This window comes from Bicyclus anynana, chromosome 1 (genome assembly GCF_947172395.1).
Source record: "Bicyclus anynana chromosome 1, ilBicAnyn1.1, whole genome shotgun sequence".
Lineage (NCBI taxonomy): Eukaryota > Metazoa > Arthropoda > Insecta > Lepidoptera > Nymphalidae > Bicyclus > Bicyclus anynana.
The window spans coordinates 854,625-909,129 of NC_069083.1; the positions used below are offsets into that span (position 1 = coordinate 854,625).

At 38.0% G+C, this 54,505-nt stretch overlaps 4 protein-coding genes across 5 annotated transcripts; 3 read left to right on the plus strand and 1 right to left on the minus strand.

Moving 5' to 3' along the window:
- The first annotated feature begins 1,387 nt into the window (after positions 1 to 1,387).
- On the plus strand, positions 1,388 to 7,620 carry LOC112055570 (caveolin-3-like). The gene is made up of 3 exons (XM_024095752.2): positions 1,388 to 2,461; positions 5,355 to 5,534; positions 6,667 to 7,620. The coding sequence occupies exons 1-3, from the start codon at positions 2,387 to 2,389 to the stop codon at positions 6,853 to 6,855; spliced, it is 444 nt and encodes a 147-aa protein (XP_023951520.2). The 5' UTR covers positions 1,388 to 2,386; the 3' UTR covers positions 6,856 to 7,620.
- An 81-nt stretch (positions 7,621 to 7,701) lies between these two features.
- Positions 7,702 to 19,274, plus strand: LOC112055565 (mutS protein homolog 5-like). Its single transcript, XM_024095743.2, has 18 exons — positions 7,702 to 7,796; positions 8,550 to 8,616; positions 10,971 to 11,039; positions 11,451 to 11,655; positions 12,006 to 12,234; positions 12,502 to 12,672; positions 12,932 to 13,070; positions 13,518 to 13,580; positions 13,696 to 13,800; positions 14,161 to 14,257; positions 14,784 to 14,974; positions 15,217 to 15,262; positions 15,356 to 15,494; positions 15,880 to 16,100; positions 16,533 to 16,678; positions 17,057 to 17,269; positions 17,969 to 18,124; positions 18,893 to 19,274. Exons 1-18 carry the CDS (start codon positions 7,702 to 7,704, stop codon positions 18,986 to 18,988), a joined length of 2,448 nt encoding a protein of 815 aa, XP_023951511.2. The 3' UTR covers positions 18,989 to 19,274.
- Positions 19,275 to 19,396: 122 nt separating this feature from the next.
- Positions 19,397 to 26,951, minus strand: LOC112055568 (ubiquitin-like modifier-activating enzyme 5). The gene is made up of 9 exons (XM_024095748.2): positions 26,734 to 26,951; positions 25,844 to 25,979; positions 25,079 to 25,275; positions 24,459 to 24,645; positions 23,924 to 24,035; positions 23,746 to 23,843; positions 22,937 to 23,063; positions 22,232 to 22,302; positions 19,397 to 21,676 (listed from the first exon to the last, which is right to left on the minus strand). Exons 1-9 carry the CDS (start codon positions 26,868 to 26,870, stop codon positions 21,563 to 21,565), a joined length of 1,179 nt encoding a protein of 392 aa, XP_023951516.2. The 5' UTR covers positions 26,871 to 26,951; the 3' UTR covers positions 19,397 to 21,562.
- Positions 26,952 to 32,823: 5,872 nt separating this feature from the next.
- LOC112055569 (peroxidase) lies at positions 32,824 to 50,905 on the plus strand. Of its 2 annotated transcripts, none has more exons than XM_052881559.1 (13): positions 32,824 to 32,929; positions 36,244 to 36,401; positions 38,029 to 38,266; positions 41,873 to 42,087; positions 42,817 to 42,987; positions 43,286 to 43,441; positions 44,068 to 44,286; positions 44,579 to 44,776; positions 45,166 to 45,302; positions 45,716 to 45,883; positions 46,397 to 46,635; positions 47,641 to 47,807; positions 48,807 to 50,905. In XM_052881559.1, the coding sequence occupies exons 1-13, from the start codon at positions 32,853 to 32,855 to the stop codon at positions 49,055 to 49,057; spliced, it is 2,394 nt and encodes a 797-aa protein (XP_052737519.1). In that variant the 5' UTR covers positions 32,824 to 32,852; the 3' UTR covers positions 49,058 to 50,905. The 2 variants fall into 2 exon arrangements, with proteins under 2 accessions (XP_052737519.1, XP_052737516.1); XM_052881556.1 differs by having other exon boundaries at positions 32,838 to 32,929; positions 36,241 to 36,401.
- Positions 50,906 to 54,505: the final 3,600 nt, after the last annotated feature.

Consider the following 54,505-nt stretch of genomic DNA (forward strand, 5'->3'; position numbering starts at 1 on the left):
AAACCTTGTAAAAGTAATCGAACTCACGACCGTTAGTAACGCTTTAGTCTTATCTCATGTTTGACTATGATCACTGGGGGGCTTAAGAAAGCTCAGAGTGACTACTGGCATTTAAGAGAATTACGAGTACGTTCCCACTACGAGTTTGGACCTAACACATGTTTTTATTTGTTAAAGTTATATGGCTAATCATCATCTAAAATTTGACCCACTCCAGGACCTGACCTCACTGTAGATGAGGAAATTTGTCGCTTCGGTATTCTACTACTTTGACACGTTGGCGATGTTAGCTAATGGTTGACATATTTGTTTTAAAATATACAAATATTTTTATTCTTTTCCTTCGATTCATCGAAAGTCTACCTACCTACAGCACTACGTAATCGCTACAATATGTCAACGTCCATAAACCTAAAGTTAAACTAGTTGTTAACGGCAGGAAACCAATATTTTTTTAATGCTAATGACAAATAAATAGTTCACGTGTACTGTGGGGTAGAGAAAGCAGGAGCAACGCTCTGAAATTACTAGTGTCAGGAAATTAGAAAAATAACGATATCACTCTACCAGAAACGCAGCAAAATTTTTGATGAAAAGATTTAATGGTGTACATTGCTGGTCAAGTTAAAACTATTAAGTAAGTTAGTAAACGTACTGGACGTAAAGAAAGACCACAGTAACCTAATTACGAGTGTGCAATATGTAATTTGGTGGTTACAAATGGTTCTGGATCTCAGATTCAGGAAAAGTTAGGAGCCTGATATTTGGGAAAATGATATTTCAAAGTGTTAGCTTCGTTATGACTATACAAAATACACAATTTGTAAAAATTTTCTCGATAGTTTATTTTTTTGAAAAAAACATGTTTTGCTCACATTTTGCTTTCAAACTCAGGAAAAGCAAACTTATTTTCTTAAATTTTTGTTTTGTATAGAAAATTAGGTATATATCTTGAACATGGCCATTTTGTGGCTGTGGCTGTGGTAAAAATGGTTTTGGCGCTCACTTCATAAAATTTGCGTCGCGCGTCAATCGCTCCGTGCTTTTCACTCACGTGAAAGTCATAATTCGGCGTCTCGCTCGCGCTTCGAATTTTATCCATATCGTACCGACGCGCTGCGCGCTCTTAAGTGTTCCTGTAAACAACCGTCAACATGATGTTCATTTACACGAGCAACAACAGCTACCGACGACGGCAGTCGTCGGCGACAGTAGACGGCAGTCGCCGACGTCTCGGCGGCATTCGACGGCAGTCAACATCAGTCGCTGACGTCTCGCGGCAGTCGAGTGTGGTAGCCGACTGCAGTCGTCGGTAGCAGTTGCATTGGCAATGTGCTGCTCGTGTAAATGAACCCATAACGAACGTAACCCTTTAAAAGTGCAAACTAAACTACTAGAAATATAAACATAGAATGTTGAAAGCAGCAATGTATGGGGAACATCGCGAAGGTTACCGACGAGCCGAGCATGCGCATTGACTAAGGTTGAAAAGATTGCTGAAAGCTGAAAGGGTTTTCAGTAAGTAACGGAGCGTGTTGAGTAGTGTTGTGACCTACCGGGTGGATACTTCCGATTCTGAAGACGTGATTCGATCACGTTACGATTTTTTCGGAATAGATTCATTATTATTTAGTGTTGGGTTGTAGTATCTTGCGAGTAAATTGGTTTATTTCAATAGATTAATTAAATACCAAAACAACAATATTTTTCTATTTTCCGTGAAAATTTGATAAGAGGCAGTTAAATGTCAATCGTTCGTTGTTGAGTCCACAACTTCTGAAGTTGCTTTGATGTCTAAGTGAGAGTACATTGAGGGTATTTCGATTAATTCCAAAATATACCTAGATAGCTAGTAGGAATACATATGTATTATGTGGTAGGGAGAATTATAAGGCGCACGTATTTTTAGGAAATTCGTCAAAAATTTGTTACTCTTTGTTATTTATTTTAATTATAGTCTTCTTGTTACTACTATCACAGAAAACATAATTATGTGCAAGTACTACTACATAAATAGATGGTAGTGTTTGCCCGATTATCGACAAAATTGATATTTATCGTAGGTTATAAAGTAATTTCTTTAGTGATTTTTATGTTTACTAGTAAGTAATTTCATCGTACTTTTTACTAGGAAGCGAAGTACATAATATAGAGTCGTGTATAAACTACAAACCGATGCTATAAAAATAAAATGGAAAGGGTTGTAAGCACCGACAGCTGAAAATTCATATATCTGCCGCTAAATAAGGCGGGAATCCCGCATCACGTGTCCGACTGAGTCAAGCTGTTACCCGAAATACCAGAACCCACCACACCGCCGGCTCTCGGCCCGGCGGGTGAGCGGGCTGAGAGCAAGCGGCGGCTGCAGTTCTTCCCCCGGGCGAGCATGGCTAAGCCTGACAACGGGGTGCACGAGACTCTAGAAGATCGGGATCCTAATGGGCTTAACCCACATATACAGGTAAATAAATAATAAAATATAAATACATATTATATATAATTGAATGAATACCCGAATTTCACGACGATTTAGATTTAGAATTAGACGAGCATTAGTTTTTTTTTCTGATTGTGTAAGTGCCGTAAGCTCCTTAATGGGACCTCATCGGTGTCACCAGGGTGCTTGGGCGAACGTAGAAGCATCGCCTGATGGGGCCCGAAGGCAAAAGCAGCGTAGATGGGCGGAACGACTCTCTAAGGGCGTCTCCTTTGAGTCTCGGACCTCGGTATAGAGGGTCGTTCGGGAAAGATGTTTTGGCCTGAGTGTATCAGTCCGGGCGTCCCCAAGATCGTAAGTCAAAAAGCACACGTCTGTGTGACCAGATATCGGGGACCTCGTGTTCGCCAGCGAAGACGCTGTGTAGCTTGTGTTTGTGTTGCCTGGGAAGCTTTGTCGTTCGTTGTCATCATCAGGATCGTAAAGGATGTTTTTTGGGCGTCTAGATCTACAATCAGCGTTGGAATCGGGGATGTAGCTGCAAGCCTCAACCACTGGTTGGAGTGGGTGGCGGCTCTCTCAAAATGAGTTTTCGAAAGCTGTTTCACATATTGGGATATTGTGGGGAAATCTAGATATTTTATGTAAGACGAACGTTAGATAGGTATTAGTTAATACACGGTAATACTTAGGACAATTTAATCTGGCGGCTAATTTTCAGTAGCAGGCTACTAGCAGCCCCGAAAATAGACCACATCCTTGTACCTCGGAGAGCACGTCAACCCTTGACTCACGGTCATTGTTACTGAGTTTTAATAGAGATTAACAGAATCAATTGTAACCCGCCAACCTGCATTGGTGCAAGGATGGCTCTACTGCGGCTTACAAATAGACTGATAATGAACGAATGAATAAAAGTCCATGACATACAAGTCCGGAACTTGAATTACCCTATCGGAATAAAGTTAGCATTGCGTCACGTGCCAACAGAAGGTCAAGCGTCTACGGCGACGTGTGAACCCGTAATTATTATAATAGCTACTGTATGTATATTGTATACTATCGTGCTGAATTGCTGAGTGCCACTTTGATAGGGTTGTCTATACAATTGTCTTTTTTAAAACCCCTTTTTTCACTAATGCGTATTTTGTATCCAACAACTTTGCTATTTTGGTTTGAAAAGTAGCGGATACAATTGCAGGCATTTGAGTCAATGGAATTGCAGAAATTGCAAGCAATGGAAACCATTCCATTTTCCCGTCTTCCAGTCCGTAGTCCATAGGGGGTCAAAAATGGTGTACTGAACTCTGAAGGGCCAGAGCTGCCAACTTATAGAAAAGGGTTGAGGGGATTCGATTGAACCTATCTAGTATACCTACAGCCGATTTCCCACTTCGGGCTGAGAATTTTTGTAGAAAAGTAAATCTAAATATTTCGTTAGTCGTTTTGCCTAATCCAGACTAACGAGAGAATTTCAGAGGCTAACCCAATCAGTTGAATAATGACGTTTTATTTAATAAACAAATTGTATTGTAGTAGGTGGTAACTGTGTAGTCAAACTGGACTTTAAGTCTATATTTACTTCGAGAAAATTAGTCGCAGCACCATTACAGCTATGTTTTATGAAAGGCAAAGAAAAACCCATTGTTTATAGCCCTACCCAGTTGCTTACAATGAAAAGAAAATTAAAATATAACTACGTAACACTAAATCGCGTGACCAAGGCTAGCATGTAATGTAGCAACTAGCAACTATACCTAGCTGGACTTCGTCCGCCCAAATTGTTTAAAGAAACCCTTATCTGATACACTCGCCTGTAAATCATAACGTGACTTGGTCATTTTACAATGACATGCCATTGCCTAACATTACGTATTTAAACAAACGATTAGGAAACTGTTTTATTTGTGTAATTGTTCAAAAAGTTTAGTAATTGTAGAGCTTTTATTCAGTTCTACTCACAGTACTTCAAAGTTTAGATCATCGTCGAAAGGTTGCCTGACTATCGGTATTCTACAAAATATATTCCGGGAAGTGTGCTCAGAAACTGTTTGATCATGTGCCACCTTCGCCTTTTTACCACAGTATCCCAGTAATCTGTATGTATTATGTGTTAGTCTAAATCAACGATTCCCAAAGTAGTCCAGGTGGACCCCCAGGGGTCTACGGAAGACTCGCCGGGGGTCTACGTTGACGTGACATAAAAATGGGGGTTCCCGATTCTTAAGCGGGGTTCCACGAAATCTTGTTTCATACCGAATGAAGTTTTCTAAATTTAAAATAATTTGTAAAGCTGTGAGTAGATATCAAAAATTAAAGTTGGCTGAAAAAACTTATTCCCTGGACAATTTTACTTTTTGTCACCCACTCCCAGCACAATCAATTAACTAAGTAATCACGATTTTTTTTTAACTTATTTCGTGATGACTGTTGTTGATTCAGCTGCATCGAAAATTGCCATGGTGAATCTAGTTTAGCGGGGGAATTCTGTCGGAATCAGTTAAATTAGAAAGTAGTCATTGAGAAAAAAAAGTTCGGGAACCTCTGGTCTAATTATGTCACAAAGAGTATTTTTTTTTTATTCTTTACAAGTTAGCCCTTGACTACAATCTCACCTGATGGTAAGTGATGATGCAGTCTAAGATGGAAGCGGGGTAACTTGTTAGGAGGAGGATGAAAATCCACACCCCTTTCGGTTTCTACACGGCATCGTACCGGAACGCTAAATCGCTTGGCGGTACGTCTTTTGCCGGTAGGGTGGTAACTAGCCACGGCCGAAGCCTCCCACCAGCCAGACCTGGACAAATTAAGAAAATCTCAATCTGCCCAGCCGGGGCTCGAACCCAGGACCTCCGTTTTGTAAATCCACCGCGCATACCACTGCGCCACGGAGGCCGTCAAAAGACATAATTTGCAGATCGTATGGGACGACATAGTGGGCGAGCCCGAGGGCGCGCGCAGCCCGGAGTGCGCGTGGCGCCTCAGCCACCTGTGCTTCAAGCACTCGCGCAACGCTTGCTACACGCTGCTGGCCGTGCTGGCCGCGCCGCCCTGCGCGCTGCTGCTGGGCTGCGGCTTCGCGTGCCTGGCGTTCGAGGTACTCAACTGAACCTTTAGAACAATCATCATCAACTTATCAGCCAATGGACTGCAGGAGATATTGCCTCTTAGACTTCCGGGTAAAATATACAAAACGGTTGTAAGACCTGTCGTGCTATAGGACTATATGTAGGCGCTATTAAAGGACGGATAGTGGAAGAATGCATGTAAACGAAATGTCTGAAAGTGGCGCCAGTGACAGAAAAATTGAGGAGTAAAAAGTTAGCTTGGTATGGACATGTAATGCGGTGGGATGAAAGTCATATTAGGTAGGTACTACAAAAATGTTGAATACGCAAGAGGAGAGGAAGACCAAAGAAGAGATGATTGGAGTGTGTGAGGACATGTGTGTAAAGGGAGTGGATGATGAGTTGACGAGTGATAGAGACGAATGGAGAAGATTGACATGTTTTGCCGACCCTATTTAAGTGGTATAAGGGAAAGGAAGTGATGACGATAGACTGCAAGGCATAGGCCTTTTGTAGAGACATCCAAACACCATGAGCCTGCATCCAGTGAATCCCTGCGACTCGCTTGATGACGTCAGTCCACCTGGTGGGGGGGTCGACCAACACTGCACAATTAAACGCAAGCTTATAGAAAAGTTGCAATAAAGTGTTAATGACTATTAAACGACAAAATATCTTAGAATTGAATTAATGTATTACATGACTGGTTACTTATGTACCATTGTATAAATGATGATAAATTAAAAAATAAGAAACCTGGCTGAGTTTGTTGTAGGCTCTTCTCGGACCAAGGCGCTTTAGAATCCTCGCAAATTTAGTTTTAAGTTTTCGACTAATTATTATCACCATTATCTTATAATATTAATACCTGACGTTTCGAAAGTGCTTGTAAACTAAGCCTAATTGAAATAAATGAATATTGACTATTTACTGCATGTTATAGTAACTAGAACTAGAAAGCACAGTGTTTAAAACAATAGAGAATGTTTATTTCAATCCTATCTTTTTTTTACAATTTTCGATTTAGATCACATTGGAGACCAATCAATAGACTTACCTAATCTAAGCCATACTATTAAAATCATGAAAAATGAATAATTTCAAAAGTATCAATAATTTAATATGAAGTATTTTTAAGTAATGTTTTGTTTTTTTTTTCAGCAAATATGGTGCACGACGCCCTGTCTGAGATGTTTGAAGATATACTGGGCATCACTGAGGACGTTCGTGCAGTCTTGTATGGCGGCGACAGTGGCGCCCACTATGGAAGCAGTCGGCCATGTTTGCCGCCACATACGCGTCAACTTGAGACGCGACGCTGCAGAGGACCGCGATTTATTGATAATATAGACTAGAAAAATTATACTATGACTATGTGTCTAAAAATTCTAGTAGATATTATAAGAGATACGATTATTTAACATTCAACGGTGTACCCACCTACCTACCAACAAACAAATTAGGGATTGCATGATTCTTAATTTGAATTGTGTGAAAACATAAACAAATTATATATTTTTTTTTTGTTTATCTGTTACCTAAGAAAATAATAATAGATTATTATGCAGTAGGTAAATATTAATAAGAAATTTTAGTGAAGAAGCAGACATCTGTTTATATTTTGAAAATAAAAGCAGTATTTTCGGTGTTTTCCATGTAAAATTAATATTATACTATAATTTATAAGGAATAATAGTTAATTATTTAAAAAAATATTTATAATACCATAACCTATATTTAATTAGATGCCGTAAGTGCCTTTTTTAATATCATGTAAAAATATGAGATAAATAAATTTGTGTCGTGTTGGAGACGAACATGTTACATACCTATATTTATATACCTATATATTTTTACTGGTCAAATCATTATATGGGTTCAAATGTTTTTACAATTTTGTTGAGAAGAACGTGTTCTGTATTTTTAAAGGTGCCTCCTGCTTGCCTACAAATCATTAATTTTATTACGCAATTTACAATAGCATCGAAATGTATTTTCACATAAATTTATAGTCTGTGGTATTAAAAAAAATGTGTGACAATTTGAAAAATGCACAAATCCACAACGTGAATAAATAAAAAAAAAAAAACAAAAACGCGCGAAAGTTTTTATTTTTTCCTGTTTTTTGCTGCTTGATTTCTGGTGGATACTAACTATAATATTAAAGTCAAATAAAATCGCTGATTGTTTGTGAAAATGGCCGACAATGTTGTATTTACGTCTGCAAAGACCCGCTCCACAAACGACGTGCAATCTAGCAATATCGTCATAGCTACGTGTACTCGGAATGAGTAAGTAGTTTAATTTATTAATATTAGGTATATGGATAGATCTCAGTCGTCGCACAGTGAAAAAAAACGAATGCCTTTGTTCAGAACATTTTCACTGAGACAGGATTTGTCACACTTATATTAAAAAGGCGAAAGTATGTAATTGTGTATGTTTGTTCCTCCTTTTTGCTGCGATTACTGAACTGATTTGGGTGATATTTAGAATGGAAATAGATTTTACTCTGGATTAACACAGGCTACTTTTCATCCCGGAAAAATCCATGGTTCCCGCGGGATTTGTGGAAAACTGAATTCCACGCAGACGAAGTCGCTGGCGCTCGCTAGTAGATAGTAAAGCCTGTTGTTCCTGATTTCGACTGTTAGTGCACTTCTAGCTAATATATAAAATATTAGCTAGAACTGCACTAATAGTCGAAATATTAGGTGTGTAGGTATTTTTACGCACCTAATAATAAAATATTATAATATATAACCTAGATACTTATCTATACTAATATTATACAGGTAAAGTTCGTGATATTATAGGTAATCTCTGGATCTAAAGAATCTATTTTAAATATGCTTTTACCACTAAAAAGTCACATTATTTGTGAGTGAATAAAAAATACATTTTTTCTTAAAATTCACACAACTGAAAAGTTGGAGGTGCATGCCCCGGATCGGATTCGAACCCACACCCTCCGGAATCGGAGGCAGCTAGACCCACCTCGCCGTTCCGTTGTGTTGTGTCTATTTAAAATGAACTTTTTATAGCAACACGAGAGTTGCTTCAGTGGAGCAAACGGAAAACGAATCTACTGAAGAATCTGACGCTGAAGAGGTAACGTGTTTATTCAAGTAGATATACTATCGGTAACTATAGACACTTACTTCATCATAAAGCAACGGCCTACGTGGTGCACTGGTATGCGCGATGGATTTACAAGACGGAGGACCTGCGTTCGATCCCCGGCTGGGCCGATTGGGATTTTCTTAATTGGTCTAGGTCTTTCTGGTCTTTTCAGCCGTGGCTAGTTACCATCCTACCGCTAAGCGATTTAACGTTCCGGTACTACGTCGCGTAGAAACCGAAATGGGTGTGGATTTTCATCCTACGCCCGTTACGTTAATCCGCTTCCATCTTAGATTGCATCATCACTTACCATCAGGTGAGATTGTAGTCAAGGGCTAACTTGTAAGGAAAAAATCATCATCAGGTGTTATCACCCTAATCGAATGGCCCACACCAGCGAGACCTCCCTTTTTACAGCAGAGCTTAAATATACAGAACGTCCCGTAAATAATACGACCACAGGGTGATAACTGATATTTAAATATCAAAATTTAGTATATATACTATTTAACCTAAATATATTATACTTGTATCGTAATTTTACGGTTTCTGAATTATGTTGCTTTTTCTACAAAATACAAATATCCTTTAGTCTAGTACAATTTAGTTTGCTAAAAACCGTAGAATTTCGCCTAACAGGACTCTATCCCAGGACCTCATGGTTCAAAAGTAAAGGTCAACAAAACGACGCCAGTATAGATTATCTGCTTACCTATTTATTTACTTAACAACGAAAAATATAATATAAATATATCTTTCTATTTGGCCGTAAAGATAACGAAAGAGAGTGCGATATGTAGACAAAATAACACACATCCCATCAGAAAGTAACTAGATTACCGGCTTTGTTTAAATATCGTAAGCTAACCATAGAAACTAATCCACGTAGGTAAATAAATTCAAACTAAAGCTGGTGATTAATGACCACAAAAGGGCATGGTGTGATTCTTAAACAGTGGTTCCCAACAAGTACTTCGCGGCCCACCAGTGTTCCAAACGTGTCCAAACTTGGCCCACTAAAGATATCTTTAAAGAATTCAATGATCTCACGGGTAACATAAGGGAGAGCGAGCAACTGCAACTGGGATAGTATAGTTAATAATTGATTTATTTTTCCATTCTCAACACGAAAAATGCCTTTGACGTTCTGCGTAAAGATTTTTTTGCCGAATCTGTTACGTTACGTTATCTTGCGTTATGTTATCGCTAGGCTTGGTAGATTTTGACGCGGAGAACAGTAAAATAAATCATTCTTCATGATGAACCTTATCCTTCATGATAATCAGCGCCTCATCTGAAAACCAGCGCCACAGCTCGCTGTGGCATCGTGTTTTGTACGTTTCTTTTATTACTTGTGCGTGGACAAATAAAAATATATTCTATTCTATTCTATTCTACAATGATGAACGCATAGGTAATAAGGCTTACTTGTTCAGCAGTGTTCTAATTTATTCTATTTATTGTGTTGTAGTTATAAAATTATTTTTCATATTTTCTGATAAAAATAAAGAAAACATTGTAGAAACAGGTCAAACTCAAAAAGGGTTGGGAACCACTGCAGAAAAGAATAATCAAGTCACGCAAAACAATCATAATTAATTCACGTACACAACCAAATTACTTAAGTAACTGTTACAATTTACGAGTAATATTAATTGCTTCTTTGTTGCAGTATGTAGGTAACTGCCTAGTTTTTCTTTTTCCATATTTTCTTTTCTTCGCGAAATATGTAATTACCTACGTAGTTAGCATGAAAATTAAATAAACACATGGTCAACAACACCAACCTATTTAAATGCTGCTCTACAGGGTATAATCACGAAGAGTCCCCTCTTCATGGTAACTTTAAAAACCCACCACGCTGCATCAATGCAGGTTGGCGGTATTAGAATGACAATATTGATTTCATAACTATCGTTACCGCTATGACTGAGCGATTACGTAGCGTGCTCTCACGAGCATGTTAGATCGACTGCTCTAACTGCGGGTTGTTATTTAGAAATTATTTTAGACGCAAGAAAACCTCCGGATGTCCCGATTCTGGTCTCGATTATAGGACCTCATAAATTCTATGTCAAAAATATTAAAAAGGAGGTATTTCATAGTGGCATGCATGGTGGCTCATCAACAACATATTTTGTATGACTGTAGAATCATCATTAGCAATATATTTTAACGTCCATTGAGATCAGATCTCCCTTGTTTAGGTGAGGAGATCCATCGCCCACCAATCCGCATTGGAAGAACTATAACGGTTTTAGCTTCCTTGCGCTGCTACAATGCGGGTTGGTTGGTTGGGGTTATGACTGATGACTATAAATTATTATCCCATGTTATTCCAGCGGCTTCTGACAGTATGCTGTCGATCTGGGAGACTGGGTGCCGCGTGTTACACTCTGCAGACTGGAGAGGTTCGCTTTTGTTATTGTTACGAGTTAATAACAGTCTACCCATGAATAGTAAGAATAATGAGCTTTTGTTTCGGTGATCAGGGCTCCCAGAGTGAGGAGTTTCCTCATAATACCCTTGATCTAACAGTCAAGCGAAAGCTTGTCTGGTGTTGGTTAAAGCTTCTATATATATTGTATACGTTATAAGCTATACGGCTTTAACCAACATTTTTTTAGACAGCCCATTGGTAAAAGTAGGCAGGTTGTTGAAGGTATATACGAGATCTTAAGACCCTTATCTTATTCTTAAACATAACAAATGTAAATAAGGGTTTAGTTTTTGTGATACGTACGTTCGGAACCCTAATAGGTATCTATCATAAGTCCAAACGAACGTGCAAGCGGTTTTTACAATTTTCTCAAAATTTTCAGATTCAAATCCTGGAAGAGATAGTGGACCGTCCACCAGAGCACCAAATATTTGTGTCTCTGTTCAACCAGGTGGACCCGGTCAGGGTGATCCTTGACGGGAAGTCGCAAGGCACTTTCGTGAAGGCAGTCAAGGGCGTTGTCTTGAACGATAACTCCAATGATAGTTTAAAGTGCAAGCTGATATTTATATCGTCTAAGGAATACAGTAAGTTGTTAAAGCTTTATGAAGCTTCTCCTTTTCTAAAGCGGGAGATTTGGAGACCCACCAGTTACATTGCGTGTTGGCTAGTTTGGCGGCTTCCGTGGCACAGTGGTATGCGCGGAAGTTCTGGGTTCGTTACCACCCTTCCGACAAAGACGTACCGCCATAACTTGTTAGGAGTAGAATGAAAATCCACACGCTTTTCAGTTACAGCACGACATTGTACCGGGACGCTAAGGCATGGCGGTACATCTTTATCGGTAGGGTGGCACCACGGCAGAAGCAGCCCACAAGTAAAAGTCCGTATTATGAATTAGCAAACTTTCTAACATATATTTTATGGAACTCCAAAGATTTCGAAGCATGCAAGCGACGCATTCACTCTCTCTCTCTACCCCACGAGCCGGCCAACTGCTCAGAGGAGGAACGCATACTGTTCCTCCGCACCGTCGTCGACTTCAATCAGACACAAACTGTACACGCCTTGGGAGCTATGCTGAGATACTTGGACCTCAACTGGTCCAATCTGGTCATGGATTTGCACGGAAAGCCCCAGTGTCTCAGTTTGACCAGAATATCACTGTACGTAAACACCGATTTCTTTATTATTCTCCAATCTACCTCACAGTCTCATGTTTAAAAAAAGTATTTAGTAGTTACGTTATCCCAGATTTCGAATTTTTTGAAGAAATTAAATTTTTAGGTACTGCATGTGCATACCTACCCTAGTTAAACCCCTTGTGCACTTCCCTGGCAGTAGTACTTCCCGGGAAAACCTGTGTCACAAAAAGCTCTATTACTGCTTATATCTCCGTTAATGCTGAATAAAATCGTATTCTCCTTCACCAGAGCTGACATAGTAGCGATGGATGAAGACACTTACCGAGGACTGCAAATATTCAGCTCTCTCTCGCACCCCAGTGGTTTCAAGAAGGGCGTACAGGGCAGCAACAAGGAGGGCTTGAGTCTCTATCAGCTCTTCGGTAAATGTTCGTCCAAAGTTGGACACAGAAGAATGAGGTAAGTGATCGTAAAGATACCCAAAGTATATTTTTAAAATATTAAATGATCATCGCTTTATTAGAGCCAGCAACCAGCGCTCGTCACCAGAGTAAAGTTAATTTATAGTGTGTTATCTAATGACGAATAAATACTTAGTCATTATCTCTAGGATTTAAATGATCTCCGAATGTTGACTTTTATCCTTTATGTAGGTCCCAAGCACGTCCCAGGTTAAATAAATATTTCATAAGTGTTCAATAATATAAGCTCTTGCTAGGATCCTTCTCCGTCACCCGACGAAAGACCTGGAGACGCTCCGTCGTCGGCAGGCCGTGGTGGCATACTTCATGAGGCCCTCCAGCGACTCCCTCGTGAGGAACATCTGCGCGTCTATGAGGTTCATCAGGAATGTTAACGTGAGACTACTCTAATCTATATTCATAGAACGAGGTAACTTGTAACTAGTTACAGTGAGAACTTAGAGAGAACATTAATGCCAAAAGCATAGATGAACCTAACCTAAATGAAGAAAAGCTGCTCAACTTACCTTTAAATATGTTCAGGATTTTGTATTTTCCAAGTCAGCTCTAGACATAAGAAGAGGCGATAAGGGGGCCTTATGGTGGGTTCTGTTATTAACTTAGATTAAATTAACTCTTTAAACCTTATTATTACCTGCTTATAAGATCGCGATTCTTTAACATCTCAAATAGGAGATTACTTGGGTTTTAGTGAGTATTCTGGCTGTATCTCAGCCAGCCAGCCAATTTAGGAAGTTCAGCCATCTATACTGATGAGTTAATTACTGAAAAAAATATGTCACTATTCTTAATTTTGTTATCCTCATCTTCTTTCTATTGCAGGGAATTCTAGCAAAAATAAAAGCATTGTCTGCTAAGTCTCATCAGTGGAAGTCACTTTACAATGTTAGTACCTACCATGCTAGCATAAGCGTTATATGTCAAATAAAATTATGTTGTTTTTTTTAATTTTCTCTATCCTATGATTATTTTTTGTTTTCTTGATTTGTTATTATCGCAGACTCTCTACAATGTGGTGTTGATATGCGAGATGTGTGAGCACGTAGGAGAGGGTGTCGAGTATTTGGAGCAACTGGCCAATTATGACACCAATAAGTTATACGAGGTCAGTATAGTATGATCTCGTATTTTTTTAATTTGTGTATTAGATAATCTTGGATTATTAAATTTTTTTTTAGCATTGACCATTAACAACTGACACAACTCTCAGCTCAATCACTTGACTCTGACTGAGCACGTTGTCGGTCTCGTCTCACGAACTGTACTGTTCCATTGACTTACCTACGAGTACTACTGTTCGAGCTCTGACTTTAATATTTAACATTCTTTTAATGCTTAGTAGGTTATATGTAGATGGTCAAGAATTTATCACTAAATCAAGAAAGTTATTGCTAACAAAAATTATTAAGGTACTGTATAATGTTTTTTAATTACTAAAGACTAGATTGTTTATTATCATCTATAGATGGCGCTGTATATGAACAGAATTATCGACTTCGATCTTACTAAAAGTGAAGGAAAATTCACAGTAAAGGCTGGTGTTGACCACGATCTTGACTTGAGTAAGTTAACTTAACCTTAAATCAATAATCAATAACCTTCCCAATATCCTACCGACTGCGCCATACAAGGTTTACTTTCCTAAAAACTATTACTTGTTTTTTTCTCCTTGAAATTTTTAACGTCTAATTTTTGTTTGTTTCTAATATATCTACCTACCCTGCGAATATGGAATGCCCTTCTAGCTTGTGTTCATGCATGATCGTCGAATGACTTCGAACGCTCCCTTCTGTAAATAATGCACTTAATATACTGTACTGAGTCTATGACATCATCATTAATCAATTTGCAAATCATATTCGGCTTCGTTTAGCATGAGTCTCCTCTCAGAATGAGAAGGGCTAGGCCAATTGTCCATCACGCGGGCACAACGCGGATTAGCAGACTTCACACACATAGATAAGTAATTAATATTCTTATGTATGCAGGTTTACTTAAGGTTTTGAGACCTCTGCCGTCGAGCTCACGGCTCTACTAGTCCATGTACTTACTGCCAAAGAGGCTATCAACAATGTCATGTCCATATAGAGAAACAAACCATGGCCAGTCTCCTCGGGCTGATGTCGGAGACGGCGGCGGTGGAGATGGACCGCCTGCCGCCCTTCGTGCAGGAGTGCAGCATGCTGTACATGCCGCACCTCGGCTACCTGCTGGTGCTGAAGGCCTGGGCCGACCACCTCACCATGGAGCAGAAGGAACTGCCCGATATGAAGTTTATGGTCATATTTTTTTCTTTTAATTAGCGGAACCTCGTGATTTCATCCGCGTAGTTACGAAGATGAATTTATAGTTTTTGTCACTCCTTGATAATGAGTTTTACGTTATCTACAAAAATACAAATCATTCATCTTTATAACATTAGTGTAGACGACACGTAGGTACGATAATGGTCCAACGTACGGAGACGGAAAACAATTCAGTTTCATATTATTTTTTAACACTTCAAAATCTTTGTTTACAGTTTCAGAATAACGACCAAATTCACTATAAAAGCCGAGGATGTGAAGGTATGTTATGTATTCACGATTGTATCTTTTGACTTTCGATGTAGAGATATAAGAAGATACAAGAAAAGTTAAACAGTGATCCCACGTCCACAGAACTGGACGTGATGATAGGCGACACGTACCCCGAGATAGTGGCGCACGAGACGCGCATCATGATGAAACTGACGGCCACCATACTGGAGAACCTGCACGCGCTGGCGGCCGCCGTCGACTTGTGCGCCGAGCTGGATTGGTAACTGTCGTGTGTCGTGTCGTGATATTCGTGATATTTAGCCTCAATAGCTCAACGGTAAGAGCGGTTGGACTCATCACCAAAGGGGTGGTGGTTCGATCCCCACCTCGCTGGTCTATTGTCGTACCCACTCCTAGCACAGTCTTTGTCGACTAGTTGGAGGGCAATGGGAATATTGGTCATATTACGAAAAATATGGCAATATTCTTTTTTATTAAAAAAAAAACTCTGTAGGGTATGTAGGTATACCGCGCGGACTCAATACAGCCGAAACAGCTATGCTTCTTGGTTTCTCCGTCATTTAATATCAGAGTCTTTGGGTAAAATAAATAAGAAATCACTACCTAATAAAGTAAATCGCTTAACTTTACAATACAATCCACAGCCTCATCACAATATCGAAAGTATGCAAAGAGTACAACTTCGTCAAACCAACGTTAACCACAGACAAAATAATAAACATAGAGCAAGGCAAGCACCCGCTCTACATCACTACTATCGATAACTTCGTGCCTAATGACACCAAGAGCACATTGGAGTCGGGTTTTGTGAAGATCTTGACCGGACCCAACTCAAGCGGGAAGTCTGTCTATATGAAACAGATCGGTGAGTTATAATTAGAATATACCTAGTTCATTTAAAACTGAAAATTTAAAAGTTTTATACATGCGACCTGAAAGTGACACATCAGGATTCAACTACAACAATCAAAATATAAATTGTTCATAATCCAATAATTTAAGAAAATACCTATAGAACCTATATGTCAACAGCCTAGGGCGCCTAGGCTGTCAATAGATTTGTCTATAAATACACGCCTCGGACGAGAGTAGTTGCAGTAAGTAGTACCTACCGAGTGATCAAATGATAACCAGAGTGTGAGCAAACATTACATTACCTAATTTATGTTTAGGTACGATTAATTTCATGCTTTCCACTTATATCCACTTTGAACTTCAATACTCACATTTGATAAAAGCCATGTCGATTTTAGAGTCGTAACACTGTCAGTTGTCCACAATACCAGTAACTTTTTAGGTCTGATAGTGTATCTGGCGCACATAGGCAGTTTCGTGCCCGCCGAGGCGGCGACTATCGGCGTGGTGGACCACATCTACTCGCGCATACAGTCCACCGAGTGCATCGCCGCTCATATGTCCGCCTTTCTTATTGACCTGAGACAGGTAAATAACTGACGGTTTAACTGATGTGCTTGTCTGGTAATCTAGAACAAAATCAATCGATAGATCACATTTTTATAAAAAAAAATATCAGTCACGTTTGGGAGTCAGCTATAGTGGTTTTAGAATGACTATGTATAAACTATTAAAAACTCACTACGCAATAAAAGGGGTGTTCTAAGTAGGTACGTATGACAAAAACAATTTGGGAAGTGAGAGTGGGGATCAATCAATATTACTGTGGGTAGTCATTTAAAAATTTTTTTGTATCTTTGTATTTATTTGTATTTATCTTTGTTTTTTTAAAACTTGGAAATAAAAACCTATGAAAGAATAAAAATATAGTCAATCATACCCACTTTGAATGGCCGTTTTTCCAAGATGGCGCTGGCTATACGCGAGTCGTCCAGCAACTCGCTGCTCATAGTGGACGAGTTCGGCAAGGGCACGGCGCAGACGGACGGGCTGGCGCTGCTCGCGGCGTGCGTCAGCTCGCTGCTGTGCCGCGAGCAGCGCTGCCCGCACCTGCTGCTGGCCACGCACTTCCTCAACATACAGAACTACATCGTGGACTCGCCCATCGTCAGCTTCTTGGTGAGCTTCCTGTGGTAACGTAACGCAACTCGCTGCTCATAGTGGACGAGTTCGGCACTGCCTCCATTTTGGTGTGTAGGTATCTTGTCCTGGATGATTAGTTGCAGGTAATATTTTGGCCCTCAAAGAATATATTCAGGTAATATTTTGGCCCTCGAAGAATATGTTGAGATAATATTGCACTCGAAGAATATGTTGAGATAATATTTTGGCCCTCGAAGAATATGTTGAAATAATATTTTGGCCCTCGAAGAATATGTTCAAGTAGTATTATGGGCCATGACGAATATGTTGAGGTAATATTTTGACCCTCGAAGAATATGTTGAGATAATATTTTGGCCATCAAAGAATATGTTGAAATAATATTTAGGCCCTCGAAGAATATGTTTAGGTAATATTTTGGCCCTCGAAGCATATGTTTAAATAATATTTTGGCTCTCGAAAAACATGTTCAGGTAATATTTTGGCCCTCGAAGAATATGTTGAGATAATATTTTGGCCCTCGAAGAATATGTTGAAATAATATTTTGGCCCTCGAAGAATATGTTGAGATAATATTGCACTCGAAGAATATGTAGAAATAATATTTTGGCCCTCAAGGATATGTTTAGGTAATATTTTGGCCTCGAAGAATTTGTTTCTTTGTCTTTTACTTTACAAGCAAAAAATATTGAATTGAAAAATATGTCAAATATCAGAAGTTCGAGCACATGGTGCAAGACGGCGAGCCGGTGTTCCTGTTCCGCGTGGTGGCGGGCAGCTCGGACTGCAGCTTCGCGCGCGCCGTGGCCGCCGCCAGCGCTGTCCCGGAGCACGTGCTGCAGCGCGCGGACACGGTGTTGGAAGCTATGACGGTTACTAACAATGTCACTTTTTAGGGTTCCGTAATCAAAAAGGAACTTTTATAGTTTTAGTTTTGCCATATCCGTTCATTCGGCATTGGAGTGTAGTAGTGTAGGGTACACTACTACGCTTAGCCCAGTATGTACTTGGTTAATTTTAACAATTCATATGACTTTAGACGACGTGTTAGGTACTGTACATTTGGGAAAGTCTTAATTTAAAACCGGAATTCCTGAGGTTAATTTTATAATTTTCTAAATTGACTCGTGTCTAAATTGACCTGTTTTAGTTATAGGTTAAGGCCTAAAGATTTATCTACAACTCCAGTATGATGCAGTACAAGCCAGTCACAACTGATGTTAACTGATATTACTCGTCATTTGTCAATATTAATTCAGGTAGGTAGTCCAGACATTGTAGAAATAGGCAAAGTAAACAAGCCTAACTGTTTCGACGTTAAGTCGTCAAATTTTTCTGACAGCGTAGGCAACCAAGTTTCTTTTACCTGCAAGTGGTTCTATATGAGCGCCCCACTGAAGTTTATGATCCACCCTCGGGAAAACTTAGGAAGTTTCCATTTTACTATTATATTATCTTGTCTAACGTGTTTTTATGTTTGGTAATACATTAATCTCAATTTTTTTTATATTTTAAGAAATTATAATATACTTAACCTCAACAGCTCCACGAAGATGAATCTGCCCCTAACAGTCCAATGTGGATTGAAGTGCAATGTTGGTTAGATACAAATTAGATAAGTAAATATTTGATTTTTCCAGAAAAACGAATTACCACCGCCCGACAAGGAAATAATGGCGAAACTCAAAAATGTCACCGAAGTAATTAAAAACACTCTTCTCACAGAAGATATTTAATTATATAAAATTCCTTTAATATTATAAAACACAATGATATTCAATTTGCTTAGCACTAGCAACAATATAATATAAAATTTAATTTCAAATTTGTAAAAAAAATTAACTACAAATAACTATTTTTTAATTTATATAATATAATGGCTTGTTATAAAAATTATATACCTAATTAATGAAAATGGAATGTATCATACATTTTGTCATTAAAGTACCATAACATTTATACCTAGTTCATGCATTTAATAAAATATATCCGCACCACTTCTGATATCATTTGTGACGTCATTATAAAAATATTTTTGTTTATAAATTCAACCAGTGTGTAAATTAAAGAAATTGCTTAAAAAATATTTATCTTTTCAGATTGACAGTTCTTAATCCTTTTTTACCTACCAGCTCATCACATTTACACATTTGACTTGTGTTCAATAAGTAGTTGACTCATGTCAAATTTAATATAAACAATATAAACGTCAAAAAAGCTGTCGTAAATTTTGTGACGTCACAATGTTACTAAACGTCAAACTAATATTTTACCAAACGCTTCGTTTCGTAAAGAAATAGTTAACGTGACGTCATAAAACTGTTGAAATATACACTATCATGGCTGACAGCGTTTTGGCTCGTATTGTCAAATAATATTGAAAAATTAAAATTTTCATATGCCAAAAAATATGATATTTTTTTCAATCTAGTAGAACTATAATGATCAATTATTTAAGGCCATTTTATAAAAGTGCCAACTTGCCTATCGTATTTTGTCTACCGAATTAATGCAATATCGCTTAATACATTCTCTAAGAAATGAGTAAATGTGTTAATTTGCCGGTAATAATAATTACAAGTTAAATACAGAGTTGCAGAAATGGTCTTTCAAATACGAGTATGTAAAATATATGTTTTTTTTTATTCGAAAAACTACAATTGATTAATTTGAACGCACAACATGCTCGCCTACTAGCAAATGCAAGCGATGAGTTGACTAAGTACATTTACACGAGCAGCAACTGCTACCGACGACGACGTCTCGGTGCCGTTGACTGCAGTCGGTGACTGCCGTTGACTGCAGACGACTACAGCTAGTTGCCAGCTGCCGTTGGCAACGTGCTGCTCGTGTAAATGAACCTAAGTGTTATAGCACTCCGTATCTAGCGAACAATATTTTAAATATAAGATTTACATTATTTCTTTATGTAGGTAATAAAACACCATCCCATTTGATTCAGTAAAAGTCCGTTTTAACAACTATCATGAACAAGTTTTACACCAAGCTACAAGCTCGACACCAATTTTAACGTCTGGACAATGTGGACGTGTCAACAAGTTTTTAGAAAAAAAAAGCATTGACACGTTTTTCTTTGGAAGTCGGTTAAAAGATGGCAAAACTAACTAACATATTATAATCAACTTTGTGAACAATGAACATCTTAAAGATAAGTTTATTATAAAATATCTACTGAATCAATGCAAACGGCGCTGATCAAGTATGATGGCCGATTCTGTAACACTGGGTCAGCGAAAACGAGCCATTACAACAAAAGGTATAATTTAATTTTGAGATTAAAAACCATATAACCACGATTTTATAAACACAATAATTATGATTATTTAAATGTTCAAAGCTCATAAGCTTCTCACGACACTAACACCGCTTTTGTATAATCATATTTCATATTTTGAAGCGCATTTCCCTAAAAAAACAATTACAATAGGTACTTGTACATTTATCATAACCTAATTTTTCGCTGCTGAAAATTATGCGTCTATATTGCATCACTTTGCGGAATAACATGATATGGAAATAACGATACTTTTTAATTAAAACAATTCACAAAAATAAATATACCTGCCTGAACGTATAGATCCTCCTCCTTTTTTGAAGACGGTTAATAAATGCTAATTAGGGTTACGAAATAATTAAACAGGTCAAGTTTAGAAATAGTTTATAACGTTGCTCTAGGGCATATTCTGAAATTGGTAGATATTCAATTTAAAATTTGAGATACGACAAGAGAGCTGTTTTAGTGCTCGTGACGCACAATAAGTTGTTTTTTGTTTATTTAAAAGTGCGTCTCAAAAATAATTAATTTGTTTTTGTGTGAGATTACGTTATTCTCGATTTTACTTCTATTACTTTTCAATTTCAAACTATGTGTTTGTTAATAAACTTAAAACCTACTGGACGGGTCGTTTTTACTGCAGTGGCAAATCCTAAACCTAAAGCATGGCGCTACAGCGACGCTTTGAATTTTGATTTTACGAATTCACGGTACCTAGTTATGAAGTGGTTAAAGCCTACCTGCAGCAAAATCTCACTCAAATTTTGGGTAATAATTAAAAAAATAATTCAAGTAAAAATCAAATGTTACCAACAAAATAAAATAACAACTTTGTATAAACAACGAATAGGACAAAGATACATATAGGTTCATGCGTATTGAACCGTTTATCTATTTCTTTTAATTTATGGAAAACGCTCGCGTTACGGTTGGCAACCCTAGCAGCAACAGTGCGTGTGTGACGCTGACGGTGACGCGTTTACACGCACAGCACGCACGTGGCGCTGGCGCGCGTTCACATGGACTTCATCTGCTGCATGAGCTCCTCCAGCGACAGCTCGGAGGCGGCCACGGCGCCGCCCGTGCTGGACTCCGGCGTGCTGCTGTCGGCCGGCACGCTGTATGCCACCTGCAGCACCGGATTAAGGTAACTTGATGTCTAAGCCAGGGTTTCTCAAAGTGGGGTACGCGAACCCATAGGGGTTCGCCATTTGACGGCAGGGGGTTTGCGACAAGATTTACGTAATGGTGGCTTGATAACTGATACGGAGTCAGAATTAAAATTGTCCAAAATTACTCCTACCATTGAATCCATTTGCGACAAAAAACAAGGACACCCATCACATTTATTATTACAAAGACAGATAAAAACTTTATTCATATCTCTGACCTGTAGCGTTAACAGATGATTGCAAAATCAAAAAATATTTTCAATCTAGTAGAACAATAATGAACAATTTAAACCCTTTTAAAAAAGTGTCAACTAGCGTATTGTCAAAGTCGCGGGCGTCTGCTAGTGTGTAATCTGTATAGTATAAGCTATACTCGTAATATGTAATTATAATTTTTGCATACTGTAATCAGTTGAATGTATAGATAACTCAATAATTTTAAGATCAAAACATGTACCACATTCTAGCAAATAAATTATTTGATTGATTGATTGATTGATATGGTCACATACCTGAACACCGTCCACAAGTTTCAGATTCGGAGTTTCTTCCTCGGGAGAGTTTTCGTCCAGTAAACTGATACCTGTTGGAACATACATTTTGATTCTGTACAAAGTTCAAAGCATTATTAAGCTTCTAATATTTAACCAAAACTTTCTGAATTTCCCTAATAACTATGGAAGCTATTTTAAACATTTTAAAAACAATATTTTTTAATATTACGTGAAATATAAGATTCTACACGTACAAAGTGACTTGTAAATCGTTGAAACACCGGCATACACGCACGTAAAAATGTCCCGTTCCACTATTTACTAATGTTAAGGACTCCCATTTAAACTTTTACTTTTGGGTTGGTTTCCTGTCTATATTATTAATAATAAATTGTATTTGTGTGGTAGAGGGATAATTGGGTATTCAGTACCATAACATCTCGCACGCTGGAATGACGACCCTGCAGCGTACTAAAAAGCGCAGTGCTGGTCGACCCTTACCAGGTGGACGACATCAAGCGAGTAGCAGAGATTCGCTGGATGCAGGTGGCTCAGTATCGTGATGTTTGGAAGTCCCTACAAAAGGCCTATGTCCTGCAGTGGACGTCCATCGGCTGATATGATGATGATGAAGATCTAGCGGAACTATCAGAGTTCAAGTGAAATGTCATGGATTATATGAACTACTGTCGTACCCACTACTTGTGCTACAACAATACTGACCCCACTCGTTGTCGGCGTGCACGGGGCCCGCGTCCTCCGTCACCTCGGTGGCGAGCTCCACGACGGGCCGAGCGCTGAACTCCGCCTGTCGCCGGCGGCAGTACGAGTCGTCGCACTGCGGGTTGGGCTGCAACACACGTTACATATAAATACACAAAGATAGACGTACTACAAGCAATCCATTTAATTGAATCTTCGCTCTGGTAATAAAAACGACTGAAGAATGCTTCTTTTCCGATTCCCTTTGTCGTGAAACGCCCGCATCTAAAAACCGCGTGGCGAGGACTCAGTGATATGGTTGGCCTGAGTAAGCATCCGTTATTACAATCAATAAGCGAATAATAAGCCGCTCATTGCTACGTATTGGCAAATGGAGTAAAAATTTGTTAGCTGCCTATTAATACCTATTAGTTCTGAGAGGTTTCTCTAAAGTGTAGAGTCTACACCATCGACCAACATGGAGGAATACAAACGCTCGTGTGGAAAACATAAGCGCCTTGATTTGTAACAATGAAGCGCTGTGTCAGGTTTATGGAGAAACATCAAAAGAAGTTCAGCAATGTTTAGGATAGATACTGTAAAATGTACGATTCTGTGGCCAACCACACTGGTCAGTATGCAAACTTTAACGTTACTTTTTAAATGTCAATTTTTAGGCGGCAGAGATCGAAGTGATTTTTTACGGACACGAACTTTGTTACACCAGAAAGAAACATAACACAGAGTAATAGGGAAAGAAAGCCCAATTATCCAAGAGAAATAGAGCAAAAAAGAAAGTTCAATTGGAGAATCAGATCATAATTTCTTACCTTCAATGTCATAGTGGGGAAGAAATCTGTTAAGGCACTGTATCCCAGGTAGTTGCTGACATTTCCGAAATTTAACAAATGCTTCAATGTGTTTTGAACTGAAACAAGTGTTACCATTATAATAACAATATAACCATTAAGCTAAACATTAAATAAAGGAATAATAGATCATGGATACCTAGAAACCCAGCCACAATTCCCATGGTAGTGGGCAAGCTGGCAGCACAAACTCCTTCCCTCTTCAGCGTTTTCTCGTCAATGTTAGACGCTACAACCAGTGGCGGCGCGCACTGCAACACAATTAGATTGCAAAACAACTTAATTAACTTCAAAAACAAACTACAAAGTAAATTAACACTAAAATGAATAAAGTAACATTATTAGATAGATAACTTTGCGTATAAAGTCGCGCGAAGCGTTTCTTGCGGGCACTCTAACAAAACCTCAACTACTTACAATATCTATCTCTCTAGAACTCTTTAGTACTACTAAAAGTGTCACATCACTGAAGTTTGTAGGACCATGACCAAGAATTTAGGATTACTTAATAACATAAAAATAAACTTTATTAATTATATTAATTATTATTAAAGGTTCTCTTTATTACTTATATATAATATTATATTCCAGGCTTCAAAAATCCCACTGATTTAATTTTAATGGTAGATCTTTTGGACTACTATTGCATCCACTCCTAGAATAATAAAACTTACTGCAAAACAAGCTGTCTCTCCAGGTATTATAAATTGTATGTGTCCAGACACAGCATTCTCGCTGACTCCAGACTCAAACCAGCGCTGGTTCAGCTCATTGCAAGCTGTGTTGATGGCCATCCGAGCTTCAAAGTTATCCACACAGCTTAGCACTAACTCTACCGGCCCACCAGTCAAGCTGCCTGTGCTGCAACAATATTTTAATACAATCATACTATCAAAGTAATTTATTTTCTATTTTCTTTTATATTGTTACTCGGCAATCTGTCATTCGACATTGGGCCATTTGTCTGTTGGTTAAAGATTATGTGTCATCAGAAAGAGTAAGAGTGAAGTCACACGGTGAGGTGTGCGGCCGTGGCAGAAAGTGTGCCTGCGTCGCGGCGCCCAAGTGTCTGGCAATATCTTGGATATTTTTAATCGGGACGCCACAGCGACACAGCTCTGGCGCCGCGCCGCGCGTGTTAGCTGAATGGTAATAATTAAAATGTTTGCTAGCTAGTTTATAGTTATCTTCTTCACAAATACTTAAAATCCAACTGAATGTCTCACGACAGATTGCAGGAATAATAAGAATATAGAATAATAATAATCATCTACAATACATTACATTAACTAACCTTATAGTATCACAAAATTTCTGAAAGTTATCCACAGTGGTGATGTTATAGTTGTAAGCATCTATAGCTACATCTGGGTTGATGGCCTGCAAGGTAGCGGCAGCTGCGTCCACCTTACTGAGCCCGGCCTGGTGCGGTTGAAAGAACAGTCTGTTCATGTTTGCTAGTTCCACCTTGTCGTAGTCAAATAAGATTAACTGAAACAAAACAGTATTTAAATTTATCATTATTGTGAAGTTTGACTAGTTTCTATAATATGTACAAGTTAATTAACTTAGATACACCATTTTAACTCCAGCAGATTAGAACTGATATGGATGACATTTCACTCAAGAGATAGATTAAGTAGCATACTGTTTTTTTAAATGTGTAAAACATTTTTTTTTAACATACTTCATAATTATAATGTAAATATCTAATAAAACAAATATTGGATTTACCATCTGTAATTTTTTTGTAAATGTCATTCCTAAATTAATTCAGATTTAGATTTATAATTCCTAATTTTGTTTTTATTTACTTTGGCCCTGGCATAATTCTACTATAAAGTTATCACTCTACCCAGAGGGAAGTCCCCAACATTGGGAATTTTGTAACTTTGAATTATTTTAACTGTGAAACTCAGTTGAGGTATGTTGGTGTCTATGGTTCTTCTACAAATCTCCTTAAATCTGATTTTAGCAGCAAAAACATAGTTTGGTCTTTGTTCGTAATAATGCTAGCTGTTTGTTTGTAATGGATATTTCAAAAAACATTTATAATTACCTTCCCAATGCCGCACCTGGTCAGCATCTCGGCGGTGACACTGCCCACCCCGCCCACTCCCACCACAGCTACTGATAGTTCTCTGATTTTCTCATAATTATCCACTATGCCCATTCTCTTTAATGCCATCAGACGACTAAAAATAAGATAAAGTTTATACTTAATATAATGAGAGACTTAACTCAAAACTGATATATGTTTTAATGAAGAAACACACCTTTGTTGTTATATTCATAATTTTTAATAAACAAATTCAATTAAAATTATTTTTTTGTTTATTTAGTAGTGATAGTTGCAGTAAAGTTATTGAAAGAGAAAAGAAAGCTCGGCTGACCTAGCTGCTGGTCAGTCCAAGTCTCTAACAGTTTTCCTTCTAGGCCTAGTTTGGACTACTATTTTATTTTAGTTGAGTATGAATGATTTTTGGGCAGTAAATCAAAAAATTTTTCGTACTCGATTAAATACTAAAGTAGCCCAAACTAGGCATTACAGTTATAACAGCCATAAGAAAAGTTGAGGACCAAACTGTATGAAGAGGTATTATGACCAACTCAACGAAGGGACTTAAATGCGGGCACGACCATCAGAAACGGAGAGTGTGAAGATGTACTACAATACTTCTACTTAATCAAACTGTCCATTTAAATAACAAAACATCATAAAAATAACTGTTTAACAATATGTTTACATATCCTTTTACGGGGGCATACCCACAGTGCCAGGGAAATCCGCTCTATGGGTATGCCAGGACTTTTCGCGATAAACATAGAAGAAAATCTATTTTGGTATAACATATATTAACTGGCCAATAAAATAACCACTGCCTAGCGTTCTACGCCTTCGACATATTAAAAATTTAAATAGCATATGTTGTGATACTGATAAAATACCTGTAGGGGTTGGAATCCACTACTTCAGAAGACATTACGTCTATTTTCTGACGCACTGGGCCGACATTTCCCTGTGCGGCGGCTAGTTTAGCTTCTAATTCGCTTACTTTCTTCTCTAGTTCCGCAACTTTATCCATTTTTATTAGAATTATTAAACAAAATATTTGAAAAAGTCGACCACGATACACTCTGAACCCGAAATTGTAAACGTCAAAGTCTAATGTCATTGTCAGCTGCTGTGCACGTCAGTAAAATGTCAATGTAATTTTTGACAGTGTATTGAACGCGTTCATTTTATTGTATAGTTTGTTACTTGTATTATGCATTCTGTGGTTTAGTTTAGCTACAAACGTAAATTATTATTAATACCTTTAGAATAAAATGAAGTGATTTGTTTGCTGTTTCCCTTTTCAACAGGTTAAACTTAAAATAGTACATTTAGTTCGTTTAAATATAAACAATTAAACACCTACCATACGGAACTGTCTATGTTTTATAATAATACTGTAATTTAGGGTAGTTCAACGAATAGCGACGTCGTTCGCCATAAACTAGGTCTTAGGTGATAGCATTCGAGTCATTTCTAAATGTGTATTTCATTTCGTAAAATCAGAGTTAGTCTAGAGGTACGGTAGGGGTAGGGTAGGGGTAGGGTAGGGGTGGGGAAGGGTAGTGTAGGGTAGGGTAGTGGTAGGAGTAGGGTAGTGTTGTGTAGGGATAGGGAAGAAGTGCACATAAGTCAAAGCGAAGCTTGACCGAGTACACTAGTTATTCTAATAATATTAGATTACATATTCGAACAAACATCTGGATCACATGCAAAACAAAAACTTTCTTTCAAAACAAAAATCAATTCACAATCCGTCCATTAGTTGTTTAGAAGCTACAATGGTACAGACGGACATATAAATAGACAGACAGACGCTTAAAAAATATAAAACCCTTTTTAATTGAGGAGATAATAAAAATATATCTTATAGGACCAATAGGATATTATCATTTAGATCAAAATGGTTTCATATCTACTTACTTGCAGAACTTGTATGCTAATTGCTAATCTTTGTTTAGGCACAATAAAACCAGTTCTAAGCCAGAGGTGCGTTAGGTTATCATTTACGACACTAACCTAGAACAACATTAAATAAGTAAATTAAAAGTAATATCTACTGTTACAGAAAACTTGAAAATGAACGTCCATCTACGAAAGAAAATCAACTGTCCTTAAAAACCCCTTAAAATGTCCTTGAAAATTTGCCCAATTTTCCGTCACTGAAAATGCATAAACACTAATAGATAGGCACATTAGATAAATAAGTAATATTTAAACATACTTATGTGTGTACCTAAAATATAGTATTATACACATACAATAATACAAACAAAAAAATATCCGCCCAGGATTCGAATTTCTAATAACCGCTTTAATAGGTAAGTCTTCACGCCACTTTTAAACGCGTAATTAATTCAGCTAAGCAGGATTTTTCATTTATGAGGCTTCCAAAAAGGATATTTGAAACCCATACATAATTGTATCGAGCTATCTTGCAGCTCAATCAAGTAGAGCCGAGATACCGAAGTAGCACTTCAGTTGCCCGAAACGCGCTCCGCATGCCGGCTGGGGACGACGATTATACTACTCTATGGGTCGACTACCGAGCCAATAAAACTTTCCTGTGTTGACCTGTGCCTAAAATAAAAGTAAAAAAGTGTGTTTTTTTTAATTAAATATAAATAACACTGCAAAGTTGTGACGAGACGAAAAAAAAATTAAAAATACTTGCAACACATTTGAATTTGGAATTTGGTAAGTATTTTTTTAATATTTGAATTTTCGGATTTGGAAGTATTCGGAATTAACTACCTATTGAAAAGGCAGTGTGAAAATTATTTCGTTTATAATAATTATAATTATAATTAATGTTAAGGATAAATGATTAAATGATTTAAACGAAATTTGAATTAAAACGAGAATTTGTCTTTGAAAATTTAATGCGTAAGGTCACGAAAACTCGAAAACCGCAAAGCAGGGTATAAAGCTAGTAGGTAGTACGTAGCTAGTAGGTATACGTAGTATAAAGTTAGTAGGTATCCACTAAGAACGGTTTTTGCGATAGGGCCGGATTAAAGAGATCTAAGGGCGGACGAACGAACGACCAATTAAGAACACCGCAATCGGCCCAGACGGGAATCGAACCCAGAACCTCCGTCTTGTAAATTCAGTTAAAATTCGGAACCCGCAGTTAGGTGGTATTAGACCCTCCTCCTCAACCTTAGACCAAAGCCTCAAAGTGCTCTTGGAGGCACAGGGTGTAACACCATGACACCTTATCATCAATTTTTAATTTTTCTTGAAAGAAGCATGTGACTTCTTCTTTGACAAAGTATTTTTCCTTCCGCTAAACTAATAAAAAATTACGAAACTTTACCTAATTAGATTTATGGCCAGGACTCGAACCTAGAACCTCTTGAGCCTGAGCCGCATAGACTAATCACAACAATATGGCAGGGAGTAATGTGTTATTTCATTTATTCAATTAGATTACCTACATTGCCATTATATGTGGCTGGTAGGAGGTTTCGGCCTTAGCCGACCCTACCGGCAAAGACGTACCACCAAGCGATTTAGCGTTCCGGTACAATGTCGTGTAGAAACCGAAAGGGGTGTGGATTTTCATCCTCCTCCAAACAAGTTATCCAGCTTCCATCTTAGATTGCATCATCACTTACCATCAGGTGAGTGTAGTCAAGGGCGTACGTTATAAATACGTAGGTATGTCATATTAAAAAAAAAAAAACTAGGAAACATGCTAACAAAACCGGAAATCAAAATTTTTGATCTTAGATCTTTTAAATTCTGCTAATGTATTTTTTGTATTCGAACCACATATAAATCATAATATTTTAATACTAAACGTTGACTTAACGGTTATGTAAAGCTATTTGATACGTTTTATTTATTTATTTATTCATTAGTGAACAACAGCTCTTTAATTATAATTATAATATCATCAGTATCATCATCAATAATTATAAAAATAAAAATTATTTAATAGATATATAAATATTATAGCACAGAAGATATATCTTCTTACTATATAAAAATAAGTCGGGTTTTCCTTCCTGACGCTATAACTCCAGAACGCACGAACCGATTTCCACGGTTTTGCATTCGTTGGAAAGGTCTTGGGCTCCGTGAGGTTTATGGGAAAGAAAATTCAGGAAAAATTTCAACGTAGGGTAGGGGTAGGGTAGAGGTAGTTGATAGTTTACATCGAGTTTCACGCGGACGAAGTCGCGGGCGTCCGCTAGTCAGATATATAAAAAGCAGAGGCACAGTTGCTGGCGGACCGTACGTTTCGTCCCGGTTGGTAGCGGTCTGCGATTGAGGGAATGCCATGAAGTATAATGTAGTAGTATTATGAATGATCATAATATTATTAATCTTTCCACACTACCCCATGAGGCCATGATAGTAGTATCTAGGTACATAGCACTCGTGTGAAGCCGGGGCGAATCGCTTGTGATTATACAGAGTGTCCCGTAAATACAAAATCCCGTAAAACACACATACACTTGGTACGACTAAATTGCACTGAAGCAGTGATTTTTGTATTTTGTAGAAAAATCAATATTTTAAAAACTATAGAATTTCGGCTAACCCAATATATTTGATTATTTTAGTAGGCTTTGATGTCAGCTATATCTATGAAGAGATTTCGTACTATTTATTTTTACGGCATTCGGGACACCCTGTATATCACATTTTAGTCAAGGAAGCGCACGGATGTCGCTCGAGACACAAACCGGTGTCGCGGTATGTTATGCATCCATTAGTTAATATGCAATATGCCTATTTAACTGTATATTAATCTATAAATTAAACTAATTAGACAATATGAATAATTATTTTTCGTTATTTTCTGCGAAAACTTGAAAAATGCGTGCAGCAGACATCTATGAGATGAGTTTAGAGCTTTGTTGTGATTTTTTTAAGTTCCATAGTATCATGAAAAGATATTGACACTAAAATGCTCAATAATCTATTGTAAAACTGTATAGCGTATCCACTCAACACCGAAATCTATACTAATATTATAAAGTTGAAGGGTTTGTTTGTTTGGTAGAACGCGCTAATCTCAGGCTTAGTTTACAAGCATTTTTGAAACGTCAAGTTATGTCATGATTTAATGGTGGTAATTAAAGTCGAAAACTCAATATTAAAGTTACGAGGGTTCCAAGAAAATGCGCCTCGGTCTGAGAAGAGTCAACTCAGCCAAGTTTATCAAGTCCAGCACCTTTCAGTTAATGCATAAACAGCGCGATAGATATTGTCAGAGGATCGGATATAGGTTAAGTGAGCATTAATTGGTTCAAGGAACTGATACTGAGGAATGAGGTCTATCCGCCGCGTCCAATTACAAGAAACCTTACGATCTCGTTACACCCTGTATAGTGTATGCTTTAGGAAATTTCCTACTTTTAACGTCGCCGTAAGTTTGACCAAACACATTTTGTTAGAATTACTATCAAAATCATCATCATCAGACGATAAAAAAAATAATATAAAATGTATTTTTCTTTAATTCCATTAAATTCTCGTACGAATTACTATACTCCTCAGAAACAGCTTGATCGATTTTGATGAGTATTATATGTATTAATATATTTGATTATGTACAGGTAAACATATTTACAAGATTTTCTGAAAAACCACTGATCTGATTTGAATGAGTTTCCGCTATTTAAATGCTATTTCATTTTGGTTGATACACCTACAGGTTGAAGGCAGTTAGTTAATTGAATAAATATATTTGTAAAAAAAAACCATACATACAGCCTAACGTAGAACCTCCTCCTTTTTGGAAGTCGGTTAAAAATTTCTAAACGATACATCGCACTGAATAAGAAAATCATTTCATAGTTTCACGTCTAATTAATTGAATTAAAAAGATTGTCAGTAGTCAGTAGGTAAATCGAAGTCTCAAATGAGTGCATAAAAATTTGCCGTAACCTGTATCTCACTGGACTGGACAGACGAGTCCAAAGTTGTTTTTGAGTTGCTTCCTCGCCAATTGTTACCAACTTCTGTATTCGTTATTAGATGCATTGATTAGTTACCTATGTATAATATTACCTCCTTATTAATTATTTTGTGAGCTGTGATAGCCCAGTGGATATGACCTCTGACTCCGATTTTGTAAGGTGTGGGTTCGAATCCGGTCCGGGGCATGCACCTTCAACTTTTCAGTTGTGTGCATTTTAAAAAATTAAATATCACGTGTTTTAAACGGTGAAGGAAAACATCGTGAGGAAACCTGCATACCAAAGAACTTCCTAAATTCTCTGCGTGTGTGAAGTCTGCCAATCCGCATTGCGCCAGCGTGGTGGACTATTGGTCTAATCCCTCTCATTCTGAGAGGATACTCGAGCTCAGCAGTGAGCCGAATATGGCTTGATAACGACATTAATTATTTTTAACTAACTTCAAAAAGGCCGAGGTTCTCAATATGTCGGATTCTTTTATTTTATGCTATCTTTGTAACTGTGCTTTTTTTGTGCCCAGGGCGCCATGCAGAGGCCCACGACGAGCTCGGAGCGCACTCCGCTGGTGCCTCCCACCTACATGTTCGAGTCCAGCCTGGCGAGGAGCTACCAGAAGCGACTGCGCCACTTCCAGTGCGCCATCTGTGTTATCTTACTGTACGTGAGTGTGTTAGCATGGCTGAAGTAGTTCAGGGCCCACCTACATGTTCGAGTCCAGCCTGGCGAGGAGCTACCAGAAGCGACTGCGCCACTTCCAGTGCGCCATCTGTGTTATCTTACTGTACGTGAGTGTGTTAGCATGGCTGAAGTAGTTCAGGGCCCACCTACATGTTCGAGTCCAGCCTGGCGAGGAGCTACCAGAAGCGACTGCGCCACTTCCAGTGCGCCATCTGTGTTATCTTACTGTACGTGAGTGTGTTAGCATGGCTGAAGTAGTTCAGGGCCCACCTACATGTTCGAGTCCAGCCTGGCGAGGAGCTACCAGAAGCGACTGCGCCACTTCCAGTGCGCCATCTGTGTTATCTTACTGTACGTGAGTGTGTTAGCATGGCTGAAGTAGTTCAGGGCCCACCTACATGTTCGAGTCCAGCCTGGCGAGGAGCTACCAGAAGCGACTGCGCCACTTCCAGTGCGCCATCTGTGTTATCTTACTGTACGTGAGTGTGTTAGCATGGCTGAAGTAGTTCAGGGCCCACCTACATGTTCGAGTCCAGCCTGGCGAGGAGCTACCAGAAGGGACTGCGCTGGAGCGGCGAACGGAGCAGTCGCTTCAGGCGCCAAATCCTAGAGAGCGCCTAAATGATAATCCTACTCAATCGTAGACGGTACTGCCCCTGATTTTCAATTGATCACCCCAGAGTATGGTCGAGATCTTCGCGTTCCATTCTTACTTTACACTCATAATTTGGTATAGGTATCTACCAAATGTTCCTAATAATCTACATATTATTAGGAACAAACAGGAGAGGCGCCATAATTGGATCTCGCTCCATTTTAAAATTTACTTCGGGCCGGCGCTGGTTATTTTACTATACGTGAGTGTGTTAGCATGGCTGAAGTTTCAGAACTCACGACGAGCTCTCTTCCCAACTCTTTCCGTCTGTTATGTAATAAATAAAACATCTGAACAAACCTATGTTCTGATTTTTTTTCTAAATCATCTCAGTATTGGAGTCTTACGAAATAAAATACCTAATTGCATTGCTAGAACCATTTTCATTTTGAATTTTGAATTTAAAGGAACTTGCTTTTGTCGTTCATTTGGTATTATTAACAGACCAGTAATGCAAAATTTACCATAAAAAATTAATACCCACTTTGTTTTTAAATACCAAGTCAGATTTTTTCAAAATGGAAAGGTCAAAGTGTAATTCTAACTCGATTATTTCCTGTAAGCAGTAGGTAGTAGGTATGTAGGTTCTAAACTCTTTAATTATCCTCATCCTGTCTTCTTGATCAATTGATTAAAAGAAAAGTCATATAATTACTATTTTTTATTATAATTTTTTTCAGTGTTAGATAGCCCATTTATCGAGGAAGGCCATAGGCTATATATTATCCCCCTATTCCTACGGGAACGGGAACCACGCGGGCGAAAACGTCTAATCAATAATTTTAATTTTTTTGTCTGTCTGTCCGTATTTTTGTTGACCGGGCATCACGCTGAAACTACTGAATGAATTCAAATGAAACATGGCACGATTGGAGACCATAATACGTAGACGGTTATAATATTCTTTTATCCCGAAAATAAAAACAGAAGGGGGGAATTCTGCTCTTAAAGGGTTAGGGGTTGAAGATAAATCGTTAATTTTTCGAGTTATATTTTTGTAAAAATGATTACTAGGCTATTTGTGATACCTATATAAAACATGTGAAAATACTAATAGGGTTGAAATAGGAGTCAGGGTCCGCCCGTCCATATGGCGAACGGAGCAGTCGCTCCAGGCGCCAAATCCTAGAAAGCGCCTAAATGATAATCCTAGTCAACCGTAAAAGGTACTGCGCCTGATATTCAATTGGTCACCCCAGAGTATGGTCAAGATATTCGCGTTCCATTCTTATTTTACACTCATAATTTGGTATAGGTATATCCATATTACTAAAAGCAAACAGGAGAGGCGCCATAATTGGATCTCGCTCGCTGATAGAAGTTGAAAGTTTACATCGATTTCCACGCGGACGAAGTCGTGGGCGTCTGCTAGTTAGGTTAGGAAATCGCGTACACATAATTAATTTCTGAATTTTGCCAGTGTATCTAATTTATGACTATTTCCGGCACCTGCTTTATGGTAACTTGATACCTAATAGGTGGTTTTATCCCAGTATACAGTTTCTTTTTTGTCACTTATTCTGTTAATATATTTTAAAAGCTTTACGCATAAAACATCATCTGTGATTGAAATGTTAATGTAAAATTAAAAAAAAATGTTAAATTTTGTTACTTTAAATTTAGTTGAGGTTCCCTAAACAAAAATGTGACCCACAATAATTTAATATTTCCATTACTTATTATAAAACGAATTAAAATAAAACATTGCGAACAAAAATAAACCTAAAATTAAAATAAAACATTATGTCAGCACGTGCTAAACAGGCTCTACCGTTGCATGACATTAATTTAAAAAAACATTCCGCTTGTTTTAGATAAATGAATATTTTACTATTCACCAATCTTGCGACAGTAAGGAGTCCCGCACACGGGCCACCGGCCACAACCACAAAACGCTGCTACCGGAATTATTTTCTGTAGTTTTCATACATTTTATATGAACTCGCCGCACACGGTTGACGCTGGTGGCCGCCACACGCTACAATCGTCGCTGCTCGCTTCTTGTGGCCCGCAGCGGCCACTAAACGCAGACACAAATTGCTACCACACGCCACTCGTGCGATTATTATACAGCATGTATGGGTTAAAAAAGTAGCAGCCACCGACCACAAGTGTCAACCACCGGCCACCAGTGGCTGTCGTTTTTTTTTCATGTTGAGTAAGTGCCGATGGCTCCATGTGGGACCACTACGGCGACACCGGGGGGTTTGGGCGATCGCAGAAGTATCGCCTCATGACGTGGCTGTCGCACGCTTCAGCTACTTTTGTGGCCCCTTCTTGCTTCTTGTAGCGGCGTTTGTGGCTGTCGCGTGTGGCCCGTGTACGGCGACACTTAATCTATTAGGCAAGGTTATAAAAATGGCACGTGCCAAATAGATAATAACAATTTTAAGTGATATTCATCATCATCAATTTAGAAAATATAAAATACTAAATTGATCCGAGCTGGGACGATATAGTACCTAGCACCTCCCTTTTGAAAACCACAACTACCAGCGAGGTCGTATTGAATTCTAAATTTATTTTAGGTAGTTGAGAATCAATCTAAATAATATTACAATTATTATTACAGGATTTGATTTTTTGTTTGTTAGTAGATAGTAGTTAGTAGATAGTAGTTAGTAGATAACTGCAAAAGTATTCAAATATTTTTTAGTTTCTTTCGCCATTAGAAAGCTGCATCTTCACTAAGTAACATGGTTTATCCCCGTAATCCCACGGGAACGGATGTTACGCGGCCAAACCACGGGGCGTCTGCTAGAAATTTATAAAGTAAAGTATTAAGCCAAATGCATGCATAACTACCGCCGTATCAGTCGTATCAATAATACGGGCCCCCAGACTACAGGTGCCACTTACGTATAAAAGCAAAATCAATCTCAATTAATGTGGTGTTCCCTAGAAAAAAAACATAAAGTACTGCAGAGTTTTCACTACAGAAATAAAAAAAATCAAAAATCTCTTTTAAGTGAGCATTTGTGTTTCTTTAGTGTGAAATCTTTAACCGTTCATTTAGGCCCACCAACGAATTTTGACATAGAGCCCCTTCCAAGGCACGCTACGCCACTGTTTTGGAGATGTCAAAACAAATACCAGTAGTTCCTCATGATCTCATATCTGTTTTCATCCAGCAGTGTCCTGCTCTCCATATCGCTGCTGATCATGGTCTCGTACAACCTGAGCACCGACCCCGACGACGGCAACGGCACAGCTCCCAGGAACCTCTCACTCCTCAGGTTGGGTGTCGATGATGACCTGCTTCCTCTGCTGAACCAATCTTGGCCATTGGATGGTGAGTTTTCGTTTAAAGGTTTCAAGACCACGTTCATGCGATTTGATATTGAGGAACGTCAATTAATAGTTACTTAGTTTTCCAGCTCCAGGGTTAAGGGGCCGACTCATAACCAAGTGGTCATGGGTTCGATCCCAACAGTCCCGACAGTCGAAAGCACACTCTGGACAGTATTTCCTACTTAATAGAGGGGAAAGGAAATATTGATCACATTTCACTTTCATTTCACAATCAAAAGATTTGGCAAATATTCTTGAAAAATATTTATAACTTTTTGAATCATAAGTCTAAATATTATTAATTGATTGATTTCCATGATAAGAATACCGATTACTGTCTTGATTCTGTTATTATCAAAACTCGTTGGCACAGACTCATAAAAAATATACTTGGTCATCTGAACATTCTGGCCCTTTGTAACCTCTTACCCCCCTTAAGCCACCATGGCACAAACTGCATAGCTTACTTACGAGTAGCTTTTGTAGGAGAATGGGCTGTCATACTTTCAGCTTTTAAAGTAATTATAACTAAGTAATTATAACTATTATTTATAAGTAATTATAAGAAAGGTCTGGTCTTTACAGGCTCTCAAATTATCAATTATGTTCCTGTAGCCAAGTGGTATGTCGATTCTCTTTCTACGATCGCAAACGCTTCGAAAACTAGAAAAATGTATGGGAATGACATTTGCTATCGGCAGGTCACGTGATCAAGATCTGTCATTCCCATACATTTTTTTAGTTTTCGAAGCGTTAGCGATCGTAGAAAGAGAATCGACGTGCCAGTTGGCTACAGGGGCTGATACTGTACCAGATTCAGCATTCCCACGGTACAATAATACGTAGTTATGTAATGTACAAAGTCGAACGCAAAAACTTATGCAAAACAAACTTGTATGGAATATTTCGTTCTATTTTTGTGTCAGGAATAAATAAATAATTCAATTAGGTATTTATTATGCTAAAATAAACTTCGTCTTAGAAATTTTTATCATCCATCTTAATTGAGGGATTGGCAAACATCGTTTCTCAATTATTTGTATGTTGTAGTAATAATAATTTAATTAATACACACAACGCACCATTTCATTGGAAATAATATATGAAAGTCAAGAGCAAAACATAAGGATACCATTCTTCTTAAGCCAATTTAGATATTTATAAATTCACAGGTATGCAGGTGCATACCTGTGAATTTTCTTTCACTTTTGAGACACGTGATAATTGTTGTAATCTATACTTATAATGAATCTGTAGAGAGATCTATTTTCTACATGAAATATATTTCCAAAATAACTATCAGGGGGTGATTAGTGATCGATACTGATACCAAAAATGCAATCAGTAAAATTTCTGTCTGTCTGTATGTTCGTTATAGAAACATAAACTACTCGAAGAATTTTACCGAAACTTGGTACAATTATTCTTCATACTCCTGGGCAGGTTATAGTATACTTTTCATCACGCTACGATCAATAGGAGCAGAACAGTGAAGAGAAATATTGGGAAAACGGGAGAAGTTACTTCATTTTTACAGCGATACTACTGTAAGGGCTGTATTGAAGAGGTCTATGGGCGGACGAAGTCGCGGGTATCTGCTAGTTCCTAATAATTTCCCTTTATTGCAGGCGAAATGTCCCCAACATGGACAGTTCCGAATCTGACATCACAAGCTGTAGCGGCGGCGGTGGTACGAGGCAAGGACGCACTCAAGAGGAGGAGGCTGATGGAACGCAACCTGGTGCCGCTGGCGACTGACTCACCAGCCTCCAGAGCTCAGAGGGCTGCTGCAACGTCTTCCAGTGTGAAGCCTTTGGCTGAAACGGCTTTCGCTGCTGAAGAAGCTACCAGAGCTTTGTTGAATGGGTAAGTTGAATAAGTTAAACGCTATATTTGACCGACTTCCGTCCGATTTGAAAAATTCTTTCAGTGTTAGATAGCCCATTTATCGAGGAAGGCTATATATTATCCCTGTATTCCTACGGGAACAGGAACAACGCGGGTGAAACCGCGCGGCGTCAGCTAGTGAATAATAAAGGTGAAAATTATTTGTTCCTAAATACCCCGAGCACCTAGTTAGCTAGTAAATAGTAATAGTAGATTATTCAAATTTTCAAAATGATATCAAGAATCATTAGCCGATAAGCCGCTTACCTTAAACAGCTTTTTAAAAACAAACAATTTCTTTAAAGGTACCGATGTCTTACAGAGGTTCTTTTCACCTATTTTTAGAATCCGAAAGAGTTTTTGCGTACAGAATTTTATTGCATAACTTGTTAAAAGTTCTACTTTTAGCACCGGTTTTGAACGGGCCCATTGCAGGCTATTTTTAAACCAAAAGTTATTTTTGGATACCCTATCGAGGTCACCATACAAGTTTACTTACCTTACTGTATTATCAATGACGTTGTTTCATAATTTTTGAAGGTCGAAAGGTACAACTTTCGTTATATTTTAGTAACCATTCTTCTTCTTAGAGCCATAGAAGCTAGCGGTTACTCTGAGGAAGATCATTATTATGAATAAAAAAATTTTTTTCATTTAGCGACTCCAAAAAATACCGACGGATTCAAGGAACGTAATCCAGATTCGACAAAAAATCCTTTGACGTAGCTTGAACTGTATGTCGCGGATATTAGCTTTACTGAAAGCTTTACTTTACTTTAGAAAAACTGTTTTTAGTAAAATGTCCAAAGTACTATGCGATCCCAAAATTTCATTTCCGACAAGATATCGCATTTTAAAATGTTACGTTTGGTCCACTCTTTTATATGGCTGTGAAACGTGGGTCCTGAAAAAGGACTGTTGTCGACGTTTGCAAGCATTTGAGATGTGGGGATTAAGGAAAATGATGAAAATCTCTTGGAATCACTTTGTCTCAAATGCTCAAATGGAGAGAGCAAACTGCAAACGCGAGCTTATGACAACTATAATGAGGCGGAAGGTTGCATTTTTCGGACATCTGCAAAGAGGACCCCTCTACGAGTTTCCTAGGTTGATCCTAGAAGGCAAGATAGTCGGGAAAAGGGCACAAGGACGGCAGAGACGTAAATGGGTGGACGATATTAAGGAGTGGACCAAGAGTAATTACAGCCAGCTGAAAATTATATCAAGTGATCGGAAAAGTTTTCTCCATCTGACCGCCAAACTTCAGTTTGAAGAGGGCACCTGATGATGATGATGATTAGCTTTACTACCATTTATTCTCTATTCATTTAATAATGTATTATGAAATAACAAACTGGATATAGGAAGGTAATCAATAATGTTTGTATATATATATTATGAATATGTTCAGATCTTAGCCGCAGTAATTAATATCTTCTAGTAAAAGCTCCTTCAGACTGAAAATTTAGCGCAGCGATTCGCAACCACGATAGTTCGACTTTTCACGTCTTGAAAACATAAATTAGATTTTTTAAATACTCATAATATAAAGGAAATTTTTCTGAGGTAGCCCTTAATTATTACCTTTATTATTATTAGGTATAATTCATACTTGCTTCATCTACAAAGTTTTTAATCGACTTGTATCCCTTTATAATTTTTATTATTAGTTTATTCATTAGGTTGTCTGGAAGAGATCGCTTGTTAGCATTCACCTGTAGGACATTTTGTGAATTCTTTGTAACCAATTATATTGTATGTCCTTTGTGACTTTGTGTGTGTGATTGACTTGTTTGTGCTCCTTTACCATGACTTTTAAAGCTTAAAAGAATGTCCGTTGCTTATAGAGACAAAAATAGTACAACGTAATGACCTCTATTATTCTCTAAGCACCACATTATACAATATAAAAGACCGCGCGGCCGCGTTGGCGGTGTGACGAGCACTTAACCGCGAAACTCTATCCGCCCCAGTTTGGCTTCACCTCGCCGCCGGCTGATATCCTACACCTATAATAGACTTAACCACTAATTCCGAAATAACAACACATAGGTATTATAATAATATAGTATATTGATTACACAAACTTTAAGACTTGCAAAGAATTGTTTCATCTTCGAGTATTTTTGTGTGAGAGCTATGTTGTCGATGAATTTTGTCTTCTCTGTCATAGTTTGTAGAATGAGTATGACAAAATTAGGTCGAGCGAGCTATGCTTGGAGTTTTTCTGCATGTTTAAATCAAAAATGAGGGGTTCAGCGTGTCGCGAAGCTCAAGTGGCATGGGGAGGCCACATCGTTTGAAGAGCCGATGGATGTTGGGGTCCCAAGGTGCTGGAATAGCGACCCCGCATCGAAAAGCGCAGTGTTGGTCGACCCGCTTGATATCCTCGGGGGTGGACTCCCCACTAGGTGGACCGAGGGGGAAAGGACTGCGTGCGAGCGCCTCCCGGCCCTCGCGGACCATTGGAAATGCTACGAACAAATTTGCCAAGCTATAGTCATAAGTTTTGTAATTTCCGGGTCAGCCTTCAACTATTTTTTTATAAGCTTATTTCAAGCAGCATTGCTCTGATTCGGTTTGAAGAAATTTTTCCCCACCTTTAAACAAAACGGACTCTATCGAATCTTAGACGTGCAGACCTAGTATGTATAGTTAAGAGATACCTGACTGAAGCTGAACAATGTCAAAGTTCCAAGAACCTCTTAAAGAAATTTAATGAGGTCCGAAAATTATGCGAGGGATTAAAAATTAAAATTTATGCTTGAGAATACCAATAAAAACTCACCGAATTGAAATTGTCTGTCTTTTTCGATGTCTGTTAAGGACTCTATTACTTATACATTCAGAGTACCTACCTACCACTTAATTTTCAAAAAGTTGTTTTTAGAGAGGCCCGCGGAAATGATTTTTTTTAAGCCTGTCCATAAAAAACCACTAACGACTTGTGTACATGGAAATTTAGATGTTTTATTTTATTCAAAAAAGTAATTAAGTACTTATGTAGATCACCTACTAATAAAAAATCCATTAGGCCTGTTAAGTATTTCTGAATTTGAATAAATAAATCCGAGTTCTATGATCTCTATAATGATGAAATGTTATTTGATTGAAATTAGTTCCTAGGAAAAACAAGCTAAGGCATTTGTGATAAAGCTGGTAGATAGGTACTCTAGCTTTTGACCATACTCGTAGAGTCAAACATCACCCGCCAACTCGTAGTGACCATTATTTTCAAAAATTTAATATTTCTGAGGTTTTCCGGAAATCTTTAAGTAGAAAGCTAATTTCAATATTTTTTTCAAATTTTCAGATACAGTAGTTTCGGAAAAAGAGGGCATGGTGAATTGTCGCCTATTTGTTAAATAACTTGAAAGTTTAATTGATGATGGTGATGATGATGATGATGATAATGACTAATTAATAAATAAAGGCAATTTTTATTTATTATTGAGAATATCTTGGAAAAAAGCCCACCTCGAACCCAGAACCTCGTAATCAAAAGCCTGGCTAACCACGAGGCAGTTCAATTTGTCTTTAGAGTTTGTAATACATGTTTGCCTTAACATTGTTCTCTTGTTACAGAACCGATCTCACCAAGTCTAATGCTGGAATAGGATTAGGTCCATCAACGAACAGTTCGTTCTCCGAGCCTGCCTACTGCCGCCCGCCCGTCTCTCCCTGCACGCTCTCCAGATACAGAAGTCAAGATGGTTCCTGCAATAACCTGGAGCATCCCATCACCTGGGGCGTCGCTAGCACGCCCTTCAGACGAGCGCTGCCGGCAGTGTACGGAGACGGTACGAGTATCTTCTTAAATTGCCTTTACCATAAGCTCTTAAATCCGAAGCGATTCAGTAATGTTCCGATATTCTGGTTTAAGAACTTGTGATAAGGCCCCTGATTGGAAAATTTAAGAGATCTTGAATAAACCTTCAATATATTGCATATTCTGTACATCAAAGAGTTCAACGAATTTGCTACCAAGTTTTCTTTGTCAGTATACTGATTTCCAGGTTAGGACTTGGATACGAGAGACTCTACTTATTAAAACTGCTCGTAGATTCCTTGTATAAAGTTTATAGCAATCACTAAGTTTTACATTTTAGAGGCAAATAAATTCGCAGTAATGCGGGGCGCATATCATGGAAATAGACCTGTTAATCTGTTTTCAACTGCTGACCGAGAAAGAAAACAATAAAGAACATAAGCTATTTTATCCTTATAACTATTCCAAGCATGCCAACGTGGAATAGTGGCAAGAATGCTTGGCTACATTTCCGCACTGGACAGCCAGGCTGATCCTTTGCGCAAAAAAATAGCCAGCTCTTCTGTCACCAGTTAAGGCAACTATCCGCGGTGTAATGGTTCGAAGAAATACTACTGACCTATTTATACAAGTATCTCTAAACTTGTCTGATACAAGACGACAAACGAACGAATATACGGAAAATAGAGCAAAGCCAATAGAGTTTGAGGTAGCGCTTGATAAGTATGAAATTGAATTCCCTAAAATGCCAACACTCCAGGCATCAGCTCGCCTCGGGAGGGTGTGGATGGAGCCAGCTTACCTAGTGCTCGTGACGTCAGCGTCACCGTCCACCGACCGAGCTACGCGCACGACACGCAGTTCACTGTCATGCTGGCGGTGTGGGGGCAGTTCATCGACCACGACATCACTGCCACTGCGTTGAGCAAAGGTAGGACATGGTAATAAGTTCTGCTTGTCTATTGTCTTGTATAACCAGTAAATACTGAGTAATCCACGACGTAATCCTCGTGGATAAAGATTTTCTTTTTTAAATCCTGGAACTCATTGATTTTTAGATTTTAAAAGTTCTATGTGTCACTCCAGCATGCAATGTTCTGTGCCACATGACAAGATCAGTTCAGTCACTAAAAGAATGGACAACAGTCTGTCTTGGATCATCACAAATAAGTTATACCGCAAAACAAGGTTACTATTCCACTTTTTTAATACTTCCCAATTTTCACCAGGTGAGAACAGCAGCTCAATATCCTGCTGCAACTCTAACACCACGCATCCAGAATGCTTCCCCGTGCGGCTTGATAAAGAGGATCCATTCTACCAGGACTACAACCTCACCTGCATGGAGTTTGTGCGTTCCGCTCCGGCGCCTACCTGCCATTTTGGTGAGTGCAACCCATAATTCATCATGATTTCATAATGTCTTCGATCACAGTTCGATAACTCATAAGCCGTAGTAGATTTTCAGTCAACTGTCTTTACTTTAAGCAAAACTTTCTAATAATGCTAAGCTACACTTTTGCTGAATTATCTTTATATCTTAACTTTACTTATTTCGTCTCCTTTAGGTAGGTAAGACCTTCCACACTATACTGAGTTGTATTTATAGCGCAATCCAGGACAAATAGACAGTTTTTATCTTGACTTCTATGGACCGCTTCCAAGTAGACCGCTCACCAAGTCTTCGGTATCTCCTCTGGACTAGAAGAAAAGGACTAACCCTAAATATTTAGCTATTACCTGAATATATTGTACTTTGGTACTTTACGAGTACATGAGTCACCTACGGTCATCAAGTCACGTTGAGATAGAGTAACCATCGCAGAATTCACAATGTAAGATTTCATTGGTAGGTTTAAATGTGACTATGGGACGTACCTAGTTAGCAAATACGAGTATCCCCTGCAAGTTGTCTAATTAACTGCAATCCTAATGCTCAAATAGTTGCAAGAATCTCCATTACATTCACAACTTGAAGGTCTGTTTGAATAATTTCGCGTTCTTTTTTCAGGACCTCGTGAACAACTTAATCAAGCAACGGCCTTCCTCGACGCTTCAGCAGTGTACAGCTTCTCGGAGATCAAGTCGTACCAGCTGCGTGAGGGTATAGATGGACAGCTTCGGATGCTGAAGCTCGGACCCTGGGAGCTGCTGCCTCCGTCCACTGACCCCAACGACGGCTGCAACACTGTTGAGATGAATGCTAAAGGACGATACTGTTTTGAATCTGGTAGGTTATTCTGTATGTAAGCTTTTTGATGATGATGGGTATATTTTGATGGGAACATTTAAAAATAGACCAGGTTTCTAATTTCAAACAAACGTATCTGATTAGAATCCACCTTATTTAGAGAAATCTACCCTGATAACAGTCAGATCGGATTGTTATTATGGATTTATTGAAAACCGCACGATATATTTAATTTTAAGAAGTTTTTGATGAGGTTAACGATGTTATTTTGGTTGCTGATCAATTTCATAGGTATTTCTAAATAATATTTTTCGATGATATTTCTCTATAGGTGATGATAGAGCTAACGAGAACCTCCACCTTACCACGATACATCTGATCTGGGCGCGCCAGCACAACAGAGTGGCGGCCATCATGAAGAAGCACAACCCGGCCTGGGACGACGAGACCGTGTTCCAGGAGGCGAGGAGAATAGTTGGGGCACAGATGCAGCATATCACTTACGCGGAATTTCTGCCTGCCATACTTGGTAAGCGCATATTCTGTCAATCTTAGTACCTCCATGGTTATTTTTCTCACCAAAAAATAACGAGACATGTGCCAGCCCGAAGTTTGGTTGCCAGTGTAATTGCAGGTACATGAGATTTAAGACCTAGGCCCGATTTTCGAATGTTTTTCCGCGGTAAAAATACTGTTTATGGCATTTACTAAAATAGCTCTATGTTCTGAAATAAATAAATGGTCGACCGATTGAGGAATGAGGACATAAACTGTGTTGTCGGGAGCCGCTAGATGTTCGCGGCTCGAGACCGTGGTATTTGGAAATCCATACAAGAAGCTTCCATCGGTTGATAATGATGATGAGATAAACATCAAAGAACTAGGTATACACATAGTTTAATTGAATATTGTCACCAGGTCAAGATGTGATGTGGGCGCTCAACCTCACTCTGGCGGAGTACGGGCACGCGGACGTGTACGACCCCTCGGTGGACCCCTCCATTGCCAACCACTTCTCCGCCGCCGCCTTTAGATTCGCTCACACCCTCCTACCGGTAATTATCTTTTTCATAAAAAGAAAGGACTTACCTTTTACATCTACTGCTGCTTAGGACCGAAACAGTTTTTTGCAGACGGATCTATCCTAGACTGCATTCTTTGGAATTGAACACAATATTCCAGCAAGAGACTTATGAGGATTTCTGAAATATAGGAATTGTCATTTATTGCAATAGTTCTAAGGACATTGGTAGAGGCTTAGAAGATGTCAATAGATCCTTTATGCCGCTCTTCAAACCAACATTCTATCGAACATGGTCACCCTTTTTTTTAAATAAATTCTAAACAATCTAAGCTCCTAGGAGAGAGGAGTCCTATGAGGAAGTCTGAGTCTATAGTGGGCTGTTAAAATAGGTTCATACTGATTATGAAATTATTCTAATAGTATTCTCCCACTTTCCACTTCCAGGGCCTCATCCACAACGTGGACTCTAGCACCGGCACCATCAGCTACACGCACCTGCATGAGATGCTCTTCAACCCGTACGCTCTGTACACGGAGAAGGGTCCCAAGTACGCGATGCGGTCGGCTATGAACACGCCGGTGCACGCCGTCGACCCGCACATCACTTCAGAGGTCAGTTTCACGTAAAAGGATTCTGGTACACAAGAAAGAGGTCAGTTACTTCAAGAAATAAGTCAGTTAATTCAAGAAAGAGATGACTTATTTCAGGAAAGAGGCCAGGTAGTTCAAGAAAGATCTCAGTTATTTTAGGAATGGTATCAGCTATTTCAGATAGAAGTTAGTTAGTTATGGAATAGTTGTTTTCTTGTTAGCCAATAAACCATGATATTTTGGGTCGGGATATTAAAATTATTGGGATTGATTGATTGAAAGTTTTCAATAAATCTATAAATAGGTAGCTCTGAGTTAGTAAGTCTGTAGTGCTGTCATTACAAAACTGTGTCTTCAAGGGCTTTAACTTTGTCAGATCAGATCAATTATTATCACCCTGAGACAGCCAACCTGCATTGGAAAATTGGCTTAGGTATCAAATCCTCTTCTCTTAATAGTCGATTGTGCTGCCACTCGCATCTCTGCCGCTCCCATCACCATCATCCACTGAAATTCTTCGTCAAATTGTTACAGCTAAGCGAGCATCTGTTCGAGAGATCTCCCGCCAACGCGTCGTCAGTGACTCCCTCCCCTCACCCCCTGCCGTGCGGCCTGGACCTGGTCTCGCTCAACATCCAGCGCGGCCGCGACCACGGGCTGCCCGCCTACCCTGCGTGGCGCGAGCACTGCGGGCTCTTCCGACCAACCAACTTTACTGATCTCAAGAAGATTTTCGACCCACAGTCGTTCAACAGGATTTGTAAGATCTACAAGTGAGTGAAATTAAAAAACAAACCAATGTTTTCTGACAAGGAACTATCAGCCAAAGTTAAAAATACGAATTGAGATTGAATCCTGAATTTTCTTCAAAGTGAAGTGGACTTTTCTTGGTGATAGAGTAAAGTGACTTTCTTCAAAATGCTATCCGGGACACGGGGGTGTAAGGTGTAAGGCCATTAACTTTATGCTAAATTAGCCAATTTCTGGCTGAGAATTTCTATTGAAATTCCTTAGATACTAGAAAGAACTAAAGAAAGTAAAGCATTACACAGCTCAACCCAGGACTCGAACGAGGCAGTTATTAAAGGACAATGTGATAGACTGCCTTGGTCCAGGTCCTTGTTTAGCCTATGTCGTTTTGGATCACAAGGTCCTGACTTAGAATCCTGGAAAGTTATGGAATACTTACTGAAATTTTCTTTCTTCTGAGAAATTTTTACTAAATTCTCAGCTTACAGTTGGATGTGTCTTGCCTCGGAGAGAACGTTAAGCCATCGATCCCGCTCATAATTATCAACATCTGATAGTGACTGTTAATTTAACATTATCACGTTCTTTATTTATTTTTAATTCTTTAGAAGTTAGCCCTTGACTACAATTTCACCTGATGGTAAGTGATGATGCAATCTAAGATGAAGCGGGCTAACTGCTTAGGGGGAGGATGAAAATCAAAACCCCTTTCGGTTTCTATACGACATAGTACCGGAACGCTAAATCGCTAATTGTCTTTGCTGGTAGGTTAAGCGGTCAGCCAGACCTGGACCAATTAAAAAAACCTCAATTGTCCCAGCCGGGGACCGAACCCAGGACCTCCGTCTTGGAAATCCACCGCGTATACTACTGCACTACAGAGGCCGTCAAAACCTTTATCCCACCAACCCGCATTAGAGCAACATGGTGGATCTAAGATCTTTATCCTCTCGTATAAGCCCTAGCCGTTAAAGTAGGCTGACAAAGATGAATGGGGTCTGATGATGATGATAATGATGATCTTCCAGGAGTGTGGACGACATCGACCTGTACAGCGGCGCGCTGGCGGAGGAGCCGCGCGGGCGCCTGCTGGGGCCCACGCTCACGTGCCTCGTGGCCGACCAGTTCCTGCGCCTGAAGGTCGGCGACCGCTTCTGGTACGAGACGAGCGACGAGATCATCGGCTTCTCTGTAGGTAAGATCATCATCATCATCATTATCAACCCACATTCGGCTCACTGCTGAGCTCGAGTCTCCTCGCAGAATGAGAGGGATTAGGCCAATAGTCCACCACGCTGGCCAATGCGGATTGGCAGACTTCACACACGCAGGGAAATAAGAAAATTCTCTGGTATGCAGGTTTCCTCACGATGTTTTTCCTTCACCGTTTGAGACACGTCATATTTAATTTCTTAAAATGCACACAACTGAAAAGTTGGAGGTGCATGCCCCGGGCCGGATTCGAACCCACACCCTTCGGAATCGGAGGCAGAGGTCCTATCCACTCAGCTATCACAGGTAAGAGAATTATGACAGCTCATTTATTGAACTGTTCGTATGCGAGGGTAAGCCGCTTCGGAACGTAACGCGTTACGGCGCCACTCTGCCGGACTTCCCTTTCGCTCACGCCATTCTATCGAGCGTCCCGTGATACGCTGGATCACAAAATACAAAATATGTATCAGATCTGGACTGGCGTGCACAAGGTTTTTAATTAGAGTAAGCACTTTGTAGAGGTCCTGAGGGTATGCAGTGCATTCTTACATCTATAAGGTGCTCTGCATACTTGTACGCCATAGGATCTGGGGATTATAGATTCATTAACTACGCGTTGGATCATTATTTATCGTACCTACTAATTTCTAGTAAATGGTAGAAAATGGCGTTATTTAGTCAAATAAAAATAAGCTTCAATAAATGTATCAAAATCTAAGATTCATTCCCGCTTATTACATTATTTTTATTTATTAAATCATATTGTCGTACCTTTCTCCAGACTCATACTCTCATATCATTCGCATATTTGGAGTAGAAAGGGGAATATTGGATATTTTATAAAACAGCTATAATTCATATATTGTGTTATAATTTTTTTTTTAATTTTTTTATTTGATAAAACTCAGTACATAAATTGCAATGACGTCCTGGCCCTTAAACTAGGTAAGCCCGTAATAATGAAATCTTATTATTTCAGAGCAATTGATAGAGATACGCAAAACAACATTAGCTGGTGTGATTTGCGCAAACGAAGAACTACTTGACCAGGCACAACCCAGGGTCATGGAAGCTCTAAGCGCCACCAACCCTCTGGTAGACTGCAAGGAACTGCCGCAGCCTGACTTCAAGCCCTGGAAGATCCCTGGACCGCCAACTCCGGCGCCTCCGCCACGAAAACCCGCACCCAAAAAGCCCTGGATCAAAATGTCTAAATCTGGACATAATTGAAGAAATAAGTAGATATAATCGTTATGATTTTATTTGAAATTTACTATACGGTGTACCTTATTAAAACTCTGAAGGCAAGAATTTATAACTTTAGAGTTATGGAACTTTTTTTGATTTCTATTTATTTAACTTTAGGTAAATAATTATCTCCTACATTTTAAATTATTTTTTAACGTCCTTACAATCAAACCCTTAAATAATAAGTAAATATTACCTACCCACTTTGTAAAAAATCCTTGCCAAAAGTAAAAAATTAATAAATAGGTAGAGACGTGAAAATGTTATGCAATTTAAATTATTATAATATTGATATTATTTTATATTAATTTCTTTTACTACTACTCTATTTTAAAGACAGCTCTTCTTACACGTAGACAGGATAATTTATATAAACAGTTACAATACGCTTAAAAAATATAAATAATACTTATTAAGATATAACGCATTTAAATATTATGTTGACACATAATATTATAATAGGGAATTAAATGCAATAATATACTTAATAATTACCTAAATATTTTACAAGATTCTAACGAAGACCTTAGAATTTTAGAGAATTTAACTTAACCTTTACGTTGTAAGCAATGTATGTAATTAATTAAATATAAAAATATATAGTTAAGAAATAATTAGATTTAAGATTTTTAATGTTCGAGTAAAATGAAGGACTTCTTTCATACAATATGTTAATACAATAATCCTAATATATTTGCCTAAGAGATTTTTACCATAGTAATATGTAGTATAAATAGATAGTTATGTAATTAATACAATATACATACTTATCTGTGAATCACTACTGTGCCAAAATCACGAAGTATAAAATTATGACTTCAAAATGATAAGTAAAAAGTAAAAGTAGTATTTCTTTTATCCAAAACACTGTGTGGTATGGTCTATTCACTTACTTTTGTAAATAATATTTGATTTTCCGTTTTTTTTTTTTTTATTTTTTTATTGAGAAAGAATACAATAGGGAACTTAAGCTAACTTATCCTAATAACTATACAAATCATGCCCACGTGGAATGGTGGCAAGAATACTGGCTGCATTTCCGCGCTGGACAGCCAGGCTGATCCTTTGCGCAAAAAATGAGCCAGCCCTTCTGTCACCAGTCGAGGCAACAAGCCGCGGTGAAATAGTACGGAAAAATTTTTTGGCACTGCGACTCCATGGCCCAAGGGTCTCCACGGCAAAAGGTACAAATATGTAACTCTCTGTCAGAGAGGCATACTTGAGCCACTTACCGGTTTCAGCTTTTTCTGCTGCTATTTTCCGTTGAAAACATAACTTATGTGTAAGTATTACTATTTTATTTTTGTAAAATGAAGACATTTCACCTGTTTTATTATATTAAAGTTTTTCATACAATGTCTGTTAATCAGAACTATATATATTATTATTTATTTATTAATATCAATGTTGTAATTCTGCCATAGAAATTAACCAATTAAGAGTTGCCTTTGATCGACGAGTAATTCATATTCCTTGCTATATAAAACAACTTAAATCAGCGAACTTGCTATTATGTACCTAAGATTTTTTTTACTTTCATAGTATATTAATATTATGTACTTTGTTTTCAAAGGTGCAAATTATATTATTGATTAAAATATTTGAAATAGATTAAGTATATTTCAACAAATTTCCAATAACATGTTCGCTTCGCCCACCTTCACCCTATAATTTGTAGACATATTATTTGTATATTTATGAAACATTTTTGTATACTAAGTAATGAAAATGTAGCGTAATATTTATATTTCACCTCAAATTAATGTATATGTTATAAGTAATTTATTGTGAAGTTCTCATCATTAATTACATTGATTTTTGAATTTTCTATCATTCCTCGTTTTATTTTTGAAACAAAGCCTATCTTGGAATAATCGTTATAACATATTTATTGATTCTAATGTAGTATTATAAAAATATATACCTACTCTTTCTATAAGGGGAATATACCAAATCGATTATTCATTAGGCGTATAATCTGATGAACTTGATTCTAGCTTTCCGGAAGAACATCTTGGTATCTTAAAAAGACAAAAATAATCAAATTAAAAAATTGGGCGATAGAGGAAAAAAGGCTTTGATTATTTTCCGGTTGTTGTAAAAACTTAACGAATTTTGTAAATTCTTCTTATTCTACTTCCTATAGATTTTAAAAAAGGGCTTTATTATAGTAAATTCAATTTAATCCATTTAATAAAGTCCTCCTTTTCAAACCGAATGCAAAAAAGGAGGAGGTTTACAATTTAATTACAGTTGTCACTATTTTCTATGTATTAACCAACAGTAGAGTGTGAGAAACGCATGAAGCAGACAGAGGGCCTAGTGGCAGTTTGATACTGTTACCGTCACGTAACGTAAACGCGAATTTCTAAGGAATTAAAACAGCGCCATCTAGTGGCACTACTGCACAACTGTTTCAATCTATATCTATACTAATATTATAAAGAGGTAAAGTTTGTAAGTTTGTAAGTTTGTCACATTTTTTAAATGGGGTAATCTTCGGAACTACTGGTCCGATTTTAAAAATTCTTTCACCAGTAGAATGCTACATTATCGGGGAGTGCTATAGGCTATATTTTATATTGGTATCATATATATTAGCCGAGTTATCACAGTTTTTGTCATACAGGTCGGACCGAAAATCCTCTTAGGCAGACTTATTCGCATGCGCTGCCTTAACCATTGTGTAAAATTGAAATTGATGTATGGAGGCTTTATGTATCTTTAAAAGTTCTACAAAAAAGTCCGCGACACCATATACCTATCTTCTATACATTAGCAGATATAGTACCTTTTGTGTTTTAAAAATTATTAATTTTATATACTTAGGTTTGCGTCATTATTTATGCTACTTAACTTAAATCCTTATCAAAATAAATTATTTAATAATCACAAGGATGTTATGGAGATAAGATTTGCCCTTTATAGTATGTTAATTAGTTAAATAGTTTCGGAGATAATACAAAATTTCTAAAAGGCGGAATGCCGCTTATGTTTAAGCGCCAACCGCCAAATTAAGTTGAACCTTCCTCTATAGGTTTCTACGTATTTTATAGGGATCAGCATTTTTGGTCACTAAACTCTATGTACGCGTTTTATCCATTTACCAATAGATGGCGTTGAGCAAAAACACCATATTTTTGTACGGCGCTAGGGAGATTTATGCCGACTACATGATGATCGAAATTGATTGTTCATACATTGGTGTTGGTGGTGAAAAATTTACTAAGATTTTGGCAAGTCGATGTTAATTGTTAATGATTATGTTTTACTTCTAGGCACGTACACGTACCACGTAGGTACAGGTAGTTAAAGTTAGCTAGGTACTGTTTGTCTGACTCTGTCTATTTACGTATTTGCTTTTTAAATTTAGAAATAGAGATTAGAGACATACTTTAAGTTAGGGATGGCGATTCTTTCCGAGAAAGATCGATTTTTTAGATCGATTCGAATCGTGACCTGACGAATCGATCTACAAAAAAATCGAGGTCTAAAAGATCGATTTTCGAAAAATCGATCTTTTTTCAAATTCGCTTTTACAATGTACTTAATACTTATAAATCAATTTTATTAAAAACATGGCAAATGTTATAATTAACGATCTTTTAATCAGCAAAATCAGGGAATTCGATAATAACAATTATTTTTATTTCCATATCAAAGAATCAGATCAGGTAGAAAACAAGACATTATTTTCAAAATGTATTATTTACAAAACAAATAGGTACTTTAGCTTATAGTTCCCAATGCTTAATATCTAAACTTTTTAAAAACAAAAGTTTGTCGAGTCTACTGGGATCCAAGCGGTTCCGTTCATCACTTGCGATGTTTCCGGCAATTGAAAAAAGGCGCTCACAAGGAACAGATGATCCTACAATACTCATATACATCATGGCTATTGAATAAACGTGGTGATAAATAGAGTTTTTTTGTTCTTGCCAGTAAAGTATAGGATCATACTTCAGGTGCACAACTGCCTGCGATAAATAATGTTTGAATTCTTGATTTAAGCCTTGACTTTCCTGTGCAAGTGCATTACACGAATAAAGTTGCTTTTTCACAAGTAACTTATGAAACTTATTGGTCTGAGGTTCTTTCAATGGCACAATAACAGTTATTGCAAATAACAGGCATCAATACATGCGCTAGTAAATAACAGAGACACCGACACTCTCTGTTATCTGTATATTTGTTATTTTGTATCTATCTTTGTCTATTTCTTACTAACACGATTCATGCGAACTAAAAAGAGAAAGATTTGTTGCTATATAATATATATCGCCGTTTCCTTCACACCGGTATGATTTATACAAGTTAAAGCGAGAAAGACCTGTTATTTATTACTATACAAATAAAAATGTACAATAAGAAGAATCTTTGAAGAAACTAACGTCAACTCTAATTTGTCGTATTATGTCCATGGGGTATACACATAGATATAAGTCTAGTGTTCTATTCTAAGTCTATGGGTATACAATACAACAGTAGTGCCACCTTGTGACTGTTATCCACCAACTTACGAAGTTTGCCATGCTTAGCGATTTAAGAGTTAGTAATATTTTCCCATCAATAGATGACGCTAATAGTTTCAATTTGGCTGTCAGCCATCTCGTGAGATTTTGAGTAATTAACTGGCAGCACTCTTGTAATACGGGCACCTTCAACTAATGGTATGGTTTATACCAAAACAGAAAAAATCTAATGTCGATTTTAAAGGGTGATGTATCGATCCAATGAATCGATCCAGTACTACATATCGATTTAAAAAATCGATTTTTTTGGCTCGAAATATCGATTATTCGATTAATCGATCTCAGATCGCCATCCCTACTTTAAGTTTTAATTTATAGTTTAGATACGTCGTACTTTCTTTGTTTAGGTTCAGGAGTTCAGGACCAGGTTCAGGTAATCAGGTTTAAACTTTAAATTCAAATGAATAATTTGTAACTTTATTTTATTCGTTTCGTTTCCTATAGTACCTTTTGTGTTTTAAAAATTATTAATTTTATATACTTAGGTTTGCGTCATTATTTATGCTACTTAACTTAAATCCTTATCAAAATAAATTATTTAATAATCACAAGGATATTATGGAGATAAGATTTGCCCTTTACAGTATGTTAATTACTTAAATAATTTCGGAGATAATACAAAATTTCTAAAAGACGCAGAAATTCCGCTATATGACGCCCGGCGCTTTCATTTACGTAGTTCCCGTTCCCGTGTGAATATGGCGATCAAACATAGCCCATGACACTCGCAAATAACGTAGCTTTCTATTGGTAAAACAATTTTCCAAATCGGTCCAGTAGATCCAGAGATTACCTCCTACAACCACACGAACTTTACCTCTTTATATTATTAGCATAGAAGTCTCTATTTCTCTTGGTCATACCACCACTCTCGAAGGACTGGACCGATTTTGCTAAG

Bases quoted from the DNA above. Each gene is read 5' to 3' on its own strand.
- LOC112055570 (XM_024095752.2), top strand. From the start codon at position 2,387: ATGGCTAAGCCTGACAACGGGGTGCACGAGACTCTAGAAGATCGGGAT. The intron at 2,462-5,354 runs GTAAATAAATAA...CATAATTTGCAG, and splicing joins GGCTTAACCCACATATACAG to ATCGTATGGGACGACATAGT. The intron at 5,535-6,666 runs GTACTCAACTGA...TTTTTTTTTCAG, and splicing joins TCGCGTGCCTGGCGTTCGAG to CAAATATGGTGCACGACGCC.
- LOC112055565 (XM_024095743.2), top strand. From the start codon at position 7,702: ATGGCCGACAATGTTGTATTTACGTCTGCAAAGACCCGCTCCACAAAC. The intron at 12,235-12,501 runs GTACGTAAACAC...CTCCTTCACCAG, and splicing joins AGTTTGACCAGAATATCACT to AGCTGACATAGTAGCGATGG. The intron at 12,673-12,931 runs GTAAGTGATCGT...AGCTCTTGCTAG, and splicing joins GTTGGACACAGAAGAATGAG to GATCCTTCTCCGTCACCCGA.
- LOC112055568 (XM_024095748.2), bottom strand. From the start codon at position 26,870: ATGGATAAAGTTGCGGAACTAGAGAAGAAAGTAAGCGAATTAGAAGCT. The intron at 25,276-25,843 runs GTAATTATAAAT...GTTTTGTTTCAG, and splicing joins CCAGGTGCGGCATTGGGAAG to TTAATCTTATTTGACTACGA. The intron at 23,844-23,923 runs GTATCCATGATC...CACTTGTTTCAG, and splicing joins AATTGTGGCTGGGTTTCTAG to TTCAAAACACATTGAAGCAT.
- LOC112055569 (XM_052881556.1), top strand. From the start codon at position 32,853: ATGTTCGAGTCCAGCCTGGCGAGGAGCTACCAGAAGCGACTGCGCCAC. The intron at 44,777-45,165 runs GTAAGCGCATAT...TATTGTCACCAG, and splicing joins ATTTCTGCCTGCCATACTTG to GTCAAGATGTGATGTGGGCG. The intron at 47,808-48,806 runs GTAAGATCATCA...TTATTATTTCAG, and splicing joins GATCATCGGCTTCTCTGTAG to AGCAATTGATAGAGATACGC.